Source organism: Schistocerca piceifrons, chromosome 8 (assembly GCF_021461385.2).
Source record: "Schistocerca piceifrons isolate TAMUIC-IGC-003096 chromosome 8, iqSchPice1.1, whole genome shotgun sequence".
Taxonomy (NCBI): Eukaryota; Metazoa; Arthropoda; class Insecta; order Orthoptera; family Acrididae; genus Schistocerca; species Schistocerca piceifrons.
Window position 1 is genome coordinate 205220471 of NC_060145.1, and position 72089 is coordinate 205292559.

Here is a 72089-nt window from a genome sequence, read left to right on the forward strand (position 1 = left end):
TACATCAAGCGCAGAGTCGTTTGGCATTTACCGGCGTGATGTGTGGCTTATGAGCAGCCGCTAGACCATGAAACCCCAGTTTTCTCGACTCCCGCCTAACTGTCCCAGTACTTGCAGTGGATCCTGATGCAGTTTGGAATTCCTGTGTGATGGTCTGGATAGATGTCTGCCTACTACACATTACGACCACACTCAACTGTCGGCGGTCTCTGTCAGTCAACAGATGTGGTCGACCTGTATGCTTTTATGCTGATTGTGTCCTTTCACGTTTCCACTTCACTATCACATCGGAAACAGCGGATCTAGGGAAGTTTAGGAGTGTGGAAATCTCTCGTACAGACGTACGACACAAGTGACACCCAATCACCTGACCACGTTCGAAGTCCGTGAGTTCCGCGGAGCACCCCATTCTGCTCTTTTACGATGTCTACTGAGGACGCTGATATAGAGTACCTGGCAGTAGATGGCAGCACAATGCACCTAATATGAAAAACGTATGTTTTTGTCGGTGTGTGGATACTGTAGACCACATAGTGCAGCAGCAGGAGAGGGGGAAGAATGAGGAGGGGGAAGAGGAGTTGGACAGGCATGGGAATAGGACATATTCAGGGAGTGGGAGGAAGAGGAGATGGAGAGACAGAGGGAGTGGAAAGGAGGAGATGCACAGATAGAAGTGAGAGGATATCGACAGAGAGGATGAGGAGGAGATGGACGGAGAGAGAGGAGAAAGAGGACAGAGAGTGGGTGGAGGAGGAGATTTGTTCAGTATACAGGGTGAACATTAATAAAACCGACAAACTGCGGGGACGGATTCCTGACAGGGATTAGAGGAAAACAGGTACAATGATCATATGTCCAGAAATGCGTCGCGCCCCAGTAGATGGCGCTGACTAATGAAATTCCCCTGACCACCCGCCATGTGTTCCCTGTGGGTTGCAGGCTGTATGACTGACGCAGCGCACTCTAAGCAGTAGAATGATTTGGTATTCATGTTGGGAGCAAGTCGAGATGGTATCGGTGTACAGCCAAGCAAATAGAAACGGTGGAGAGGCAGCGCGGCTATACCAGAACAAGTACCCTCACAGAAACCGGCTACGTTTCAAGTCCTTTTCGGGCGTTTGTGAGATCCTGGGTCCTTTCAGACAAACGTGCTGAGAGGCGGCTGACTGTACCTCCACCAGATTTTAGGACCAATTTCCGCCCCTCGAACGTTTCCATTTGCTTGACCGTGCACAAACACCATCTCGTCTTACCCGACGTGAATACCAGACCATCCTGCTGCTTACAGTACGTTGCGTCAATCTCACAGTCTGCAACACCCAAGGAATACACGGAATGTGGTCACCGGAACTTTCATTTGTCAACGATATCTACCGCAGCAACGATGCATTTCCGGACAGATATTCGTAAGACCTTTCTTCCTCCGTTTCCTGTCAAGAATCAATCCCTGAAGTTTGTCACTTTCATTAATGTTCACCCTATACATGCCATAGGTGTATGCAGGCGAAATCACAGCAGAAACAGAGTGACTATATAAATTCGAAACCTCTAACAGTTCTTTTTCAATGAAGTAAATTACATTCAATTTGTGGCTGGTTGCTGCAGTACACTCCGGAAATTCAGTTTTTAACACAAGAGGCTGCCTCTACGTATGTACAACAAGCCACTTTGGATTTGCTGTAACTCAAAGAATGAATTCACGTGAACACAGGTGAGGAGGACACAGTTAAGATTAAATGTGATGGAGAATGATCGATGGGTTCAGCACTACAAAGACCTATGGTGCAAGCAGGTGAAGAAGAGTATGGCGAACCCGAAAAAAAGACCTCATTATACTGCAAGAGCTTCAGAAATTCCTGAGAGAAATTAAAAACAGAAAAGCAACTGGAACAGATAAAAACAAATGTAGAGCTATTAAAATGTGGAGGCATAATGGAGAAGATAACTAAGTAATGGAAAATAGCCAAAGTAATTTGTATGTTCAAGAAATATGACTAGCAAAGTCGTAAAAATTTAGTAGGCTTCTCAACTAAATACATAATTTATATGCAACAGTGATAAATAGAAGACTTACAGCAATTCCGGATGTTCTGATTAGTTAAGAACAGATAAGATTTAGAAAAGGAAGATCAATCACAGACTGATGCTTCGTTTCGATTCTGAGGGGCGGTGTGTCTGAAGTATTTTCCTCAGCCATTCGTCAAAAAATCGTTTAATTTCAACGCTGGGTCTCTCGGTTCTTATCTCCATCGCAGAGCCGGCAAAAGTGGGTGAATTGTGGGTAAGAAGGGCTGTGACGACCTCCCTATCGTGTGACAGGTTCGCGGTGGCGTTGAGCAGAATTGTGATGAAATTTAGTGCCAATGCGACATCATTCACCCACTTTAAACGGCACATGAACTTCTGAGCTCTAACATTTATTCCGCCTTCGACGACACCTTGCTATTTGAAACGTCTTAGATCCCAAGGGTAATGTCTCAAGGCGCCATTGTTTTGAACCATTACAAAACGAAGAAGTTTTTGAGCCAAATTTCAAAATTTTCCGCTATACTTCAGTGTCGTTGCATTGGGTGATAATATCAAGCTCTTTGTTGATTTCATTCTCAGAGGCTGAAGATTATGCTCAAACTCGGGGTGTCTGGGATCTGTCTCTTGCTTTTATTTTTCAAGCTCTGCAGCTCTTCTTCTCCTTACTTCTGGCAGAACTCTGCTCAAGAGCTGATAGATCAGATTTACTGGGTTGGGATAAGATGTCCTGTAATGAGAGGACCTGTCTCTTTCGGGGCTACATTTACATCTTTCGAACGAGTAATCGCCGAACAACGGCCTCATTCTCCGCAAACGAGTAGCAGAAATACGAAGCATCCGTGCGAAGGACCGTGGATTGTGCTCCCCATCTGCTGTTAACCAGCTTTCAAATTACGTCGTTTCGAAAGCATACTTTCATTTCTGTACTCACACAGCGTTACTTATAGGTTACAGAGCAATCAAGCTTGATTCCCAGATATTTAGGGCTAGAGTTACAACAACATGAAAGACAATATACAATGAATTTTGCGTTAAGTTCTCTCTTTGCCTCTGACCTGCGTAAATGGAAATTAAAAACTTGTGTTTTTTTCACATTTGGACTTTAGATGGCTATTATTGTAATAAAACAGCTAAGTTCTGGCATTGCGTTTAGCTTCTTTAGTCTTTGACCACGCTCGGTATCTCTTGACAACATCAACTGAACCTAACACTGTCAATACGAAACGCTCCGCTCAAAAATATTACAACACTGTACAAGACCGACGAATTATAAAAATATAGGTGACCGTAGAAACGAATCGCAATGGCCTTGCCGCAGTGGATACACCGGTTCCCGTGAGATCACCGAAGTTAAGTGCTGTCGGGCGTGGTCGGCACTTGGATGGGTGTCCATCCAAGCCGCCATGCGCTGTTACCATTTTTAGGGGTGCACTCAGCCTCGTGATGCCAATTGAGGAGCTACTCGACCGAATAGTAGCGGCTTCGGTCAAGAATACCATCATAACGACCGGGAGAGAGGTGTGCTGACCCCATGCCCCTCCTATCTGCATCCCCCCCTGGTGGATGACACGGCGGTCGGATGGTCCCGATGGGCCACTTGTGGCCTATAGACGGAGTGGAGTGGTACAAACGAATCACATACGCCCTAGCTTTTCAATAACTTCATCACGTACAGTGCTCTAAGCAAACGCAGCACATAAATATCTACTCAAAAGTGCGCCCATACCCTGTCTAAGGGGGACGGCACACCGACCGCCCTCCTCCCAAGCTCTCATGGAAAGGAAAAAATATAGTGTACTCAGGTGTTTTTCTTTAATGAAAAGACTTAAAAATCGTTGTTATACAAGTTTTTACCAGGGTATCAACTGGAAATTTAGTGTGGCTGCTTACAAATCGCCATTTGTCTTCCAAAATATTAATCCCCCTCCCCCCTCCCCTACAAACTATCGTAAGGGCGCCACTATCTACTCGCTACTTGGATTTGCGATTGACAGTAATAATGAGTTCAGAAAAAACATCAGGATCCACTCAGCGGCAGTGAACAAGAGACAGAGGAACAATCCTTATATTGCAAGCACATCCCAAACTACTGTAGAAATGAAAGTGGAACGCAAATTATGAACATGTTTCTGCCAGAGATGAAAGCTGTTACGAGGACTACAAAAATTCCTGGACTTTATGAAATAGAACCCACGGATTTTTTTTTTTTCTTTTCGAGGTGTTGTGAAATAACGTAAGCCAAGTTTTAACTTTAGGTACGAATTATTTTTGTATACAGGGTGAGTCACCTAACATTACCGCTGGATATATTTCGTAAACCACATCAAATACTGACGAATCGATTCCACAGACCGAACGTGAGGAGAGGGGCTAGTGTAATTGGTTAATACAAACCATAAAAAAATGCACCTACGTTTTTTTAAATGGAACCCCGTTAGTTTTGCTAGCACATCTGAACATATAAACAAATACGTAATCAGTGCCGTTTGTTGCATTGTAAAATGTTAACTACATCCGGAGATATTGTAACCTAAAGTTGACGCTTGAGTACCATTCCTCCGCTGTTCGATCGTGTATATCGGAGAGCACCGAATTACGTAGGAATCCATAGGGAACGGTGATGGACCTTAGGTCTTTTTATTGTCTTTTTCACTGACGCACATGTACATTACCAAGAGGGGTGAGGTACACGTACACAAGTGGTTTCCGTTTTCAATTACGGAGTGGAATAGAGTGTGTGCCGACATGTCAGGCCAATAGATGTTCAATGTGGTGGCCATCATTTGCTGCACACAATTGCAATCACTGGCGTAATGAATGTCGTACACGCCACAGTACATCTGGTGTAATGTTGCCGCAGGCTGCCACAATACGTTGTTTCATATCCTCTGTAGTTGTAGGCACATCACGGTACACATTCTCCTTTAACGTACCCCACAGAAGGAAGTCCAGAGGTGTAAGATCAGGAGAACGGGCTGGCCAATTTATGCGTCCTCCACGTCCTATGAAACACCCGTCGAACATCCTGTCAAGGGGCAGCCTAGTGGTAATTGCGGAATGTGCAGGTGCACCATCATGCTGATACCACATACGTCGACGCGTTTCCAGTGGGACATTTTCGAGCAACGTTGGCAGATCATTCTGTAGAAACGCGATGTATGTTGCAGCTGTTTGGGCCCCTGCAATGAAGTGAGGACCAATGAGGTGGTCGCCAATGATTCCGCACCATACATTTACAGTCCACGGTCGCTGTCGCTCTACTTGTCTGAGCCAGCGAGGATTGTCCACGGACCAGTAATGCATGTTCCGTAGATTCACTGCCCCGTGGTTTGTGTAACCCGCTTCATCGGTAAACATGTAGAACTGCAACGCATTCTCTGTTAATGCCCATTGACAGAATTGCACTTAATGATTAAAGTCATCACCATGTAATTGCTGATGTAGCGCCACATGAAACGGGTGAAAGCGGTGACGATGCAGTATGCGCATCACACTACTTTGACTCAGTCCACCGGCTCTCGCAATGTCCCGTGTACTCATGTGTGGGTTCATGGCAACAGCAGCTAACACACCAACTGCACCCGCTTCTCCTGTGACGGGCCTGTTACGGACTCGTTTGCGTGCTACGACCATACCTGTTGCATACATTTGGCGGTAGATGTTTTGCAATGTGCGGCACGTTGGATGCTCTCTGTCCGGGTACCGTTCTGCATACACCCTGCATGCTTCAGCTGCATTTCGTCGACACTCGCCATAGATGAGTATCATCTCCGCCTTTTCAGAGTTCGAATACACCATGGTCACAGTTCCTACAACACTACACTATCACAGACGTCTGGTAACACGGTATACTACAGTATACTACGGTATACTACGGTATACTACAGTTGCGTGCGGAGACGAATGCAGAATAACAATAGCAGCAAGCGCTACATGCGGACACTGCGACAGCTAGACCAAACCACAACAGTGCACTACAGCCACACTCGTAAACACGGTCGTCATCGTAAACATGTCCCTGCAGATGCTGCTCGCCGACCGTGGCCCGTGTTTGTTACAACACGCAACTGAACGTCGGAGGTTTCAAGCGTCAACTTTAGGTTACAATATCTCCGGATGTAATTAACATTTTACAATGCAACAAACGACACTGATTACGTATTTGTTTATATGTTCAGATGTGCTAACAAAACTAACGTGGTTCCATTTAAAAAAACGTATGTACTTCCGTGCATTTTTGTATGGTTTGTATTAAACAATTACACTAGCCCCTCTCCTCACGTTCGGTCTGTGGAATCGGTTCGTCAGTATTTGATGTGATTTACGAAATATATCCACCGGTAACGTTAGGTGACTCACGCTGTATATGGCTTTCTAAAGTGTAATTGGTATGGATGTTTAATAGTAAAACCAATTCTTTTTTGTTGGCAACGAAAATTCGTCCAAAGGTGATGAAATTTTAAAATGGATCTAATCCTTCAGGTTTAATTGTTCATGGTTGTACTCCTAGATATTCCACCGCAAGGACGTCCCAAAACTGCAACTATGCATGAAAACATCAAGAAAGTACAAGCTGTGCTTCGGTGTTATGGACGAATAACGGTGTATGATATAATTGTGTGACCGTACAGGACACCCGAAGAGAAAAAACGGTACATTTACATGTAGAATTAACCATGAGAAATCTTTATGTACAACTTTTTTTTAACGCAAGCAATCCAAATGGTTCTATTCATCAGTTTGTTGTGTATGAGGTGTGGGTCCACAACGTCAAGATAGAAATAAAACAGGAACCAGAGCAGTCGGTAATAGGCGGTGACGTAGCAAGTAAGAAATGTGTAAGAAAGTGGAATTTTTTTATGATTTCCTTGCAAAGGATAAACGAACAACCGGCAGAAACTATGCTATTTATCTGGGCCAGCTTTTGAAAAAATTATATACCTGAAAGAAAAAAACAATCATCTTCCTCCAGGCTAATGCATGTGCTCACGAACGTGTACTGCCAAAGGAAAAGCTGGGATCTTGTAAGATATTAATTATTTATTTATTCCTGCATCTAAAAGTGTTGTAATTGGTATATCTTTTGAATCCAGTTGCGATTTTATGACAGCCGTAGACGACTATCTCTTAGATCTTCCTTAATAACGCACGAGATATGGAATTTGCTCGAATGAAAATCGTTGGACAAATGCTTTCACCAAGGAAGGGACCTATGTGAAAAATAATTGCTACGTCTAAATAAAATACATGTTATTTCTTTAATGAAATGTTCTCCTTGGCTTAAAACCTGTCCGCGCTGCCTCTACGGTCGCAGGTTCGAATCCTGCCTCGGGCATGGATGTCTGTGATGTCCTTAGGTTACTTAGGTTTAAGTAGTTCTAAGTTCTAGGGGACTGATGACCTCAGATGTTAAGTCCCATAGTGCTCACAGCCATTTGAACCATTTTTAAACCTGTCAGCATCTTCATTTCTCCTGAAAATTGTAGCATCGAGATGTGGAATGTGAAACTGATAAAGTAAGACTATCTCAAATCTTAGACAGAAGTCATTCATGAGCCTACCGCAAACTCTCATTAAACAGCAACGCCATTCGCACTTCATGCTGCATTTGTAAGACCTCTAAACCATGCAGTAACCAACGACATGTTAAACGACTACGCTTGCGACGATTATGATTGCGAATCACGATAATTGTAAAACCAAATTTGTCTCTGTTTTGCATTCAACTTTACGTAAATCCATTTTGTCACGAAATTTAAAGTTGTCAACACAGACGAAAGTAGTCGTGATGTGAATGGATGTTCTTCAGGTCTTCTCTTTTGAAGTAGCTGCAGATCCTTCAGATAGTAATCTCTGTTTTCTTTTGAAGAGAGTGTTTAAATATTGTATTTTATTTATGTAACTTTCGCTTTTATAAAGCGATGCATTTAATTCCTTAGGTTTCTTTCTTCTTTCTCGTGGCAAAAAAACAGACGGAGGTAAGTGTAGTTAACCGAAAGAGGAGATGAATTTTTCAAATACGTCAATTTATCGCATTATAAATGCATCAGCAGATGCTGAGAAGCTCATATTACTTATTTCCACCGTCGTACTACGTTTGTTTATATTATGTAACTAAGGATAGGGCAAAGGTCGAAGAATTTAAATAAGTCAGTAACAGAATGGTGCTGTGCTGCTGGATAATTTAGATCTCATCTGTGACTCAGTAATTTGTGTCACTCGCCCGTCATGTATATATATATACACTCACACGTACACGGGACTCTTTCAGCAAGACTGGGTTAGGAGAGAGAGAGTTCTGAAGTTTTCAGCTGCTTTCCTCACTTCTGTGTCCCCCGTCGTTAAAGGCGTGGTTCAGTCAGTGCTCATTTACTCCTAGGCTGGCACCGAACCCAAGCATGTGCAAACGGCAGAGGTCGAGTGCTGTGCAGTAGATTCGTATAATTAATTAAATGCGCAGTGGACGAACAGCGGATATGGAAACACCTTTCACCTGGTCGTCCAGCGGGCGATCGGTCCTCAAGCTCAACATACGTCACCTGTGTCTCGTAGGTGTGTGGCCTTTGGGTACTTCCCGCCTTTACCAACTGTACGTCATCTTCGTTTTTGCTATGGGTGTCTGGAACTTCGCGGAAGGTTCGTTGTGTGTCTCCTACTGCTGGCGAGATCTCGAAGCCACCACACTGGTGGTGGCCAACATGTTCACCATGGGCAGCGGCAACGTGAAGATGGCCTTCTACATGCTGAACCGACGGCGGTACAATTCGATGGTCCGGCGTGTCGACTCGTTGATGTCGCTTCAAAGCGAGAGCTGCTCCAGCAATCCTGCGCTGGAGATCATCGTCCAGAGGTCTCGCAGGAGAGCGACTCGCCTCACGCTGGGTATGCTGCTCTTCATGGCTTCGCAAGGCATCGTGTGGTTCCCTATGCCACTCATTGCCGACCCCAGCGAGCGGCGTCTGCCATTCGTACAGCATCCCTGGGACAATAACACCAGCTACTACCAACTGTCGTACGCCGTCCAGTGCGTGGTAGCCTTGTGGATGGCCCAGATAAGCATGGGCATGGACTGCCTCTTCGTGACGATCATGATACTGGTAGCGGCACAGCTGGAGGTCCTCGCACTGAGGGTCGGGAAGCTGAGGGTAGACGAGAGTGGAGCAGGTGAAAGTCGCCGAATAGCGAGCGCATCTTCTGTGACTCACGAGAAAATGTATAGCAACCTGTGCTTTTGTGTCAAAAGTCATCAGGAAATCCTCAGGTACGTTACATTTAATTGTATTCATCATACGCGTGATGTGGGAGATTTTGTAGCCTTCAGAATTGTGTTCTATGGCAGAGTGTTCTAGAAAGAAACTGAAGTGGGAAACAGCCAAACTGAAATCGACACTCTGTTTAGAATCAACACCATCGTAAACCACGCTGCAAAATAGGAGGAAAAAGTTCAGGAGGCACTCTTAAAATCTAGATAAGAATGTGAAAGCAATTTATAGCCATCCGATTACTAATTCGAAAAAGCGAACTGAGAACTATAGAACATACTACTTACCACTTTCTCTGCGCTCTGCTTATTTGAATTTAGATCAATGGGCGTGAAACAGTGCGGAAACACATGTAAAGCAAGAAACGAAAGTGGGTTCCTCATAACTCCAATAATCCACAGCAAACTCAACTGAAATAATTTAGAGATGATTAATGCAGTCGCGAGCCCAACTGGGCACTGCCTGTTCACCAGCAAAACGGTAAAGATAACAGCAGCGATCGTGTATCAGCTTAACTGCCCGTGTGGCAGAGGAAGGTTCGCACTCATGTTTCCAAGAACATAACACCGTACAATGTAACAGTGGGAAATGTTAGCAGTTACTTTGAATTGTTAATAAAACAAAAAGTAATAAGTTAGAATAGTAATAAACTCTTGTAACGGGAGAATGATGAAGGCAACTTTTGCTGTCACAGTAAGTAACCTCACAGTAACGCTTACCTACATGCACGAAGTTTCTAGAATTTCAAGCTGAAGACTTTGAAATGTGATATTTAACTTTAAAAGCACTCAACTGGATAAACGCCCACTGATCTTCAACACATTTACAATGTCGGAATGCCAACAAAGCTAACACACAGTAGCACTTCGACAATAAACGTAAACCAAAAATGTGCATTATTTGTAGCTTTAGTTATAATGTTGATATGCAAGAAAAATAGGATCTAAGTTAACTTTGCTTTTATTTCTGTTTAGTTTTCTAGAACGAACTTTGCCTCTGATTGTTACTCAGGAATCTTTAATACTTACTTTCAGTTATGCCTTCAAATCAGTGAGGAGACAAACTGAAATTATTTTTCTTTCTTCGTAATAATCTTTTAGTTTTAAGTAACGACACTCGAATATTTCATAGCAGGAAAGGATTTGGGTCCTCACACAAGGACGTAGCATAATTAATAGAATGTGAATGGAAAAGTTTACGTACAACACTTACTGCTTAAAGTTCACTTAAAGTCACTAGGTAACGCGTCACAATGTTTCATAAACTGAACGGAAATCAAACGACCTTAGAGTTCATTGTAGACAAGACGCTGTCTTCGACTATGACCCTGTCGCTCCATATATAGCGGGCATACTGTAATTAGCGATGACCAGTCACGGAGGAGTATCTTGATGTTTCTGGAGTCTTGAGCGTTGAGCGTCTGCTCCCGCTTTTCATGCCGCTCCGCCACACATTTAACAACTTCCCTTACATAGGCCTGATTTTCCAGTGGACGTGCAACTCGTTCGTCCAGTTGCTCTCGCGCTCGCCCTGACGTCAACATACTAACGTCCAGAGACGGAGCTAGCTTCCTCAATTCCCTACCAGCATCAACCCAGTACAGTTACATCACATTACAGAAATAATTAGCATATATTACGAAAATATATTCCATTTCCAATTTACAAATAATATATTAATGTATACAGAAAATGCGTAACATTTACAATCTACAAAACTGGCAAAAAATTTTAGGTGGCATGACCGCATTATATTGTAACAAGATGATCTTTAGAAAAGCGGAGAGATCGACAAATAATATTGGTTTTCTGTTTCTTTGAAATCAACGTTAATGTCGGAACGGTCACCAATAGCAAACGCAGCCTGTCGACTGTGCTAGGAAAGCGCCTGGCGGGCTCGTACCTTGTAGGGAACGCCATGAAACGGCCGCCACCGGGGAAAACAGCGGAAGCGGGCACGGACGGAAGACGAAACACCTGGCGACCAACCGACACAGTCGCAGCGGGAGCGGACGGCTTAGGGAACGCCAGACACCGTCCAGACATAAATACGGGACACAGTCAGCCTGTCGTTCAGTCACAGGAAGCACCTGATGAAGACGCCGAGGTACGACATCGAAATATTGTGTCAGATAAACGCAGACCACCGGCAGTACACCCGATTCAACGAGATGTCATTCACTACTTATTTTTATTTATGATCGATATGCTGCTTATGACGTCAAGAATTCCGTTAGGTTCCAGAGTCATCATACGAACGATTTCAAATCATTAGCACTGAAACAAATAAATATCTGCATGGGTCACAACAACGAAACTTTTGAGACTCACAGGCTGCGTGTCTGGTACAGCCGTATAGTACCTCCGTACTGTCTGTCGTACAAGAGGTAGACGGGCGTTCAGTAAGTAATACAACACTTTCTTTTCGGCCAGTTTTCGTTAAAAATGCGGAATTGGTTTTGGGACATCGTGGGACAGTCCCGATTCAGATCATATAGTTTCATTTAGCTCCGACAGGTGGTGACGTAATTCGTAGTCTTCAAAATAGCGTCTTAACGGAGGTCCGTTGCTGGCAGACAGCTCTCTTTGAGTTTCTTTTGGCGGGAAACCAGGGCATCACAGATATTCCTAGGCATTTGCAGAATGTCCATGGAGATCTGTCAATGAACAAAAGCACGGTGAGTCGTTGGCAAGGCGTCTTTCATCATTGCAACAAGGTCGCGCAAACCCGTCCGATGTCACGCGTGCCGACCGGACGCGCACAGTTGTGCTACCCTCAGGAAACTGAAGAAACGACTTCACCATGTTCGTGGCTACAAAAATGCAAAAGCACTTCTCCTTCTCCTGACAACGCTAGACCTCACGCAAGTCTGTGCACCCGAGAGGAACTCACAGGATGTCATTGGACTGTTCTTCCTCATCCACCCTACAGCCCGGATCTCGCACGTTCCATCTGCTTGGCCCAATTGAGGATGCACTCCGCGGGAAGCAGTACCTGAGTGGGGAGTTTACCATGCAGCAAGACGTAGGCTGCGGCGTCTACCAGTTGAGTGGTACCTTGGGAACATACAAGCCTTCCCAGGAAGGTGGTTCAAGGCCGTCGTGTTGAAAGGAATTATGTTTGACAATAGGGCTTTGTAGCCAAAAATGTTTACTTCGATCCCGAATAAAACCAACCTGGATTCACAAAAATGTGTTGCATTACTTGACACCCCTCGTATAGTACAGAGATACACACCTATAAACTACGCAAGTCCCATGATGATATAAAAAAATTGGACAGAAACAGTAACGTGCACCATTAATAGTCTGTGAAAATGAGGTGGAGAAATTGTGCAACAGTAGGTACCACTCACACAAAGCAGCCTCACTCACGAAATGTTCTGAGTCAATACCGTAAGTATCGTAGTGATTTACTCGTTTTTATGTATACGGAGCAGAAATGGAACGAGTCAGAAGGTTCAGAGCTTAAGATATTGAACAAGTATTTGTGTTCAGTTTGAGATAAAGGACCCAGATCCAGGAAGATATAAACCGAAAATCGTCCTGACACCTCTGACAGAGGAATACATGTACGGGCATTGTTCTTTATAGAAGCGTAAGATAAGCAACTAGACCGAAACCAGAAAAAATGCTTAGTAAACAAGGGCTCTAAAATGCATACCATTAGAGCTATGGGCAGTTGTTCAGTAGAATGAAGTGTTTTACATCAGCGAAGATATCTATGTATGAACTGTTGTGGTTGCCATTGGTTTAACTTTGTATCTCACTGAGATACAAAGTACCATACTTTTCCCATTGCACGGTAGACAACATGCACTGTTCAGTGACACATAGCACTAATAAATTCTCAGAGTAGTCGTCAATGGCTGGTCAAACAACATTAGGCAATTTTGGAGTCTAAATGTCTGTATGACGAATGCTATCTGCTGATATCTGGTGTCCAGCAATCTATTTTCGTGGAAAGACCAAATCCATCCTCATGTGTATCCACAAGACATGTGGCCCGTCACTTAAAAAGTGTCACGATGATCTCTCCATTGGCAAAAATTCGGGACTAGTCACCCGTTCGGATCTCCGGGAGGGACTGCCAAAAGGCAGGTGACCTCAAGGAAAAGATTTAATCACCAACGAAGGCATAACGTTCTACGGGTGGGGAGCGGAATGCCAGAAGTTTGAACGTGGTAAGAAAGCCAGAAGACAAATGCTAAGGCACAATAGGCTGAATAAGAAGGTAGTGCAAAGAATGAGATACTGTCAACAGTTCAGTGATATGGTTGGCCTTATCAGAATAGAAAGCAAACTAACACCGTCAACGATACTTCAGATATACATGCCGCCGTCACAAGATGAAGAAGCAGTGACAGCGAAAGTAAATGAAGACGTTGAACGTATAATTCAATATGTAAAGGCAGATGAAAAACTAATAGTCATGTAGGGGATAGGAACGCGGTACTAGGCGAAGGAGTAGAAGAACGGGTTGGGGAATAATATGAGATTGGAACTAGGAATGAGAGAGAGGAGAAAGACTGCAATGAATTCCAGCGAGTGGCAGTGCATGTTCTGCTCAAGAATCACAAGAGAAGGAGGTATGCTTGGAAAGGGACGGGAGGTACGTCAATATTTCAGTCTCATTACACCATTGTCAGTCAGAGATTCCGAAATCAGATACTGGATTCAAAGACTTAGCCAGGAGCAAATATAGACTCAAATCAAAATTTAATAGTGATGAGGAGTAGGCTGAAGTTTAAGAGACTAGTCAGAACGAATCAATACGCAACGAAGTAGGTGAAAAGAGTACGCTGAAGGTCTCTATGATTGCGAAGAATTCTCTGATCTGATAGAAGAAAAAACAGGAGACAATATAGAAGAGAAAGGGGATCCATTACTGTAATCAGAATTTACTATTAAAGCTTTGGAAGACTTAAGATCAAATAAGACAGAAGGGATACATATACTCCATGATAATTTCTAAAGTCATTAGTGGTGGTGACTACAAAACGACTATTCACGTACGTGAGTGGACTGTGTGTGACGATATACCATTGACTTTCGGAAGAATATTGTCCACACAATTCCGAAGACTGAAGGCCGTGACAGGTGCGAGAACTATTGTAGAATCAGCTTAACAACTCATGCATCTAAGCCGTTGACAAGAATAAAATACAGAAGAATGGAAATGAAAACTGAGATGTGTTAGATGACGATTACTTCGGATATAGGAAAGGTAAAGGCACCAGAGAGGCATAAGATTTGTCGACTTGGAAAAAGCATTTGACAATGTCAAAAGGTGCACTATGTTTGAAATTCTGAGGAAAATAGGGGAAAGCTATAGGGAGAGACTGGTAATACACAACATGCACAAGAGCGAAAAGGGAATACACTACTGGCCATTAAAATTCCTACAACAAGAAGAAATGCAGATGATAAACGGGTAATTCATTGGACAAATATATTATACTAGAACTGACATGTGATTACATTTTCACGCAATTTGGGTGCACAGATTTCTGAGAAATCAGTACCCAGAACAACCATATCTGGTCGTAATAACGGCCTGTGCATTGAATCAAACAGAGCTTGGATGGCGTATACCGGTACAGCTGCCCACGCAGCTTCAACACGATACCACAGTTCATCCAGAGTAGTGACTGGCGTATTGTGACGAGCCAGTTGCTCGGCCACCATTGACCAGTCGTCTTCAATTGGTGAGAGATCTGGAGAATGTGCTGGCCAGGGCAGCAGTCGAACATTTTCTGTATCCATAAAGGCCCGTACAGGACCTGCGACATGCGGTCGTGTATTATACCGCTGAAATGTAGGTTTTCGCAGGGATAGAATGAAGGGTAGAGCCACGGGTCGTAACACATCTGAAATGTAACGTCCACTGTTCAAAGTGCCGTCAATGTGAACAAGAGGTGACCGAGGCGTGTAATCAATGGCACGCCACACCATCACGTCGGGTGATACGCCAGTATGATGAAGACGAATACACGCTTCCAATGTGCGTTCACCGCAATGTCGCCAAACACGGATGCGACTATCATGATGCTGTAAACAGAACATGGATTCATCCGAAAAAATGACGTTTTGTCATTCGTGCACCCGGGATCGTGTCTGTGATGCAGCGTCAAGGGTAACCGCAGCCATGGTCTCCGAGCTGATAGTCCATGGTGCTGCAAACGTCGTCGAACTGTTCGTGCAGATGGTTGTTGTCTTGCAAACGTCCCCATCTGTTGACTCAGGGATCGAGAAGTGGCTACACGATCCGTTACACTCATGCGGATAACATGCCTGTCACCTCGACTGCTAGTGATACGAAGCCGTTGGGATCCAGCACGGCGTTCCGTATTACCCTCCTGAACCCACCGATTCCATATTCTGCTAACAGTCATTGGATCTCGACCAACGCGAGCAGCAATGTCGCGATACGATAAGCCGCAATCGCGCTAGGCTCCAATCCGACCTTTATCAAAGTCAGAAACGTGATGGTACGCATTTCTTCCCCTTACACGAGGCATCACAACGTTTCACCAGGCAACGCCGGTCAACTGCTGTCGGTGTATGAATGTCTGCAGCTTTTGGTCTTGCGGTAGCGTTCTCGCTTCCCGCGCGCGGGGTCCCGGGTTCGATTCCCGGCTGCATTAGGTATTTTCTCTGACTCTAGATGAGTGTGTGTTGTGTGTATTGCATCATCATTGACTCGCCAGTCCCCAAAGTGGCGTCAGCATGAAAAGAACTTCCAATACGGCGGCGCATAGGTTCCCCCGGACAACAATGCCATTTTATTTTTTTGTGTATGAACAATCGGTTGGAAATTTTCCTCCTGTCAGTTCGTTGTGTGAATGCTCTGAAAAGCTAATGATCTGCATATCACAGCATCTTCTTCCTGTCGATTAAATCTCGAGTCTGTACTACGTCTTTTTCGTGGTGTAGCAATTTTAGTGGCCAATAGTGTAATAAGAGTGGAAGATCAAGAAAGACGTGCTCTGATTAGTAAGGGCGTAAGAAATAAATGTAGTCTATTGTTTAATCTACACATCGATGAAGCAATAATCGGAATAACAGAAAGTTTCAAGAGTGGAATTAAAATTCAAGGTGAAATGATGTCAATGATAAGATTCCCCGATGACATAGCTTTCTTCGGTGAAAGTGAAGAATAGTTACTGGATCTGCTGAATAGGATGAACAGTCAAACTAGCTCAGAATATGGACTGAGAGAAAATCGATGAAAAGTAGCAACAATGAGAACAGAGAGAAACAACATCAGAATTGGTGATCACGAAGCAGATGGAGTTTTGGAAATCTGCTATCTTGGCAGTATAATAACTCATGACGGACGGAACAAAGAGGACATCAAAAGCAAACCAACATTGGCAAAAAGAGCATTCTTGGCTACGAGAAGTCTGCTTGTGTCATATATAGACCTCAATTTGAGAAAGAAATTTCTGAGAATGTGTGTTTGGAGCACAGTATTGTATGGTAGTGTAACATGAACTGTGGGAAAATGGGAACAGAACATACTTGAAGCATTTGAGATGAGGTGCTACAGAGGAGCTAGGTAAGGAATGAGGAGGTTCCGCACAGATTTGGAGAGGAAAAGTATATGTAGAAAACACTGAGAAGAAGAAGGGATAGGATGACAGGTCACCTGTTAGGACAGCAGGGAATAACTTCCATGGTACTAGAGGGAGTTGTGGAGCGTAAATGCTGTAGAGGAAGAGAAAGACTGGAGTATATCCAGCAAATAATTCGTGACTCAGGTTGTTAAGTGCTACTCCGAGATGAAGAGGTTGGCACAGGTGAGGAATATGTGGCGGGCTGCATCAAACCAATCACAAGTCTGATGGCACACACACACACACACACACACACACACACACACACACACACACAAGACTTTTCATTCCTCAGGAAGTGCGGGCTGTCCGACCAGTGACCAACTTAGATTCAAAAGGTTTCCAGTCAGTCACCAGGCGAGCTTCTTTCGCTTTTTCTGTTATTTTTATTTTTTACTTCTTTCGTTTCTACTCGTTGGAGTTGGACGGGCTGTAGTAAGTCTTTTCCCATTTCCAAAGGCTGGTAGTGGGGCGGAGGAGATTCCCAGATATGGTAGAGAGGGAAGGTTGGCGTTGGCCTCTATAAAAGGCACTGACGGAGTGGTAACTGCGACTGAGTGGCTACCAGTGATGCGAGTCTTCCCAGCGACTGAGCCCAGCTCATTGACTGAAGAAGTGAGTGGTGCACTATACCACTTTGTAGGTTAGAGAAACCATACATTGAGATCAGAGGCGATTTGCCTGCCAAAACCGAAGGTACGCCAGCCATATTGTTCTCAGAGAATGGTCGTCCTCGCGAGTCCGATGTAGAAGAAATTATTTTGATACTAGTAAACTGCAGAAGCATCCAAGGAAAGATCCCAGAACTAGTATCGCTTACTGAAAGTTACAATGCACAAATAGTGTTGAGAACAGAAAGTTGGTTGAAACCGGAAGTGATTAGCCACGAAATCCTAAGTTCGGAACGAAATAATTACTGAATTCGATAATATCTAGGGACATCACGAAATCCGAATGTGAATTAATCCTCGGAAGGCCCCACCGTACCGACCAGCCGTATCCTCATCCGAAAGGCGTCACTGGACGAGGATGTGGAGGGGCATGTGGTCAGCACAGGCTTTCCTAGCACTTGTCAACTTTCACGACCAGAGGCTCTACTTCTAAATCAAGTAATTCCTCAACTGGTCTCATTTGGTCGCATATGGGCTGAGTGTACCCCACTTGCCAACAGCTCTTGGCAGACTCGGTCACCCATAGAAGTGTGAGCCAAGCCCGACGCAGCTGAACTTTGGTGATCTAATGGGAACCAGTATTACCACTGCGGCAAAACCTTTGGATTAAGTCTCAGACGTCGGTCCAAAATGGTAATCTGATGCTTTTACAGAGCGATTGGATCACGAGCTATGGTGGTAGAGCGCAGCAGAGAGAACCTCAAGAATATTGTTAATAACTTTCCTGATCATGCCGTTGAAATATGTGGTGACTTCAACTTGCCAGGTATAGATTAGGGGCATCATTGTATCAAAACTGGTGACAGAGACAGTGAATCGTGTGACATTGTTCTGAATGTCTTGTCCGAAAATGACTTCGTGAAGATAATTAGAGAACCAACTGCGAAAAGAAACGTCTTAGACCTCCTAGCTATAAATAGACCTTAATTTATCCAATCATTTAATGTAAAGGAAGGTCAGTGATGATAAGGCTGTGATAGTAACTATGAGTACGGGTATTCTAAAGACATGTCCGAAAGAACAGAACAATATTATATATATATATATATATAGTTAAGGCTCAACGGCCAGTTGACCGTCTTCTTCTGTGCGGATGCACAAACAGTGCCCGAACTCTTACGGGAATCGGCAACAAGCCTCGAGTATAATGGGCAGGGGAACTATGAATACAGTGAGCGACAATAAGTTGGGAATGTGGGTCTCACGCGAGGCGTGCCAGAGATAAGTCCCTGCAATTGCACTTAGCCTCTGAGTCCTTGGTGGCTCAGGTGGAGCCGGCACGGCAGCTCGGCGTGTTCGGTCAGACAGCTGGCTGGCCTCTGTAATAAGAAACTGAGTGGAAGGATCAACAAACGAACTTGATGTCATGTGACGTCCACAACGATCAACAACGAACAAAAAATGCAAAAAAAAAAAGACAGACGGATAGCGTGTCTGCCATGGAAGCTGGAGATCCCGGGTTCGAGTCCCGGTCGGGGCACACATTTTCAACTGTCCCCGTTGACTTGTATCAACGTCTGTGTTCAGCTAGGGGTATTCATTTCATTGTAATAACACCTGCAAGATTCTCTAAAGATTATCCGAAAGAACTTGCTCCCCTTACAGCAACTTCTCTGGCGCATCGAAAGGTACCTAGCGACTGAAAAAGCGCAAGTCATTTCCGTTTTGAAGGAGGTTCGTAGGACAGTTGCACATAATTATAGGTATATATCGTTGGCGTCAATCTGTTGCAGAGTCGTGAAAGAGATTTTATGCTGAAGAATTATGACATTTTTGAGGAACGAAACTCTCCTGTACAAAATTCTACATAGATTCCGCAAACGAAGACCGCTCTGTTCCTCCATGAGATCGATAGCGCTTAGACAACGGCGCTCAGGTTTATGCCGTGTTCCTTGACCTCAGGAAGGCGTTTGACACCATCCCTCAAAGCCGTTTAGAAAGAAGAAAAGAAACATACAAGCTTACTGAGTATCATGTAAGATTTGCGACTGGATGCAGGACTTTCTTGAAGATAGAATTCAACAAGTCTTTCTTAACAAACAAAAAATCGACAGATGTAAAGGTAATTTCCGGAGAGCGCCAAGGAATTGTGATAGTATCGTTACTGTTTACAATGTGTATTAGTGATTCAGTATAAAGCCTGGGAAACGCTTTAAGATTGTTCGCAGATGATGCATTTGTCTGTAAGAAAGCAGAAACACCAGAAGACAGTATCGATTTGAAATTTTTGGAAATTTGTGGTAAGTTCCTATTGGACCAAACTGCTGAGGTCATCGGTCCCTATGCTTACAGACTACTTAATCTAACTTACACTAACTTACGCTAAGAACTTTTACTGCATTTGCAGCTTTTACAGTGTACAGATTAGTGTGCATAAGAAATAACAGCAATCTGTCGCATTGCAGAGCATTCTGAAACAAAAGGTAAGGAATCGTTAAAAATTGCTATTGTAGAATGGTTTAAACCTTTGTTCCTTCTAAAATTTGAATATTTAACAGGTACGTTTTACTTCGGGATTTCACAGCACTGACTACTGCACTGCGTACACACTGGCCTGCAGCTTCTGTGATGTCGTCTACTGAAGTCCGAATGTTTTCTCGGGCACTCTTTTACTAGAATCCTTTTTCAAGAAAGTTTTAAGATAAATAATATTTATTTTCCACAAAGGAATGGTTACACTTACTCGTATAAATACTTAGTATAGCTGCTTGGCGAATAAGTCACGTGAACCAACTGGGACGTCGACCTGCTCCCTAAGTAAAGAACTTACAAGTTTCTGACGCAAAGTTGGTTTTCTGACTGCTTTTTGTTTTTTATTCTTAAGGTTCAGATGCTGTAGTACTTGGAACCTTTTCTGTCAGGATCAATGCTTCGTTCACATCATAAAAGTATAATACTTGTCCATTCTCACTGAAATTATCGCTCCCGAATGCATGACAGTTTAACTGGTGCTTAATCAACCAAAGTATAATTCACTCCTTATTCTCGCTTTTGAATTGTGATTGAAACTGCAACTCGCCCGGGTTCCCGGGTTCGATTCCCGGCGGGGTCAGGGATTTTCTCTGCCTCGTGATGACTGGGTGTTGTGTGATGTCCTTAGGTTAGTTAGGTTTAAGTAGTTCTACGTTCTAGGGGACTGATGACCATAGATGTTAAAGTCCTATAGTGCTCAGAGCCATTTTTTGAAACTGCAACTAAGTAGGTGTAACGCAGAACACTGAGGCCTTCTGCGTTCCTACCCATATGTTTGCACTGAGTGTTCGTCCAAAAGTTAAACCATTATTTCGCGCATGAAGTTTTCTTCTGTTAGCGTCTGCTGCCTCCTATTTTATACATCCGTAGTAAACGACGGAACATACATAGCGAGACTGTCCTTACATAATATGGTTAAAACAAGAGAGTTCAAAACATTCACCAAAAATGAAAAGACCGAATGTTAGCTCCCATTTTTAACAGAGCTTTGAACCGAGATCCCCTTGCGCTGTTCAGACGATAAGATGAACTCGTTTTTCCTACCGTGCCCGGAAAATGCCCTGACAGCAGCTAGCAATAGGCGTAAGAAATATTGGTTTTCGCGATTTCTTCTTTTTTTTTTCAGGTAACTTTTCAATGTATATCGGCAGTTTAATTTTGACTTGGTTATTTCAAGTGGAAAAAACTACACCGGATTTCGACATAACAAGTCTGGCCGTTCCCGTTTTAAGAAAAAGTTGTTTGTTATGTAAAATGAGTACGAAAGTTAGTTTGAAAGTTGTATTTCCATTCTATAACACTTGACACAACTTTTCAAACTTATTAAAACTGTGCAGTTCACGATTTTGGCTAGTCTGAGAGACTATCGTGAGTTAAAAAGCTTTTCACATGAAGGGCGATGTCTGATAACGATGAAAATCTCACATTTCACTGAAATCCTTCTCGTGTTACAGGTTCGCCAGGCTGCTAAATGACACCATGAGCCCAATCGCAATGACACTGTTTGCCTTCAACGTCCTCGTCGGCTGTGTGGTGCTGTTCCAGACAACATACGTAAGGGATTTTACGATCTTCAATTAAGTCTATAGCTACGCTCCTGAGCAACGGATGTAGAGATATTTAGAAGTGAGTACCTCACCATCCACGAAAGAAGTGGGCTATAAAACATCTATTACACCGATCTTTTATCTTTTTACGAGTATCTGCTCATTGGCCTTAGACTCCCAATCAGCTTGAACAAATAAAGATGCCTTTTTTTGTCGTAGGCTTGCGGGATGGTCAACATCAACAGCAGCAATGATCCACATAACTTTACTGTCTGGACAGCCAGAAACGCGATAAATCATTTTGAGATGTAAAACCGCTTAAGCTATAATTTATTTTATTCTTTGGCACTATTATTATTGGCAATACTGTGTGCTGATATTTTCCCCAGCTGATACCTTTCCTGTATGAGACTTTTTAAAATAGCATCATCGTATGTGCTATTCATAGCTGAATCGGTTACCTGCATGTCCTCACATAATCATTATGTCAGTGATTTTCTAGTTTAATCGGCTATTGTAACTTTTAATTTTTCACTTCCAATTTTACCTATAAGCCAAAACTGTACAATTTTTCTGTTTCTTCGTTTTTTGGCGCTTTTATTTATTGACATATGTCACCCTAGTTTCATTTAAGCATATGTTAACATTTTTATCGTATATTAATTGCAAGGGATCAACCTAGCATTCTCGTCCATCCCGCGAGTGTTTGATACATACGTTCCATAATATTCCCGCTTCCGTGTCGGTACGCTCGTTCGGTCACGTATCCCCACGCTGTTTGCTGGCTGGTTACCTGTGTTTTCTGTGAAGCTTAGATATTCTGGCGTGCACTTCCTACAACGGTGCCTGCCTCTGTTTTAGGTACGATTCTTCCATTGTTATCAAGTTTAACGTCCCTCTTGTATTTGCAGCATATAATCCAGTTTTTCAGTACGATTTAGTTTACTTATTGACGATCCTGCACTACACGATAGTGTTCTCCTATTTCGTCCATCTAATTTTCATACCACGTGCAAGTTATTTGCGTTGCTAGTTAAACATTTAGGTCATGGACTACGCTGCCTGTAGTATCATGTTGTTTCCTAGGTTTTAACGGGAACCCATGCACAGCTGCCCATTTTTCTTGATGCAATGCTGTTATGGTGGTCAAAATATTTTAGCTGGTGGACCGTAACGTAGACAGCATGTGATAGGGCGTTTTCACCTCCACATGACGACGTTCGGTGTGTGCCTGTTATATCTCCTTTTTATTCACTGTGACATTATGTAAAATTCCTCTTCATTGTTTTTCGCCCTTCTTCATAGATTCTACAGGAACATTCTCCACCAGATCGTACTACGTTTAGGACATACGTATTTTTTTGTAGATTGTCTACTCCATGGGTCCTACTATGGTCGCTGGGACCTTACTAGCACTCTCGTGTCCAAAATTAAAGCAACAAACGGAAATTTTGCAAGGTTGAAGAGAATGAGTCACATTAACCCATCGAGCCACATCAGTTGGCGGCTCTTCTGCTTCCATTCTTCCTATTGCCCTCCACAGCACAGAGCCTGTAGTTGTTTTCTCTGTGCAATCCTGCACCTTCTGTCACTGTGTACACAATGATTGTGGATGTGGGACTACCCGGCAAACAATAGCCCACTTGATATGTGCTGGCTCTGACCACTATGCGACTTAACTTCTGAGATCATCAGTCGCCTAGAACTTAGAACTAATTAAACCTGACTAACCTAAGGACACCACACAAATCCATGCCCGAGGCAGGATTCGAACCTGCGACCGTAGCGGTCGCTCGGTTCCAGACTGTAGCGCCTAGAACCGCACGGCCACACCGGCCGGCTTTGATAGGTGCCCTGCCGTTATTGCTGGTGTGGTTGTCCGCTGATCGGAATGCCATCTTCCGTGCAAAACACGATCCTAACGACATCTGTTGACAGTTTTTATGATTATATTGTGAATTAGACACAGGACGGAGAAATAGCAGTTTCTTGCTTTAATTTTGATACCAGTTAATATGCTGTGTAGGACTTTGTACACAACTATAACAAGCTGCGGGCTACAGAGTGGTGTGGCAATTGTCGTTATAAGAAAATTGGACAACAGCAGAGATGATTACAAAATGGTTCAAATGGCTCTAAGCACTACGAAACTTAACATCTGAGGTCATCAGTCCCCTAGAATTATAACTAATTAAACCTAATTAACCTAAGGACATCACACACATTCAGCTTCTAGCTGATGGTAGCCACTCCTTGACTCCATCGTTGAAAAACAGTTGCACTCGCCCAAACAGTCTATAATTTCCGTAATTTCCGGCAAAGAGTAGGCATCCGCTATAGTCTTGGCATTCAGATGTCGATAATCACAACAAAACCTACACTTCTGTGATTCATCCGCTGATTTCTTACTCACGACGACAGTTCCAGCCCCCCATAGGCTATTAATCTCCTCAGTAATCCTACCCTTCAGCTGCTGATCGATAAATTCTTCCAGAATTTGCTGCATGTACCTCACAGCTCCGTATGGTTTGCGGTAAACAAGTGATTCATTTCCGTTTCGGTACTGCGTAATATGCGTTGCTGGCAATGGCATTTACGGGAGAACCAAATCTCTAATTGCAAAAGTAAGCTTTCCATCTGATCGCTATCACGTCCCTTTAGGTACTTTCCCTTCTCTCGCAATGCTCGGGCTTGACCATGACTTTCGGCACGTTTCCAAGGTTGCCGATGTTGAAAGGCTTCCACCCTCTTTCGATTAGGTGCTGCTGTGTCAGCTATTTCTACAGCTCGCCTTGCCAGCTTGCCTAGGAACATGCGGGGCTGCGTCGTGTTTTGCAAAGTATAACATTTGCCCACGCCTGCAACTAACTCTGCTGTAATCTACTTCCTACTTCGAGAGTTTCTAACCGAATATGGCCCGTACAACGATTCAGATGCCCGTAACAAGAAATCGTGGTGTCGACGCCACAAAATTTGGACTATGCAGCAATGAAAGAATGTCGTTTGGATGGATGAGCCGTTTCATGCTGTTTCCAGATTTTGGTCGAGTTTAGAGCCCAAGACATGGAGGGGGTTAGAAGATGAGTTAGGCAACCATACAGGGGTGGAAAAGGTAGACAGTTATACCTGAAGATAGTGTCCACATAATGGTTCCTGGTCGGTGTTTGAATCTAGTGACCGATTTTAAAATCACATAAAGGTATGTACACTAGAAACCACCGTAGGCAGTATCTTACATTTTCTACTGTTTTTCTTGTCGTGAGGGATGAAGTTCTGTTGAGCGCAACGTTTGTAAATATTATGAGATCTAGATACTTAATTTTTGTGTAGTATAATATAGCTATTTTGAGGACACTGTTATATGTTCTGTTACAAAGTTTTATGTTGAAAAAAATTATGTTTATTTTTAGAATTGAAGTTCTTCCATGTAACACGTGATATTCGAAAATTATCAGAGCTTCTTTAATTTTTTAACAATTTTCCCTGTCTTGAAAATGGAACTTTGTGTTGGTTACCAAGAGCTTGTATTTCAAAATGTTTTTATTTGTATTTGGTTTTTGGTAATAATTCTTCTTAATTAAATTTCACTTACTGATTATTGGTGTGTAGTTGAGTAGTAATGTAAAACGTAGACTATTAAGCACATTATTGATAAGATTTTCTCGATCGCAACAATCTCAAATCTCACTAGATTATTTCTTTCTATGAAGTTGACCATGTTGATCTTGCAACATTTTTTTCACATTTGAAGAAACCTTATTTTACCGAAATAATTACTGTAATTTCACAAAACGATTTTAGCACACATAAAGTGCATGCTACCATTTTAAAATGGTGTACGGAAATATATAAAATTCCTGTTGTAGTGCTGTCTAGAGGTGAAAGTCTAAAAAGTATTCCAACATACAACACTCACCCCTAATTTTTTGCATGTGATTCAGAAATGGAAATAATACTGAGAATAACGTGGGCAGTCTACTCTGGCAGCATCCTTTTTCATGACAATGGCTGTTCACTAACTTTGATGGTAAAGTGGGTATTTTTGGTTAACTTCTCTGGCACACAATTCAGCACATGCACTACAGTTCATATTCTTCGCTGTGTGTGACTCAGTGACTAATGTGGGCACATAAATCCTTTTAAGATTTTGAAGATGTAATGGGCCCAAAAATTGACGAGGGCGAGATGGGGACTAACTGTTGCTGCTAAGCGGGTTATCTTTATCCCAAGCATTGGTGACAGCTCCTTTTAGACTCTTATGTACGTATTAGACATTAACAGCCCTCTCGGTTCACAAACTGACGATTTCGACATAATATTTTTCACTAGTGATAGTACGGGATGTGAGTTTTGTTATGCTGATACCAAAATTATTTTTTGATGTGGCGTTAACTAGCGATAGTTTATTTTCTTCTCCTTTTCAAGAGCTGTCTAATTAAACTTGAAGAACACTTCCTTATGATTATGCGTAGAGAATAAAAGTTATGATTGTTAACTATACAGGAAATTATTGCTCCTTTGCATACTACAATGTAAGGAAAATCCCTTTCCGATATGTTTGAAGGAAATTACATTTTTAATGGCATTCACCGTAAGTGGCACATCCTGTATGACGAAGATCTCTACATCAACAGGCCAGCGCGAAACATTGGCAACTCGAGGCTGATTTTTTTTTTACGTGTGTACCCACGCTTACTACCTGCCCACGTTAGTGACGGTATACACAACTGAGTCTAGTAGATACAGTAGTTGGCAATATTATGCAACTTCATTTGATGTGCGATTCCCATGATTTCTTTTTTCACAGAGCTCTGACATCACTGCAGTAATTAAATGCCTCGTTTTTCTTCCCATTCTGGGAGGCCAGGTTTATCTTTATTGCTGGGCTGCTCACCAAGTAAAAGATCAGGTGAGAACTACGTCACATTAAACTCTATTCTATTAATTTTTACTTTCGAGCTTTTTCTTGTTTTCCTTCGCAGACTTCCCACGTATTTTGTGTATAATCGTTTCTTTACCCCGCCGTTTCTGGTACTTCAATAAAACTGTTAGTGGTTAATGCAGATATTACGTAGAACCATGTCACTTAGAAGTCTGAGTGGAATCATTTTTCTCTAAGGAAAGACTTGAACACTTTCCTTCTAGGTCTTCATATTGAACATGAATACATTACACGCATTGGATATAGCGGAAGACATGAAAATCATTGAAGATCATATATTTTCTTTTCAACGTTACTGTTAAATTCCACATATTTCAAAATGCAGAAAACTGGCTTAAGAGACATGCAGTAAAAAAAAACATAGCTTCAATGGTGTGACTAGGCTGATTCAATAAATAGTTTTGTCAACTGAAACTCTGCTCACCACCTTCTGCAACAGCTATTTAGAAAATCTTTACATTTATGAACTGTGAGACCTGAATACGTACTATCACTTCCTCTTTTAGATATACTCAGTTCAATCAAATCATATTGATAGTCTCCCCCTACAGTTTTATTAGACTGCCATTGTTTGCAGGTGGAGTTTCCCTCCACGTCAAGAAGCAAAAGAGTTGTTCCTCTTTTTCTTTCGGTAAAATTCAGTAATAGGATGAAATTCATAAATAAATAAATCAGGCTGCACACAAACGGTCATCAGCACTTACTTTCTGTTTGTCAGTAAAATAAAAGAAAACACGCTGATGATGGTGTGACATAATCAAAACATTACATGGGTGAAGAGGAGCAAAGAAGAAACCCTGTATTTCTCGAAGCAATATCTTCAAAAGAAAATTTATTGTTCAAGAAAACACAGACGTGCGTAGTAAGCTTTCCTAAACTAAACTTACATAAAGATAAAAGTATGACTATTGTGACGTATTGAAACAAAATTACTCGGCGCCGTCTGTTCTCCGATGAACGTGACTTATTAATTACTAACAATGTAACTAGCCATCAAGTACTCACAATCCCTTGTTTCTGTAATAGAAGAGTTTGCAGTTGTTGCCATATATTTTGTCAGCGAGGTGTATTGGGTTTCTTGGTAACCATCTATAAAGCGGAAAAGCAGCCCTGTAGCAGTAGAACAACCACGAGTAGAGAGGTATGTACAGGTATCAGTGCTGTGGTTCCGATGTCAACAGGCGGAGGCGGTTTCGACTGCAGCGTACAGCTGCTCGTGGGTGGATGCGGGAACGAGCTTCAAGCGCGCCCTGAGGATTCTCATCTGCCGCGCCCAGAAACCGCTCATTCTCACTGCCGGACATGTCTGCCCGATCAACAGGGAAGCCTTTCTTTCGGTCAGTACGTATACGCACTGTTGTTGCATTGCATACTTGCCTTTTCCAACAAGGCAATTTATTGGCGTCAGTTTCGCTTTATTTGGTTGTGATTATTGGCCAAATGTCTGTAAGTCTCATATAAGTAGCAGACTTCTTCCGTAATACATATTTCAAGTTATGAATAACCCTGAGAATTGCATGCAAAGTCCAAATTAAATCTGCATCTGTACACAAATGTATCAACTGCCCACACACATATTCCGAAATTCCCTTCTCAATAGTTCGTTTCGATACTCGATAACACTAGTTTCGACACCTGTATTGAGTGATTGAGTAGGGAATGCACTCTTTTAAGTTTCCCAATTCAGCTGCTACGTTTTGTGCCTATTTAGTTTGTGTGAAACACGTAGACTTTTGGCCACTAATCCAGCAAAATAAATGAAAGGCGACGTCACTTCATAACTTTGTACAGGAAGTGGATGCGCTGTTAAATTATTAGTTAAAATCTAACTTACATATTGGCAATTTTACCAGAGGCTTTAACATTGTTTTTCTCTTAGAATACCACTGTAAGTGCTCCACGTAAGAGAGCAAAGTGAAGATGTTTCGATCTTCCAGTGAATGACTGCATTTTTATTGTAGAAATACATTTGTTTTTCAACACAATCCCTTTCTACAATGAAGGATTTTGTCAATAGTTTTTCCACTATGTATGTCTCATCTTTGATGTGCTTTTTTTTTTTTTGCCAAGTTAGCCGAGAGCGCTTCCTGGACTCGGGTAGGCGCGCCGGCCCCGTATCGAATCTGCCCAGCGAATTAACGACGAGGGCCGGTGTGCTGACCAACCTGGATGTGGTTTTTAGGCGGTTTTCCACATCCCACTAGGTGAATAGTTTGCTGGTCCCACGTTCCACCTCAGTTACACGACTCGCAGACATTTGCAACACGTTCGCACTCTTTCATGACTTACGCTAGATGTAGACAGCTGGGGTACACTGATTCCATCCCAGGGCGTGCAGGGTGGCGGCAGGAGGGGCATCCAGCCACCCCTTCAAATTAACCTTGCCAAATCCGGTTGTAACCACGCCGACTCTGCGAAAACTTCAGGTCAAAGGCGTAAGCGAAAGAAGAAAAAGTATCCTTGATGTGCTTTTGTGATATATTTACAAAACACTACATGCCTCATAACATATCCAATAGACGCAAAAGTTAACCAGATACAAATTTGGCTAGATGTGGAAGTCAGTGGCCGTAAGAGGATCCCAGATCTGATAAATATGGATGATGAGTCCCTACATTGTACTTAAACTTCCTCAGTTCCCCCACTCCATTTAAAAAGGTGTCTCTTCTTGCTGAAAGATGTATTTCTCCTTTTTTTGTCAAGAGCGTTTCTCTAGCTTTTTTCATCCAGCTGGTCCAAAAAATGAATGTTTATCAATCGCAAGCAATTAAGTCTGGAAATCTCTTTTACAAAGACGTATAAAATGGTCGTTGTCACTCCCCTACAGAAGATCGACGAGACTTTTATTTGACACCGAGCTTTCTTACGTGAATTGGTGGACTAATGTCTCTTGCACAGCGTGAAATCAACAAATAAAACTAACCGAATTAATTTTACAACGATCCATACGCAATTTAACATCATTTTATAAATTTACTTCTGCATGCAGCAACGTGGCATCCATATTGCACAAAGGTAGCCATATGGTTTGTAAAACAGGTGATGGAATGAGATGTTGTGTGATGTCCTTAGGTTAGTCAGGTTTAACTAGTTCTAAGTTCTAGGGGACTGATGACCATAGATGTTAAGTCCCATAATGCTCAGAGCCATTTGATAGAATGAGAAAGTTTCATGCCGTTACGTAAAGGTCCTCACTGTATCATCTGGTTTTCAGGTGTGTGTAATGGATGAGTGATGAAATTTTACTTATAAAACTTTCCGCCTCTTTTACTCAAGTCTCGCAAGATTGTGAGCTACGAGTTGTTTCTCTCTTGATAGTGCTTTTAACATCGATATTGTCTTGGTGTGGCTATTTTTTTTTAATACGAGTGCATGCTTTTGCATGACGTTGACTGCTGATACTGTTCAATATATATTCACCTGCATTTACGTTTTGAACTATCTGAGGATGGCTGTTACACTCAACCAAAACTAGTCATCATGTTTTAACTGTCAATGTAAATTGTGGGCTAGGGCGTAAAAGTTTTTTGTACACTTTTTTAGTTTTAATAAATTACTCTAAGACAGCTGTCTCTTTTCCTGATAATGTCAGGTTTCACAAATAAAGTGTTTCTTCAGTTAATTTTGATACTGCTACGGCGTCAACTGCTTCAAATACATCTAATCGTTTAGCGTCCCATACAATGTACTGTTTTTCGATGTACAATTTCTCGATCATCTTCAAGAGGATGATCACGTGTGAATTGAAGTGTCCATTTCTTAACTGTGGACGTGAAGAGACAGACTCATTAACTTCCAGCAGCTTAGGACAAATTTCTTGCGGTGAAATTAGTCCAAGGGATAAGCCTTTAATGGCAGCATATTCTGGTTCATCCACTGCAAATAAAGACATACAATGCAATAACCTTTTAAAAAGGCACGTCAAATTCCACTACGATTTTATCATTGGGAAAAGTTTAGTAGTATAACAAGCGGTAGGTCTTTAAATTTTCATCTCGCTCTCGGAATGAGATGTGTTATAGTAGTGTGCACCTAAGAAGGTGTTTAATGGTGTGACGTGCCTGCCAATAGCGTCATCCCGCCGCGTATGACTGTGTCATGCTGTTCGGCAGAACATTTAGCGTTGATCGTCCTGCTAGTATTGGTATGGTGAAGATAATTAACTGCTGTCGTGATCATTATGGATGGCATAAAAGCACAGACAAGTACTGCGCTAAGAGCGCTAGTGTCAGTTTTCCGAGCGTAAAATTCAGTGTCAGAAACAGAAACAGTAGCATGAGGTGGCGTTCACCCTAGTGTTGGCAGTTACCATGGTAGACAATGGCTGCAGCTTTTGACGTGACCCTGGCACGGCAACGAAGTTTTTATCATCTCTCGCTGCGTAGGCCGCATCTCGCAGCCCCTTCAAATTCGCACGCCACTATAGGTTCAGTCCGACGTGAGCGTAACCCAGCAGCATCAAATATTATCTTTACTCGCAGTACGTTAAACCTATTATTCGTTTTTCAGTTCACAGTTATTACACTTATTTTCGTGAGTGTTACTTGTAAACTGGCCACGGTAATATTGAAACTACACTGCCACAAAAATATTTTGCGTCGCTCTCATAACTCATCTTCCTTTTTTCGTAATATACTTTTGAACGCAGGAAACAGTGAAGTGCCCGTCTAAAAGGAAAAAAAAAACTTGCATTCCCAGATCTGTTGAGTAGACAGGGATGTTTTCTATCCTGAACGGGACAATGCGGCTTGAGTACAGTGTTCCGTCTGCCAATATACGTAGGAATGTCATTTCATACTTAGACCGCGCGCGTTGCCACTTTGTAGTCTCCCGTTCATAATGTATGTGTCAGCTATAGAAATGTAAATAATAATAATAACAAAGTCAAACAAATAATAAGTACTGATGTGTAGAAGTTGGTATCTGTCTATAACCTAGTGTATGCCTCAAGCACATTACTTACTGCAGTGCAAATTATTCTGCAAGGATGAAATGTCTGTGTGCTATTTCTTACTCATTCCCTCATTGTTGCCGTTGTTTGCTAGGAAAGCCAGAACGAACTTTCATTGACATATCCATTATTACACCACGATTCACTTGTAAATACTCAGCAGCGGATCCCATAAACCACCGTCAGACCACCTCTCTATCGCTCTAGACTCCAACAGCTTCTGGATTAAATGAACAGTTAGGTCGTTCTGTCTGACCTCTGAGTTTTCTTGTTTTATTATGATGATTATTTCTCACTACGTAGGTACCCAACAGTAAAATATTTTTGCTTTCAAAGGTGGAAATTGATGATCGAAATTTCTTGAAAAATGCCTTTGCTTTAATGATTCCCAACCCAATTCACGCTTCGTGTCCGTGACACACTCTCCCCTAATTCGCGGTAATACAAAACGAGCTGCTCTTCTTTGGACTGTTTCGATGTCCTCCACCAATACCACCGCCTAGGGATCCCATACCGTGCAGTAAAACTCTGTCAGACGATGGACAAGTATAGCTTATGCAGTCTCTTCACTAGACGTGTTGCATCTTTTGTTCCGCCAATAACAATCAGTCTTTGGTTTGCCTTCCCCACAACATTGTCTATGTGAACTATACAGTTTAAGTTACTAGTAATTGCAATCCCTAAGTATTTAGTTGAATTCGCAGTCTTTAGATTGGAGTGATTTATCGTGTAATCGAAATTTAACGGATTTATTTTCGTGCTCTTCTGGATGACCTCACACCCTCCCTTATACAGAGACAGGTGCCAGTACTCGCACCATACAGATAAGGTGTCTGAGTCATTTTGCAAATGTTTTTCATCTTTTGATGACTTTACTGGACGGTAAATCACAGTATCAGCTGCTGCTCATATTGTCTCCTAAACCGTTTATATGAATCTGGAACAGCTGAAGGGCTCTAACGCTTCCTTGGGGATCGCCGGATATAACCCCTTTTTATTCAGTGATTTTCTATCGATTTCTAGGTACTATGACCTTTATGATAGGATATAGCGAATCCAGTCGCACAGCTGAAGCGATACTTCATAGGCACTCAATATGATTAGAAGCAGCTTGTGAGAAACGGTATCAAAAGACTTTTGGAAATCTATAAATATGGAATCAATTTGAGATACCCTGTCGATAGTACGTATTGCTTCATGTGAATAAAGAACTGGTTGTGTTTCACGAAATCGATGTTTTCTGAACCGTACTGACTGTGTATCAGTACACCATTAACTTTGAGCTAATCCATTATCTTCGAACACAAGGTACATTCCAAAATTCTACTGCAAATCAAAGTCATTAATTCAACGGATTACTCGTATTTCCTTTCGTGAGTATTCGTGTAACCTGCGCAACATTCCGGTCTTCTGGTACGGATCTTTCGCTGAGTCAGCGGTTTTATATTATTGGTGAGCATGGGGCTTTCTTTTCGGCATACCCCGAAAGAAACGTAATTTGTATCCGATATGGACCGGAAGATTTGCCCTTATTAAGTGCTTTAAGCTGCTTCGCTACGCCGACGATAACTACTAAGTTCACAAACTACACTCCTGGAAATTGAAATAAGAACACCGTGAATTCATTGTCCCAGGGAGGGGAAACTTTATTGACACATTCCTGGGGTCAGATACATCACATGATCACACTGACAGAACCACAGGCACATAGACACAGGCAACAGAGCATGCACAATGTCGGCACTAGTACAGTGTATATCCACCTTTCGCAGCAATGCAGGCTGCTATTCTCCCATGGAGATGATCGTAGAGATGCTGGATGTAGTCCTGTGGAATGGCTTGCCATGCCATTTCCACCTGGCGCCTCAGTTGGACCAGCGTTCGTGCTGGACGTGCAGACCGCGTGAGACGACGCTTTATCCAGTCCCAAACATGCTCAATGGGGGACAGATCCGGAGATCTTGCTGGCCAGGGTAGTTGACTTACACCTTCTAGAGCACGCTGGGTGGCACGGGATACATGCGGACGTGCATTGTCCTGTTGGAACAGCAAGTTCCCTTGCCGGTCTAGGAATGGTAGAACGATGGGTTCGATGACGGTTTGGATGTACCGTGCACTATTCAGTGTCCCCTCGACGATCACCAGTGGTGTACGGCCAGTGTAGGAGATCGCTCCCCACACCATGATGCCGGGTGTTGGCCCTGTGTGCCTCGGTCGTATGCAGTCCTGATTGTGGCGCTCACCTGCACGGCGCCAAACACGCATACGACCATCATTGGCACCAAGGCAGAAGCGACTCTCATCGCTGAAGACGACACGTCTCCATTCGTCCCTCCATTCACGCCTGTCGCGACACCACTGGAGGCGGGCTGCACGATGTTGGGGCGTGAGCGGAAGACGGCCTAACGGTGTGCGGGACCGTAGCCCAGCTTCATGGAGACGGCTGCGAATGGTCCTCGCCGATACCCCAGGAGCAACAGTGTCCCTAATTTGCTGGGAAGTGGCGGTGCGGTCCCCTACGGCACTGCGTAGGATCCTACGGTCTTGGCGTGCATCCGTGCGTCGCTGCGGTCCGGTCCCAGGTCGACGGGCACGTGCACCTTCCGCCGACCACTGGCGACAACATCGATGTACTGTGGAGACCTCACGCCCCACGTGTTGAGCAATTCGGCGGTACGTCCACCCGGCCTCCCGCATGCCCACTATACGCCCTCGCTCAAAGTCCGTCAACTGCACATACGGTTCACGTCCACGCTGTCGCGGCATGCTACCAGTGTTAAAGACTGCGATGGAGCTCCGTATGCCACGGCAAACTGGCTGACACTGACGGCGGCGGTGCACAAATGCTGCGCAGCTAGCGCCATTCGACGGCCAACACCGCGGTTCCTGGTGTGTCCGCTGTGCCGTGCGTGTGATCATTGCTTGTACAGCCCTCTCGCAGTGTCCGGAGCAAGTATGGTGGGTCTGACACACCGGTGTCAATGTGTTCTTTTTTCCATTTCCAGGAGTGTATTTTACAGTCCGGACAACCGCAGCTGATGAAAGTCATGATGTTAGAAAGAACTCCTCAAACAGATGGTAAAATTATTTTCTGTTAAAACATAACCGGTTTCGCGGATTAAAGCCGCAACATCAGGTGCAACCTACAGAGTAAAAATCAAATACAGTGTCACCACATTTTGTGAATGTTAAAGTTAATAAAGGAATGTCTAAAATAAAAGATAAGATATACCCACTACTCCTAGTCAAAATTTAGTATCCAGAGAATTTTGTCAATGCTATAGCAGGCGAAAGGTAAAGAAGACGTACACTATTCTTGAAAATTTGCCCGCAACTAATAAAGAAAAGAAAATATTTTATGTTGAGAGGACGCTAAAAGTTTTTAAAAAGGTGCCGGATTGGCGATAAAAAATTGTCACTGCGAACATGATCAGTCGCGGCGGTATGCGAATTACTATATGGAAATTATCAGAGGGCAGTGTCTTACCGATGTGACGCCAGGGCAGCTCGGTGCAGGGCAAAGCAAAAGCGACCCGCACGAACGACAACGACAGGCTAGCTGGCTGGTGGGACAGAAGCTATCCATGTGGAAAATGTGACTAGGACCGCTGGTTCGCTACCTTTATAAGCGAGAATAATACAGAATTTTGTTACTTACTAACACCCAATCATACAAACAATCAAAACTAGCCAGAATGCAATGGCGAAATTCCGACTGGTCATGCAGCGTGAACTGTACGTTTTCGTTTTTATGTCTAAAACTTTCTGGTTCCTCTAATATATTCAAAATACGTTTTTTTACAAAAAATTCTTAAGGGCTAGTGATGCTGTGACCCTTCTCGCGTAAGCGCAATGTTATTGCAGATCGTGGGTTATTTAAGTTAAGGTATTGCTGAAATCTGATTCGAAATGATTTACTGATTTGTCCTATGTATTTCTTAAGGAAATCATTTCCTGTAATGCGATACAAACACACTTCATTTTATGTATTTAACACAGCTTTTTCCTTGTGACTGAGTTTTTTCCTGCGTCCAAAAATGTAAAATACACTGGAATAATGTATTAGATCTCATACGTCTGCCAATTTTTTCCGATATTGCAACCAGATATGATATTCTACAAAAAAGTCGAGGGTTCCTTTGTCTGCTAGGCTGGGCTAAGCTTTATAAAATGGCTCTGAGCACTATGCGACTTAACGTCTGAGGTCATCAGTCGCCTAGAACTTAGAACTAATTAAACCTAACTAACCTAAGGACATCACACACATCCATACCCGAAGCAGGATTCGAACCTGCGACCGTAGCGGTCGCTCGGTTCCAAACTGTAGCGCCTAGAACCGCACGGTCACTCCGGTCGGCTAAGCGTTATAAAACCTGCCTCTGATCCTCTATGGGCAGGAAGGTTCTTCTTCTTCAACATACTTCTACTTAATTGCGTTATCAAATTTTGGATCGTAACCGTTTTGATACGCTGTATACTGTATTTCATATTCAGCCATTTGATCTTCGCTAGTAAGGGGTACTTCATACATAAGATTTAACATGGCTCGGAATGCTGAGGATTTAAATTTCATTGGGTGACATGACTACCTGTGTATAACAAAACATCCTTTTTCTTTTCACGCAGGTAAATTTTAAAGAATGGAAGACGTCTTCATTATATTTCACTCCCATAGTATTGTCAGCCCCCCGGTAGCTAAGTGGTCAGTGTGACAGAATGTCATTCCTAAGGGCCCGGGTTCGATTCCCGGCTGGGTCGGAGAATTTCTCCGCTCAGGGACTGGGTGTTGTGTTGTCCTAATCATCATCATTTCATGCCGATCGAAGCGCAAGTCGCCGAAGTGGCGTCAAATCGAAAGACTTGCACCAGGCGAACGGTCTACCCGACGGGAGGCCCTTGTCACACGACATTTACATTTACCATAGTATTGAAGAAATTCTCTGAATAGTAAATTCTGACTAGGAGGGATGGGAATGCCTATGATGTTTTAACGTTGTGATTATATTTTACACACTCCTTTATTACTTTTAGTATCCACAAAACGCGGTGACAATATAATTTCCTTTTAACCGTGTAGGTTGCAACTGATGATACGGCTTTAAACAATGAAACCGGTTGTGTTTTAATAAACAACCAAGTACCAGCTGTTAGTGGAGTTCTACCTAACATCATACTTCTATGTTCCTCATGTTGGCAGATGTTCTTGATTCGAATTCGAGAATATTGACTTCCTCCTCTGTGGTGGAGGACTTTCGGTAAAACCCTGTTTAATAAGTCCACTTCAGTGGCGATGTCATCACTAATATTACCATTGGCATCATGCAGTGTTGGCATTGACTGTGTCTTGCCACTGGTCTCCTTTACATACGACCAGTGGATTTTCTGGATAATTTTGAGGTAGAGTTTCATTGTGTAAGCTGTTAAAAGCATCTCACGTTGAAGTCCGTGCTTCAGTAATATCCAATCTTGGAGATTTTATATTTCTTTTAAATTTGCCATGCGTTTTTCTTTGTTTCTTCAACAGCGTTCTGTTTTGTGCAACAGGGGGTCAGTACCATATTTTATTGATTTATTCGGTATAAATCTCTCAACTGCCTTAGATACTAATCCTCCGAATGTAAGCCACCTCTTGCGCTCACTTACAAACTTAGTTAGAAAGGGCTGGACACTATCTCTTACGAAGGCACCATTCGAATTTTTATTTGTTTTTATAAATAGATATACTTTGCGCTTACTTTTGGTGGATTTGACATTGCGATAGTCGGCCTGGCTACAACCATCTTGTGGTCGCTGTTCCCTATATCCATCACGTCGCTGTCTATTTGCTCATTATTATTTGCTGCTAAGAAGTCAAGAACGTTTTCGCAACCATTTACACTTCGTGTGGGCTCCTGAACTAACTGCTCAAAATAATTTTCAGAGAAAGCATTTAGTACCATTTCTTACAATGTTTTGTACCTACCACTGGCATTGAACATGTATTTCCACTAACATACCGAGGGTAGATTGGAGTCAAATGGCTCTGAGCACTATGGGACTTAACTGCTGAGGTCATCAGTCCCCTAGAACTTAGAGCTACTTAAACATAACTAACCTAAGGACATCACACACATCCATGCCCGAGGCAGGATTCGAACCTGCGACCGTAGCGGTCGCGCGGTTCCAGACTGTAGCGCCTAGAAGCGCTCGGCCACTCTGGCCGGCAGAATGGAGTCACCACGAACTATAACTGTATGAGTGAGGTACCTATGTCAGACGACACTCAAGTTGTTTTAACCAGTTCATCAACTCAATTGTCTGAGCAGGAGATCAATAAAACGAACCAATTATAGTGTAACCCCTACCCTTACTAACTCACAAGAACTATCTACTTCTGTTTCCCTATAAGTTAAACTACTTCTGACAACAACAGACATGCAACCACCAAATGTATTTAATTTGCTCTTTCTGACCACACATAAGTCCTTTGTAAGAATTTCGGCTGAACTTACCCTCGTCTTCACTCAGCTTTCAGTACCTACAATTGAGCTTCGGTGATTTCTGTTAGCGCTTAGAACTTTGGTTCTTCCCTACACACCTATTGCAATTTACAACTAAAATACCGATTTTTGCTAACTCTACCCTCGTCCTGTGTTTGCCCTGATCAGAGTACTCTGATATGTGGTTCTGCTTAGACAAGACGGGTTGCTGACGCAAGTACTTAGATCCAAAGCTGATCCAATGATCGAAACAAGTAATCTAATTACAAATGTGCAACTAACACATAACCGTAAATGAGATTGATCTTAACCCATAGAATAGATTGGTAGTCGACTCCCAGCGCTGCAGTCAAGCTAAATATTATGTCTAGTCTGACTTGGTTTTACCAGACCATACCAAAGACTTTTGAAACTACTCTCTTTTTTTTCTTAAATTTCTACACCAACCTGCCACCGAATTGTAACTACGATACAGGCCCCATGATGGCTGTTAGCAATAGCCGGTTATATGTATATGCACACCATTTCCTTCTATCATGAGACATGCTACGGTAACGCTAGTGTCACTTCGTCCATCCCCCCCCCCCCCCCCCCGAGTCACTTAGCTAGTAGCAGTATATTATTCAGTTGTTCCCACTGTTATATCATTGTTGCTCCAACGAGTGAACTTCCATGTATCCACTTAGAATACATTTTTTAACACGAACCTGAATCAGTTCCTTTTCTATCTCCCAGAGTTACCGCTTGAGATGCATCACAGTAATAACTGGCTGGCGCCATCTGATATCACTGATAAGCCATCTGCTACGATCAGTCAAGCGCCTCATGGCCCATGAGAAGAGGCCAATTAGTTTTGATCATGCAGTTACGTACGTCACAACTGGCGTCGCCAGGTCTACACCACGACACAGCGCTACATATCTCAGTCTCCCCTTCGCTTGCTCCATTTTTAATTGGACTGGCTGTAGGGCTCTTGCATAAAAAAGGATATTGTAGCCGATTCTGTAACCCGCCCAAAGAAGTCGTTCCTCAGCCACAACCGACAAGTCATTGTCATAAATAATAGCTCCACGGAAGCGGGATATGCACTTCACAAACATTATATCTGGATGTAAGGTGCAATTGCCATTTGTTTTATTATTGAGTAGTTTACTGAAAAACATTTAGATTCATGGTCCAGCCCCTAAGGCAGTCAATGGTACCAGATTTGTGTAAATTACGGAGTCGTCCCTTACTGTACATCGATAATACTTTCCTAAGAGGTTGTTGGACATATTTGTAAAAGCACATCAATGTACAAATACTGAGACACTAGAATCTCGTAAGTGAAGTGCTGTGAGAGTAAAGTAGGATAGGTTTTTTTGTGCTTTCCTGCCAACGTTCGTGTGCTTCGTGAGAAAGCTATAGATACTGTTAACTGCGCTATCCATATGTTTGCTGCTATGACAATTCACCGTGTTTCATAAACTAGCAGTCATTCTTGATGTAGTATTTAAGAGGCAAGAAACTGGTTCCTAAGGCACTTTGGACAGCCTGTCACCCTATTACATTCTATAAAACAGGAATTTTCCGCGATGGTCTTCAACTTAGAGCTAATCCAATAAAAGTTCTTTTTAAGTTATGTGACTGATACAGCATTGTTTAGGAGTTCCTCTATTTTGTGTGCTTGTATCGGAAATAGTTAAAGACAAAGCTATGATTACTGACGGTAGAAAAAGTGAGTGTTTACATTCATGATTACAGTAGGCGAGAACCAGAGGTTTCAGCAATAGATAAAAGACGTACTTCACATATATTTATTTAGGATTTAGGAACTAAGGGATAACCGGAACGTCTTAATATTCGTACTCCTATCTGCATTTGTTTCAACAAAAGTTTGATGTTAAAGACACTTAAGTGTATAAAATAGAAATAGTGTGAAAAAAGTAATCTCTCTGCATTGTGAAAAACCATGCATTACAGCCAAAGACTGCCACAGAGGGGAAATAAAGACAATGTGAATCTGTAATATGACGCATCGTACCAGTTCTGTTTAAATGAGATCATATAATTTGTAGGCCTTATTAGTAAATGCGATGAGTACTCTTACCAAATAATTGGGTGGACTGTGAAGTATTTTTTTGAAATTATTGCATAAATTTACCTATATCATGCAACCCAATTAAGTTGTCGCACACTTTTCTCATTGACTGTGGACAGCACATTGTTCCGATGTAGGTTGCCGTGGGCGGGATTATACCGGTTCCTGTACTATACCGTTTCTTCGCTTAGCATTGCTTACCTACCGTTTCCTTTGCGTCTCGAGCGATGGCGGTTTGGCAAGGGATTTATGTGCGCACGCAGGTGACAAGTGATCAGGGTTTTGGTTGTTTTCATGGAGCCTTGTGTAGAGTTGCTGCTTGTGCCAGAGAACCGTTGCGGTTGCTCATTGTGTCTTTATGACTGATGTTCGCTCCGCGGGCCGAACCATCGCGTACTTGGGGCTACAGCTTTGCCCGGCCTGTGCAATGACAGGCCATACAATAGAGTTGGACAGTTTCCCTCAAAAATCTCTTTGCTGTCAACCTCAGGTTTTAATCAACTTTCTTTACCTACTATTATTTGAGCTTCACTGGTTTTTAGTACTGCTGCAAACTCTGGCACTTTCTTGCGGAGGATTCTGCAGTTAACCACTAGGATTTTAATACTATCGCCTTTAGTGGAAACTTCTTTGGCTCTTGCACTGATACGTCTGGGTCTCCTACAGCTCTGGCTATCTGGGCTGGATGGAGAGTCACCTAATCTAATAATTAAAAAAATGAAAAACTTTGCGTACACCTCACAGACAGCCGGTCATCTGTGCAGCAGCCTCTGATGCACAGTTAAAAACTGGCCCATTTAGGGTACACTACAATTCTCAGCCATACAGCGGAAGTGTGGAGGTCAAGCCTACTTTGTCACAGATACTTTGCAGCTTGTGGTTCAAGTCTTCCACTCACCTCAGAACGAGGGGGCGACGATCTTTTATGTGCACAATGCTGCAGATTGTGAGTTTATTTCAAACTTCATAGTTAGTTTGGTATTCTCGACCTTCTCTGCCAGTCGCTGGAATGATCGATGTAAGACCACGTAGCCCAGACGACAGGCATCGTTTGTGTCAAATATGCAGTGCCATGATATGCAATTTATTATGACCTTAGCCTCAATGGGTGCGATAACAGCTAATTGAACATGCTGAATGAGGCCCCAAGGTATACACCATGAGTGCGCATGGCGTTCCTCTGTACCCCTTGTTGTGATTTCCATAAGGGACATCATTATTCGCCATACGTTTGAACTACCGATGATTAGTAGACTCCGACATATTGTGTGTGACTCGTACTGAGACGGGACACAGCATATTTCCCAAAAGGTGAAGTCTGTCTCATCGGCTCAGTTTTGGTTTCAGTGGGAGACGCTAAGTAGGTTCATTTTACTTTTGAAAAGAGCGAAATATACAGTGAGATTACAGTTACTGGACTTGCGGTGTTCATCAGACCCATTAGTTCGCAATGTATCTTGCTAGTTCCACTACTTGATGCAAGGTGTTTGAGAGTACATAATACTGCTTATTATCTAGCAGTCTCAGAAAGTGAAAGCTGCAGTTCTGTAACGTATCTCAAAACTTGCTTCTGACCTGATAATCATGATGAATAGTATATCATCCAAACATTGCAAGCTCTAATGAACGTCCTTTTTAATATTTTGTAAACTTTTCTTGATACTTATTTGGGTTCTTTTGCTGATTTCCGTGATCATATTACTGCGTATGGGCCAAAACAAGAAGAAATGGAATAGAAAGTGCATACCTTAATATATATTAGTACTTTTTCATATTTGCTACTGTGAAACATACCTCTACTGAACAAATGCTCATTGCTCTTAAGGTAAGCGTTGTAGAACCCATGATCACTAGACTCTTTTCTTGTTTCGGTATAAAGAACCTGCCTCCTAAGTTGTCTATTTAGTAGTGTACTACTAGTAATTTTTTTTAAGTTCTCTAACTTCGAGAAGTCACTGGTTTGTCTATCTGTCATTTGAATTATAAAAAATGCGGTTTATCATTGGTACTGATTTCCTGTGTTAATTCTCTCATTTTTTGCCTCCATTCTTTGCAGATGGTGAATGCCTCATACTCATACTACGCACTACTGGGTCAAATGAACAAGCGCTCTGTGGACTGAAGAGCAATGGGTGTTGATGTCCATAGTTTGCTACTTGTAGTATTGTTTTCTGAGCCCACCTTTCAGATATAGATTGTTTAGAAGAAAGTACATTAGTAAAACAGTTTTCCGATTTTACTCCAATTACCAAAAGATCTCAAATATCAAAACTGCTGTAGCACTGCAGATGTACACATATAGCCTTAGATCAATGATAAACGTCAACGATGATTCATTGACTGTTGTTTATTCCTTTTATTTCCAAATAATTCAGTACTTACCAGCCACATTTCCTTAAGGTTAAGCTGGAGAAACAAATATGTTTAGAAAAATACACAAAAATTTTATGAGAATCATGAACATCTGAATTGAGTAACATATTTTGCAGGGGGGAAGATAAAGTGAAAGTTCTTTCTTCTGAACTATCTTTCGTATATGTTGCTTTATTTAGCACCGGCTAAATTTTCTTTAACTTACATCAAGTTCAGATTTTGTCCTATGAAGTCACATATTTCAAACTGAGTAGATTATTAATCACTCCATTAGCTTTATTTTATTTGTGTAATAGATATAACTTTCCCAATGTTACAGTTATATTATTATTGAAAACTATGTAAAGAGTTGAAAATCTGAGACATTTATTTTGTGAACTGTAACAGAATATTTTGCAATAAGACATTAATTTAATGTTTACAATTTGCCATTGTCTTGTTACATCACAAGTTACTTGAATTCTAAATTAACTAGGGTGCTGATTGAAGACTTTTGTAGACTCTCAAATTGTAAAATGCTGTCTCTCTGTAGTAGATACAGAATTTTTTCGGAAGAAGTAGTTCCACATTTACATTTTATATTTTTATCTATGTTTTGTTTAAGTTGATAGTGCTTGAATCTTATTATATAAAATAAACTGTTATCTCGAGCTTATCGTATCTTTTTAGACAGTGCTAAACCATTTTTGTTACCGACCACCACCGTCAATCTTCCTTAACAGCTGACAGTCAAGAAGTTTAAAAATTGCTATAAATCTACCAGTCTTTGATCGCAAGAAGTATTCAGATATCATTTTATAACCACGTTTGATCACTAAGTTTATGTTTTGAAGAAATTAAAATATATTATAGTACTGATGGGAAAACATTACACAAGACAAATTTGGAGAGGACAGATTTCTCATTCTTTACTTTCTAACATGTCATGTCTTATCATTAATTTTGATAAGGCTTTATACAATTTTGCTAATGCAGACTGATCTGAAATGTCCATTCAGTCCCAACTAGATGTCAAATAAAATATAAAAGATCAGAATGAAGGTAATAGAAATCACATTGATGGTCTTGATAAGAATGAGTTTTTCTCATAGGCATATTATTTAGATGTTTCAAAAGCTTTTGATAATATTGGGTGTAAGATACTACTAAATAAGTTAGAAGCATTTGGAATGGAAGGTGTAACTAATGACTAGTTTCACTCACATTTTGCAGATAGGATCCAAAGGGCAGAGATAACCCAAATCTCAGATAAGGGTAAACATTAAGCTAAACACTTACCAGAAGCAAAATACATTACTATAGCAGTTCCTCAACGTAGTATATTTGTTGTTGTTGTTGTTGTTGTGGTCTTCAGTCCTGAGACTGGTTTGATGCTGCTCTCCATGCTACCCTATCCTGTGCAAGCTGCTTCATCTCCCAGTACTTACTGCAACCTACATCCTTCTGAATCTGCTTAGTGTATTCATCTCTTGGTCTCCCTCCACGATTTTTACCCTCCACGCCGCCCTCCAATGCTAAATTTGTGATCCCTTGATGCCCTTCTTTTTGTCAAGTTGTGCCACGAACTCCTCTTCTCCCCAATTCTATTCAATACTTCATCATTAGTTATGTGATCTACCCATCTAATCTTCAGCATTCTTCTGTAGCTTCTACTCTCTTCTTGTCCAAACTATTTATCATCTATGTTTCACTTCCATTCATGACTACACTCCATACAAATACTTTCAGAAACGACTTTCCGACACTTAAATCTATACTCGATGTTAACAAATTCCTCCTCTTCAGAAACTATTTCCTTGCCATTGCCAGTCTACATTTTATATCTTCTCTACTTCGACCATCATCAGTTATTTTGCTCCCCAAATAGCGAAACTGCTTTACTACTTTAAGTGTCTCGTTTCCTAATGTAATTCCCTCAGCATCACCCGACTTAATTCGACTACATTCCATTATCCCCGTTTTGCTTTTGTTGATGTACATCTTATATCCTCCTTTCAAGACACTGTCCATTCCGTTCAACTGCTCTCGACTCTTATAACTGCCATCTGGTTTCTGTACAAATTGTAAATAGCCTTTCGCTCCCTATATTTTACCCCTGCCATCTTTAGAATTTGAAAGAGAGTATTCCAGTCAACATTGTCAAAAGCTTTCTCTAAGTCTACAAATGCTAGAAACGTAGGTTTGCCTTTCCTTAATCTTTCTTCTAAGATAAGTCATAAGGTCAGTATTGCCTCACGTGTTCTAATATTTCTACTGAATCCAAACTGATCTTCCCCGAGGTCGGCTTCTACCAGTTTTTCCATTCGTATATTAGGAACAGTTCTACTCCTAACAGTAATCATTGACTTTTGCAACAGTGTAAGTCATATGAAAGGATATTGTCTCTGCTGATGACAGCATTACTATAGTTCCTGAGGAAACATGATATCTTCTTGAATAGAAAGCAAATGAAGCCCTCAATAAAGTTTGAAGTTGGTCATTAAGCAATAAAGTGGCACTGAACAAAAAGAAAGAAATGACATGAATTTCAATTAGAAAAGAGAAGATGATCATATAAAATCAATTGTATCTAGGAACCTCTTTAGTCTGTATAACAAACACAATATTTCTAGGAATTAATATTGATTCTCAGATGAAGTGGTATGAACAGAATGTCATCAGTATGCTATCCTCTTAGAGTTCTATCGTCAGTGTATCTTTTACTAACATGCTGGTAGTATACACACTCAGTTCTCAGCTAGGGAATTCTTTTCTGGGGAACAAATGCATAAAATAGGAACATATTTTTCAAACTACAAATAAGCGTGATAGGAATAATAACCAAAAATAGTAGCTGAGCTCATTGTAAAAATCTTTTCAAAACACTGAGTATTTTAACTATACCATGTGTCTACATTTATCAGTCAGCTGTGCACACCAAAAACAACGTTGATTGTTACTGTTCACGAGCATGTAACAAAATTTCGACTGAACTTACATCTACCAAGAAAGAATCAACATAAAACTCAAGACGCCATATTCTACAAAGGAATGAAACTCCGCAACAAATTTCCCAATGAGATTAAGGAGATCACGAAAAAATATTTGTTATAAAAGAATGTTAAGCAATACACTTCATACTGTGAAGGATGATATAGATAATACAGTGAAGGGTTTGGTAAAAAAACGTAACATAAGCAAGCAGTGGACAAATGCTTCTGTCAGAGCACAAAAAATGCCATTATATTGCTCTTCAAAAGACTTTAACAGGAATATGGGGAACCAACTGCATCCATCCTCATGCCACCTCCCTCACCATAAAATTTAGGCATGTGAACATATTCGAGCTCTTTTAACACAGAACATTCTAAACCCTTTTATCTCAGTCCCTGTAGTTAAGCCTTCGTTCCCAACGTCTCCTTCTAAGAGTCACAGTCCATGTTTGCCTCTCTCCCACTATCTCCGTTTTCTCCCACTGACGTACAATATATCTCATTGCTATTGTCTCCTCTCTCACTCTGCCTCCTTCTGCCCTTCTTTACCACTGCCACTGCCTCCATCATACCTCAGTAGCTCAAAAATTCTGGGAATTCCAACATATTTTTTTCCACCTGTATTCTCGTGTTTAAAACTTCAGTCCAAAATGAGTCCTCTCTTATACCTACTTGTTAAAGTCCACACACCCCAAGCCTATGTATCGCCTCCACTCACCTATAATGTTCATTTCTGCTGTCTCCTTTCTCTTAGGCTCCCACTAGTTCTGTCTCCAGCCATCTCTCTTTCTCTTTCACTACCACTTTCTCTTTCCCACCCTCATTGTCTGCTCCCTCGTTTCTCCCACTCACACTGTCTCCTCATCCTTCCATCGTCGCTGCCTCTGCCACTCTCTTTCAGCACAAACGGCCAAAAAATGTTCGCATGGCAAAATTTTTAGTGAGAAAGGAGGTATGAGGATTGACGCAGCTGGTTTCCCATTTTTCTGTAAGTCTTTGAAAGAGGAATTATTCGCCTTTTTTATGCTCCGACAGTAACGTTCTTTCGCTGGTTCCATTCTTCTTCCTGTTACAGCAGGGTGTGCTGTTTATATAGAACGAATTCTGTAAGTAAATAAAGTTTTTACAGTTTCCTTATGTACTTCAACACATTTATATGCTATGGCACATACAAACAACTAATAAGTACGCCTAATGTAAGAATAACAGTAAATCATTTGCTTAACATTTTTTCTGGATTCCGTGCTCATCGCTAGCAGGTCACCCAAAATGTCCGTCTTATGATTGGCACCTTGAAACAGTACATTAGCATTACTTTACTGAATTCGTAATCTTTCAGTTTTACGTGAGTTTTGGCAGTCATTTTAAGTTCTTTTCGGGCAGCCTAACACCGTTTTTAGACCCTTTTTTGCCACTGCAGTACCACTTTGGGCATAATTGTATAGGCGTTAAGTGACCATTCTACGGAGACAGAGCTTCATAAAGTTTTATTGGTGAAAAAGTGTTGGTGGCCTCAGAACGCTTTCGATGAGTGCAGAACCTTTTCCATGTATTCACTAAGTCTATTTAAACAACATTTATGTCTCCGGGAGGATATTACGTGCGTATTTTACGCGCACAAGTACGGTAATTCTCGACCTTTGTATATCGGTAACGGATAATTATATCAAATAAAGGTTCTTGGTTCCCTTCATAACATGTGATAAAAATATCGATGATTTGCCATGAACAGAAATTATAGATGTGGGCATCCGCACAACTGGTAATTTTGGTACGTAAAGATAATGGTTTTTTCCGGAGTATATTGGTAAAAGATTAAGACTTAGAGCTACATAAACCTAACTAACCTAAGAACATCACACACATCCATGCCCGAGGCAGGATTCGAACCTACGACCGTAGCAGGCGCATGGTTCCGGACTAAAGCGGCTAGAACCGCTGGGCCACAGCGGCCTACGGTGAAAATCAAACCTGTTTTATTTGCAACAGTTAGTTACAACTTCCAGCTACTTATCTCCGTAGTCGCCGATCCGACTTAGACGTTTGTTGCAGCGTTGTACCAACTTTCCAATACCCTCATCATAGAAGGCAGCCCCATTGTTTTCCAACAATTCTCTATGCAGGCCTACAGCTTGTTGTCTGTGCCAAAATGTTGTCTTCGTTGCCAGTGGTTCATGAGACGGAGACAATTACGGGCTGTATTGTGGGTAATCAAACATTTCCAATTGAAAACGATGCAGGAGCATCTTCATTGTCCTTTCAGAATGCGGCTGAGAATTGTCTTGAAGAAGAAACCGCACGACAGTTATATAATGTTGGCTGCATAGCTTCAGGCGAAATTTCTCACCAGGCCCTCGTACTTGGCGGGAGACACTAATGTTCTACTCGAAGGTATCTTTATGGGCTCCCTGTGTATTCAGAACCAAAAAGAATTACGTAATGCGATCGAAGGGCATACTAGAGACACTGCCCAGCACACATGTGCAAAACTTCATCGAATTTTCACTGACGTTTCCATTTCGCGACCGATCATTCCTTACTTACCGAATAACCATCGTATTATTAGATCATGTATATAGTATGTGTAGGATGTGCAGTAGGTGGTAGTGAGAAATGAATTAACAGTTTAGGACTACCCTTTTGCATTACTGAATAATTTCCCTACAAAACAGTTTCGCACAGGAAGATGGTACCATAGTTTCTCCTTTAAATCATTTCAGGAACGACAAAATGGCAGATATCGAAAATAACTGAGTAAGAGACAGTAAATCAACTGAAATCGCTTAACAGAGGAGGAACCACTGGACCTGACAGGATAAAAATTCGATTCTATATGGAAATGAAGTCCCATGCTTCTTGACAGAACATAGGGGAACGATGCGGGAGACCTTCACCGCCTTACTGGGCAAGATCCTAATAGCTGGTTATTCATATACATACTGAACAGTGTAGCAAAACAATGACAGCTCTGCGATTTCTCTATTTCTCCAGCGTTTGTATTACACTGGCGCAGATACAGCTAACAATTCAGAGGAGCAGATAGTGTCTTCTTCTCTCTATTGACTCCAGTCTACCAATCTAACGTAAACGACAACTGTCTGTGAACCATGTTATTCTATAATAATTCATCGAAGTGTGTAATCCTGGATGCAAGTTCGACTTAGCAATTGCTTATGTATTGTCCATAAATTGCCTGAGGGTGTTTAGGAGAAATGTGAACTATTTATACTTCGGCAATAGCCGACGGCTATAATCTCCCTCCTGTGAAACAGTCCAGTCTTTTCACCCTGTACCGTTTTCATATCATAAGATAATACGGAAATTGTAACTGAAAGCTGCACTTCACTTAGGAACCTAAATGAGAAGTAAACTGTTCTAATAATATTAAGTCATATCGGCAGTTTTCAAGTGTAAGAGAATCATATCTCTAAGTATGCTACTCTTTCTCTCAAGACATTTTCTTCTTTAAAGGAAGTCATTTTCCTAAGTACATTTTTCAGCAACACAGCTTCATAACCAGGACATCGTGCTACACAGGAAATTCAGTTGCTTCAAGAAATTTGCAGCGGCTGTTGAGTCATCAATCTTCTGACTGGTTTGATGCGACCCGCCACGAAGTTCTCTCCTGCGCCCACCTTTTCATTTCAGTGTAGCAATTGCACCCTACGACCTGACTTATTTGCTGGATGTATTCCACTCTCTGTCTTCCTCTACGGTTTATACCCGCTACCGTCCCTCTAGTACCATGGAAGTTATTCCCTGACGTCTTAACAGATGTCGTATTATGCTGTCCCTTCTTCTCATACATAAAATAGAGTATGTGAGTTTCTTACTGTTATTTCTTTCGTTTCTGTTCGTCTTTCGTATAGCACATATTGTCGAAACTTCCTGGCGATTAAAACTGTGTGTTGGAGTGGAAACTGGAACATCGCCAATGGTAACACCTTCGGCTGCAGATATAGTGCACAGTTTATATCTGCCAGTAAAATTTCAACTCAGCAGACACTCCAATGCAGAGTGAAGATTTATTGTAGCATCTATTGCTGTTTAGTGGCCGACTATGTCACAGGCGTGTTGGGAAACGAGTCTGATGTGAGCCAGTGAGCTTTGTGTATAATCAGCAGAAAAGTCATAGGATATATCAGAAGTGAAAAGTGCTGTGATTATTCTATCAGTTATGTAACAAACGAAAAAGCACAACATGTGGGTGCTGACAGTGATTGCGAGATAATATTGGAGACGTGTCGACAGAAAATTTATTGTACTCCCTGTCCTTTAGTTCCAAGCGAATTTGTTTTTCTGCTTGTGAGAATGCCCAAGGAAGATTTTATCTCTCATATTAATGTAATTCAGATTCTGTTTGTTTGGAAGTCGTAATATAATTTCCATTTGAAAAAAAAACTTTTCATTTATTTGACATCAGTTAATTAAGCTTCCCTCCAAATGTCTGAACGTAAAACTTAACACCACTTACGTGACGCACCTTGTACTAATGCGGATTACCTATCTGCATTCTTGGAAACACATCGATCTTCACTGGCAAGCAGCAAACGTAAATTTTAATGCTATCTGCCGGGCAGTGACTTCTTAGAGGGACATACAGATCAGCGATATAGTTCTGTCATTAAAGATGAGGCAGAGCAAGACGAAACTTCTAAGGAAGAATTAGTGAACAGTGATCATTTGTGTATTTTTCATATAACCTAGAAGTGCATTTTCTAACACATGCATATTTAATATACGACAGTTGACCATTGTAGTATTAGATTGTCCAGAGGAAGTTATTCAGCATATCGTAGAAAGTTATTCTTTACATTCAACTATGAATAATTTAAACATTGTCGGCGTGAAGTTACAGAAATTAAATATCACATATTTGATGAAATTTACATAGTTAATGTTTATGTTCAAAACTGGAAAAGGGTTTGGCACTTCTAGGTCACGGCATACTAGCGATCTTGTAATCAGGGTTCAGAACACTTCCATCTGTATTCCAAATAGTACATAAAGGTCTTGCACAAATATGAAAATTTACACTACAGAACTGTGATGAGATGTTGCCCTCGTTGAGCTTATATGGTATGTACTGTGATGAAGCAAAGGAAGAAAAGAAGGAAAAGCATCTCCTAAACTTTCCACTTCTTTGGGTTCGGACTGCTCAATACAGTTCCATTAAGATGTCCTAATATGTCTCAGAATTGAATTTGTTAGTCGCAGGCAAAAACTTCACAAATCTATCCAAGATTTTTTGGGCATAAATTGTTTGCTTGAACTTCATTTACTTTGGTGATATGGAATACCTCCACCCCACGGATTATTGTTTCTATTCTGGTGCAACATGTGTCACCCACATTTCGTCCCTCCGACATCTCAGCATAAAAATTCATCATTTTCGTTGTTGTACCAATCAAGTAAATTCGAAGCACTAGCTATTCGTTTTCTGCGCCTCAATCAATGTTTTAGGTTTTCAGCATAAGCAAGACTTAACGATAGGTTAAGCATTCTGTACCACATGGGTAAAGAACACTTACTGAAACTTGACCAAACCATAATTTACTACCTTTCTTGTTGATGCCTCTTTAATCGACTTTACGACATTAGCTGTGCCCTTTGTTAAAATTTGCTAATTTCTTAATTCTTCAGTAGTTAATTTTCTTTTAATTCCCTTAATTTTATCCCCATAAAATTTGACTAGTAACAATTTTAACGTATCAAAAAATGGCAATTTACTTTAAACTTCGAGTATTTTGAAGGTCCCACTCACGGATGAGCTAGCATCGTCACTCACAGACAACATTAAATGTCCGTTAGTTGTCGCCTGAGGTGGACTGAATTCGAATCAACATATTGTCCCATCTGTGTCTTTACTGCAGTACTGTTCACATTGTATGATAGTTTCTGGAGCTGCAAATCTTACACAGTAGTTCGTTTCCTAACACAGGTGTTTCCGAAGGCCACATACGCTCCACATATTGTAACCAGAAATTGCATTAGGCCAGTAGATCGGTTAGCGCAAGTGTAGTGCCATGCGTTAACAGAAGCCTGGCCGGAAGTAGGTCGAAACGAAGAAAAGCGTATTCTCTTACCTAGAGTTGCGCTCTGCCAGAACTGTGGAACTAAACAAAGTACCTCTTCAAGAATACGCGAATACTTGCCTGATCGTGGGGCAGAGTTCACATACGTTAAAAGAATTTATGTTGAGAAAAGTGTGGTATCCAAAGTACTAATTGATGTTTTTTCTGTATTTTTTGTTTTTGTTTTTTTTTAAGTCGCTCAAGTTGAAAATCTAATTTAAAAAAAAACTTTATTGAACATATAACAGATAAATGAGAAGTTGCGAGTAGGTTATTTGGAAACACACATTTCGTACATCGATAAACAACAATCTTCGATAGAATTTTTAGACGAAAGTTGAATGAAATAATTTCTGACTGGGGCTTTTCAAGCCGTATCATAGAATTTATAAAGGTAAATCCAAACACTTTTCTCTATTAATAGACAAGATCATTGACAGGGACAGTGAACTCATAACATATACCAAGGGGCTAGATAAGACGCACTCTGTCACGAGGACTTAACCCACTATAAACTGTTAGTATACTTCAAGCATGAAAAGTAGGTGTAGAAAACTCACAGGAGCACCCACAGAAATTCGTTTATTTGCTAAACAAAGCCACCAAAACATGTAATTGATCTCAATTTGTAAGTGGGCTGCTTTTGTGTTGGCAGCGCTGTGTAGCGCTTTGCATTGGATCTCTGACTGTGCTTTCTGTATAAGAGATTCTGTGGTTGGTCAAACTCGTTGTTGGAAGTTAATCGCCAGTAGTGTTGCGCGGTTCGAAGTTAGTCGGCAACAGTGAGGGAAGTACTGTTGGGCAGTTGGAGGTGAACAGCCAGCAGTGATGGATGTTAAATGTGAGAAGCTAGCATTGATGAAGGGTAGAGGTCTGAAGTGTTAGCGAAGGCTAACGATCTGAAAGTATCCGACTTGGAATTGGAAATTATTCATGATTATATATCTTTATACTGGATGTGAATGTCGGTTTATATTCGTGTTTGAACTGGATGTCACATTATTAAGGTAAAAAATACATTATTTGGTTTGCAACAAAATCTTTCCTTTGCTAACCACATGCCTATCGTTAGTTAGTGGCTTTAGTAGTTAAAATCTTTTAGTTAGCTGGCAACACTGACGCTCGCTGTATTGCAGTAGTTCGCGTAATAAATGTTTTTGTTAGATAAGTGCTTCATGAAATGTATAGGCTATTGTTAAGATTTCTTTTTAGTCAGGGCCGTTCTTTTGAATTAATTATTTGAAGTCAGGTTGAAATTTTTTTGAGCAGTCAGATTGGGTTGCGCTAGAATATTGTGGGTCAGTGTTGAGATGATAAGAAAAAGTAAAGAGAAATTAGGTTCAGTATGTTCAGATTTACTCAGTTGTTTCAGAGTCAAATAACGCAGAAGTTTCATCTTCTATGTCAGTCTGCAATTTAAGTACTGACGCACTCATTTAAATAAAGAAGTTTCAAATTGCTAAAATGAAGAACATTACACTTCGAGGGAAACGATTGATTAAAAACAGTGTCAATAACGAGATATTAGATCAGCTTACACATTTCAGAACTCTAGCGTGTAACGCCATTTACAACCTCGAACTACGCTTGAAGGCAAGTTCTTCAAATTGTATGACATAAAACGCAGGTCGCTAGAAGCGATATTCTGTGAAACAATTGCTGCTCCATCTCCATTCCACGGGAAAGAGATACCAGGTGGTTATACTTCAACTGACGGAGTTCCGAGTGCTGCAGCTTTGGCTGTATACATCGCAGGACGCTGCAACTTCGTAGGTAGTATGTTCATTAATCGGTGTGGTCGCGCAGTATGCTGAAAAAAAAAATTGCACTTTCTGCCCCCAAGGTGAAAATGTGGTGATGTTAGAAGTGGGAATGTGGTGTGGGTGCAGGAAAAGGGAGGAACTCTGCTTCTGGCACGACTGTAAGGATATGGTCAAGTCACAACATATGTTTAACTCAATCTGCCAACCCAGCAACATGCTGCATCCACAGCATGGCGCGGTCAACAGTTACTCGCACCACATCCGATGTAATCACAGCGATATGTCGTCGTATGCTATCCTTCAGATCAGGAAGAGCCCGGATACATCGCTGATACACACCGTCCTTCAGACACCAGAAGTCATACAGATTTAGGCTGGGGGATCTGGAAGGCCACACGTCTTGAAATTGTTTAGAGATGATGCATTCGTTACCAAAGGTTTCTCGAAGCAGATCTTTCACCTGGCAGGCGACATGCGGTGTCGCCCCATCTTGCATGAAAACAGTGGTGTGGACACAGCTGCGTTCTTGCAAAGCTGGAACCACGTGTTGCACGAGAAGGTCCTTATAACGTGCAGATGTCACTGCACAACTGACAAACCCCTGAGGTGTCATCTCGAAGAAAAACGGATGGAGAGTGAAGGAGCCCGTGAAACCAGATCACTGAGTCACGTAAACTGAGTGCAATGAATGTTCTTGCACAACATGTGGCGGAGTAGAGCCCCACATATGCGATAGTTCTGTGAAGTCAAAGCACCGCGCAGTGCAAAACGTGCTTCGTCCATCCAAAAACTATTGCCCGGACACATGTCATCCATTTCCATGTGTGCCAAAAACTAAGTACGAAGCAATACGTCGTACTCTATCTTGAGGCTTCATTTAGTGCACATTCTGGGTATTGTAGGGATGTTGTTGTTGTAGTCTTCAGTCCTGAGACTGGTTGGATGCAGCTCTCCAGGCTGCTCTATCCTGTGCAAGCTGCTTCATCTCCCAGTACCTACTGCAGTCTACATCCTTCTGAATCTGCTTAGTGTATTCATCTCTTGGTCTCCCTCTACGACTTTTACCCTCCACGCTGCCCTCCAGTACTAAATTGGTGATCCCTTGATGCCTCAGAACATGTCCTACCAACCGATCCCTTCTTCTAGTCAAGTTGTGCCACAAACTTCTCCCCAATTCTGTTCAGTGCCTCCTCATTAATTATGTGATCTACCCATCTAATCTTCAGCATTCTTCTGTAGCACCACATTTCTAAAGCTTCTATTCTCTTCTTGTCCAAACTATTTATTGTCCATGTTTCACTTCCATTCATGGCTACACTCCATACAAATACTTTCCGAAACGACTTCCTGACACTTAAATCTATACTCGATGTTAACAAATTTCTCTTCTTCAGAAACGCTTTCCTTGCCATTGCCAGTCTACACTTTATATCCTCTCTACTTCGACCATCATCAGGTATTTTGCACCCCCAATAGCAAAACTCCTTTACTACTTTAAGTGTCTCATTTCCTAATCTAATTGCCTCAGCATCACCCCACTTAATTCGACTACATTCCATTATCCTTGTTTTGCTTTTTTTGATGTTCATCTTATCTTTTCCTTTCAAGACACTGTCCATTCCGTTCAACTGCTCATCCAAGTCCTTTGCTGTCTCTGACAGAATTACAATGTCACTGGCGAGCCTCGAAGTTTTTATTTCTTCTCCATGGATTTTAATACCTACTCCGAAATTTTATTTTGTTTCCTTCATTGCTTCCTCAATATACAGATTGAATAACAATGGGGAAAGGCTACAACCCTGACTCACTCCCTTCCCAACCACTGCTTCCCTTTCATGTCCCTCGACTCTTATAACTGCCATCTGGTTTCTGTACAAATTGTAAATAGCCTTTTGCTCCCTGTATTTTACCCTTGCCACCTTCAGATAGGGATACCACAGCAAAATACGACGCGAAATTTCTTGAACTGATGATCAGGAGAGAGACAATTCCCCGTGAAACAGTTCGAGTACTGACTGCAGAATATGACGCATGTGCTGCACCGTCGGCTACAGCTACAGCCACTGGATCAACAACTGCCATTTGAACGGGCCGCTTCCCTCTCCCTGTTTCTCCCTCTTTCTTCCAGTTTCTTGATCATATTCTTGGGCCCATTTATTGACCCGGGGCCTCTTTCAAGCTGTTTCTGTCGGCTATATCACCGACCAGCAGCGCTTCTATTGTTCTCGTGCTGATAAAACAACTTTACCAACGGTGCACGATCTTTCTTCACAATAGCCATTGTACTTTGTACTTGATCTTCTTAAAGCTTTACACCAACAGTCACTTCACAAAAGAAATCAATATGAATTGTCAGGTGACAGACATGATACTGATACCGAAACAGGAAACATTTCACATTCTCATTGCTTACAGCGTCATTTTTCGACTTGTTGGTAGAACGTGGAACTATTGTTTTTTTCCAGCACACTCTCCTAACACACAGGTTAAAGAGTATACCTGCTATGTTTCAGCGTACTGCGATGTACACAGCCCTTATTGCAGCACTCAGGACACCGTCAGTGAAGTTGTAACCATCCGGTATGTGTAGTAAACTGCTAGAATGCATTCCAGATACAAGCGGCAAAAATGAGTCTCTTATGTGTAGTATGGGGCTGCTCCAAGAGAGACTACATGACTACATGATGGGAAGGGTCATTCCAAAACTAGGACCTCTTATTTTTCTTTTAATGGCTTTGAATTCAGAGCCTGATAATGTTGGCTTAGTACAAATTAATTCACTTTCCCACTCACGTCGCCGGCCGTGTGGCCGAGCGGTTCTAGGCCTTTCAATCTGGAACCACGCGACCACTACGGTCGCAGGTTCGAATCCCGCCTCGGGCATGGATGTGTGTGATGTTCTTAGGTTAGTTAGCTTTAAGTAGTTCTAAGTTCTAGGGGACTGATGACCTCAGATGTTATGTCCCGTAGTGCTCAGAGCCATTTGAACCACTCACGCCTATTGACAGATAGCAGTATTAGGTTAGCATTCCGAAATGGCATTTGAAATCGAGGCTCTCGAAAAACAGATGTGTCATTGAAGTCCTCATGCCGAACAAATTTCACCGTTTTAAATCCATTGACGATTGCTGTATGTGTACGAAAGCGACACAGCTGACGTGGGTAATGAGGGGTGGTGGGTACTGAACTTCGTTGGTGGTGAAGACGATGTTCACAGTCCATGCCCAATCAGCCCTGTTCAGCTACCAGTGCTCACAATGAACAGCGTAATGTCAGATCGCCCATGATGCTTGGTGGATTACAACCAAAGAAATGTGTACACAGCTAAATATCGGCACAAATGCAAAGTGTGAAAGTTAGGACCCACAGATACTAAAAAATTTTCTTTTTAATTTAACCGACGTTTTAGGCAGTTGAAAGGCCAGTACGAGGGTTAAGGTAGCAGTTTCCTGAACACCATCAACATCAGAGGTGAAAAGTAGTGTCCCTGCTGCGGGCTGGAATCCAAAATATATTCCATGGGGCCTTGACAAGCGAATCTGCCAACAACAGGCCTCACAACAGTTTTGCGGCCGTAGAACGCATTTCCCTATTTGGCTGGTCTGTCCCACCAGAAGCAGTATACAGTCATGATTAAGCATCCTCAGACTCCCATCTGTTTAGTAGTCTATGAAATTTGGACTACATGTCATATCAGGTGCTGTCGGCAAAGCAACAAGACAGTGGCAAACCAAAGCTTGTTCAGGTTTTTGAGAGTGCTCTATGCAAGCTCTTGTCCGACGTTGGAACAAGTCCACAACGAACAGTTGTGACTTATCAGAAAAATGAGAGTATGTGTGTGAAAACTTTTCCATGTAATTGTGTTATTGCGATTCTGTGTCTATTATAGTTTTTACGGAAATAAATGTGGAGAATGTGTTTCGGAATGACACTAGCAAATAAGGATTTTTAAAAAAAGGTAGACATCTATGACGGGAAGTCTAATAAAGTCGAGGCAGATGAAAAAAAGTAAGTAAACTGCTTATTGTTTCGAAAGTAATCGCTATAACTGTTCATACATTTGTCCAACTGCGAGACGAAACGGTGAATGCCTTCATGTAAATGTGCTTGCGGTTACCTACGAAACCAAGTTTATACACAGGCGTGCAACTTCTTTCCTAAAGCAATTCGACGGCCAAAATTGTCTCTCCTCTTGGCTCAAAAAATACGACAATCCCATGGAGAGAGACCGGGACTGAATGGACGATGTGGAAGGACATCTCAGCGAAACTTCTTAGGCCTGATCGAAACAACTTTGAGAACATGCGGGTGGGCATTATCCTGCAACAGAATGGTGACGTCTGTCAATGTTCCCGTGCGTTTGGACTTGTTGGCGCGCTACAGTCTATGCAAAATGCCCACGTACCACTCACTGTTGACTGTGGCGCCGTGTTCAATTAGCAGTGGGCTCTTGCAGTCAAAGCAAAAGATCATCATGACTTTCCCAAAGCTGGCGTGCCTGTTATTTCGTCTATGCTGCAGAAGTGCAGAAGTTTCGCTAGGAGGCACATCCTCCATACAATCTGGACCTCCCTTCCCCCCCCCCCCCCCCCCCCATGCGGTTTCCAAATTCTTGGAGCCAAGAAGGAAAGTCATGGCCCTCGATATGTTTCGGACGCAAAGGTGAACACATGGGTACAATCTAGTTTCCGTAGGCGACAGTAAACCTTTCTTCCATGAGACTATTGACCGTCTTGTCTCACAGTGGAATAAAAGTATTAACAGTTACGCTGATTATTTTTGAAATAACGAAAAGTCCTGTTACTTTATTTTCACCTGTCTCATTTTCATTTGATTGTCCGTTATACTAGCCACTAAACAAAATGAATAGATAAAGAAATAAATTGCTCAACTTAAAATACACTGCGATCTTTGAATGTTATGAATGGATCAAAATCAAGCATCAAAATTAAGTTACAGTTTCTTTTCATAACACAATGTGGGAAGTCCCAGAAGAAGGTAGGCTGTTAAACTGAGCAGATAGCCTAGACTATGACGTAAATGATGCTGTAATTTTGAGTATTCTCTCCCTGCAAATGCTGAAATTCCGCGTTAAAGTTGTGTGCTACAAGCTGATCAATTTGGAGAACGTACATAAAAATCAAGGCTTGAGGTCCCTGTATGAGTACTTTGGTTCTTTTATTTACATTATGAATCAACTGTAGTTCTTCTTCTTTGAAAGTCATCAATGCTGATAAATCAAATAAACCATTTTTTTTTAAATTATGGCTCAGCGAAACCTTCAGAAGCTCTGGAGAGCTTCGGTAAAGCACGTGATCTGACTATTCGGTGAGTGCTGCCTGTGTATTAGACTCAAGGACAGAGCCTCTGTGGTTGCCCAAGAATGTACTTGCACAGGTGTAGGAAATTACGCGCCTGTACTAACAGAGATTGTGACATGTTTTTCCCTCTTTCACTTCCTTGTGTGGCGCCCAATCACAGATGACAACAGAACAAACATTGCCTCGTCACACAAATCCATTTTACTTGCAGTCCTACAATTCAAAGGGAATTGTCTTCCTCTTAGAGACTGTAGCTTTCCCGAAAATAAATTTACCGTTCCCTTTGTACCATATTACGAACAGTCGACTGTCATCTTTACAGAACTCCTTTTGAGCTTTAACCAGCCATTAAAAACAGCAGCGAAAGATAAACGGATATGCAACGGAAAAATAGTGGCCTGATTCTCTTGTCAAACAGTATCACTAGCAGCACATAAAACTCGCCCTTCTCTGAGACTGAAGCTAGACACAAAATAGTTGACACCAGGAAAAGGTTTCCAAAAGACCGCTTTTGTCTCAATGAAAATGATAGAAAAAACTGATTGTACCTCTCTGAAAAAATAATCATACAACAACAAAATAATGACCAAACGCGATGTGTTTGGGATAAATGAACGATTAAAGGGTCAGATCAGAGACATTATTGACTATAAATCGATATTTGGATTCACGTTCATCTGCTTCCCAGACGTCACAACTACTATTGACAACAATCTCAGTATATAATGTTCGAACCCTTTTACTATAACAAATCATACAAATAGTGTTTGATACAGTGAATTTTTTGTTGCATATGTATCAGGAGCTTGTAAGAAATTATTAACATAGCGTTATTGGCTATCACTGTTGTTACATCAGTCTATCAGGACAGCCCAGAGCCCATACAACTCATTGTATTTCTGTGCATAGATGTTTAGGGTTAACTATTTTAATCGATTCTGTCAGTTTATCTACTTAGACAAAGTGTTTATCTTTGTTATCTAAAACGTTTGTGACTAAACTTCATTACAGTTTCAGAAATGGTAATGTAAACATGACAGTTAAATAATACGTATAAACTGTTAAATGTTATATTGTGAATAATAACGTTTAGACATTGATGTGTAAGGGAATTTTTTCAGATAAAAAAGGAGTAAATAGCACTTGACTTCGGCCACTAATCCTTTACTGATACATTCAGTCTGAGCACTTCCATATGTCTTCCGTGTTGAGGTCTGAAACCTACGTAGCGAGTGGAAACAAATTATGTCTGCCATTATACACTTATTGATGTAGAGTTACCAGTTACAGATTTCTATTTCACAGCTGAAATCTTGTATTGATTTTACCAGCTGATCGTTTTGTTCAATTTGTGTTACGTATATAGCACTACAATTAATGAAATACCTGAGAAGTTCCAAAGATTGAACAATCGCACGCGTGAAAGCGAGACAAACAAAGTTTAAAACATCTTTTTGAGTAAACTGTTAACATTTTCTTCAGTGAATACACCCTTTTTACATCACTATGTATTATATAGTTTACCACTTCAACAGCAATGGAAAGAAAAGCATGTAGTTTTCAGACGATTTCTAAAAAATACATGTGAATTTTTTATTATGGCATCGTAAGAAATGACATCCAACTTTATCAGTCATGTTCAGAGATTACTAAGTTTGGTTAATCTGTAGGAACATTACTGTTAATGACGTAAAAGATCCACGTAGTGCACACCAAATGAAAAAGTTACTCCTTATGTCTCTGATCTGTGTTGTTGTTGTTGTGGCCTTCAGTCCTGAGACTGGTTTGATGGAGCTCTCCGTGCTACTATATCCTGTGCAAGCTTCTTCATCTCCCAGTACCTACTGCAGCCCACATCCTTCTGAATCTGTTTAGTATATTCATCTCTTGGTCTCCCTCTACGATTTTTACACTTCACGCTGCCCTCCAATACTAAATTGGTGATCCCTTGATGCCTCAGAACATGTCCTACCAACCGATCCCTTCTTCTTGTCAAGTTGAGCCACAAACTCCTCTTCTCCCCAATCCTATTTAATACTTCTTCATTAGTTACGTGATCTACCCATCTAATCTTCAGCATTCTTATGTAGCACCACATTTCAAAGGCTTCTAGTCTCTTCTTGTACAAACTATTTATTGTCCATGTTTCACTTCCATACATGGCTACACTCCATACAAATACTTTCAGAAACGACTTCCTGACACTTAAATCTATACTCGATGTTAACAAATTTCTCTTCTTCAGAAACGCTTTCCTTGCTATCGCCAGTCTACATTTTATATCCTCTCTACTTCGACCATCATCAGTTAGTTTGCTCCTCAAATATCAAAACTCCTTTACTACTTTAAGTGTCCCATTTCCTAATCTAATTCCCTCAGCATCGCCTGACTTAATTCGACTACATTCCATTATCCTCGTTTTGCTTCTGTTGATGTTCATCTTATATCCTCCCTTCAAGACACTGTCCATTCCGTTCAACTGCTCTTCCAAGTCCTTTGCTGTCTCTGACAGAACTACAACGTCATCGGTGAACCTCAAAGTTGTTATTTCTTCTCCATGTATTTTAATACCTACTCCGAATTTTTCTTTTGTTTCCTTTCCTGCTTGCTCAATATACAGATTGAATAACATCGGGGAGAGGCTACAACCCTGTCTTACTCCCTTCCCAACCACTGCTTCCCTTTCATGTCCCTCGACTCTTATAACTGCCATCTGGTTTCTGTACAAATTGTAAACAGCCTGTCGCTCCCTGTATTTTACCCCTGCCACATTCAGAATTTGAAAAAGATTATTCCAGTCAACATTGTCAAAAGCTTTCTCCAAGTCTACAAATGTTAGAACTGTAGGTTTGCCTTTTCTTAATCTAGCTTCTAAGATAAGTCGTAGTGTCAGTATTGCCTCACATGTTCCCATATTTCTACGGAATCCGAACTGATCTTCCTCGAGGTCGGCTTCTACCAGTTTTTCCATTCGTCTGTACAGAATTCGCGTTAGTATTTTGCAGCCGTGACTTATTAAACTGACAGTTCGGTAATTTTCACATCTGTCAAAGCCTGCTTTCTTTGGGATTGGAATTATTATGTTCTTCTTGAAGTCTGAGGGTATTTCGCCTGTCTCATACATTTTGCTCACCAGATGGTAGAGTTTTGTCAGGACTGACTCTCCCAAGGCCTTCAGTAGTTCTAATGGAATGTTGTCTACTCCCGGGGCCTTGTTTCGACTTAGGTCTTTCAGTGCTCTATCAAATTCTTCACGCAGTATCTTATCTCCCATTTCATCTTCATCTACATCCTCTTCCATTTCCATAATATTGTCCTCAAGAACATCGCCCTTGTATAGTCCCCCTATATACTCCTTCCACCTTTCTGCTTTCCCTTCTTTGCTTATAACTGGGTTTCCATCTGAACTCTTGATATTCATAGAAGTGTCCTCTTTTCTCCAAAGGTCTCTTTAATTTTCCTGTAGGCAGTATCTATCTTACCCCTAGTGAGGTAAGCCTCTACATCCTTACATTTGTCCTCTAGCCATGCCTGCTTAGCCATTTTACACTTCCTGTCGATCTCATTTTTGAGGCGTTTGTATTCCTTTTTGCCTGCTTCATTTACTGCATTTTTATATTTTCTCCTTTCATCAATTAAATTCAGAATTTCTCCTGTCACCCAAGGATTTCTACTAGCCCTCGTCTTTTTACCTACTTGATCCTCTGCTGCCTTCACCACTTCATCCCACAAAGCTATCCATTCTTCTTCTACTGTATTTCTTTCCCCCATTCTAGTCAACTGTTCCTTTATGCTCTTCCTGAAACTCTCTACAACCTCTGGTTCTTTCGGTTTATCCAGGTCCCATATCCTCAAATTCCCACCTTTTTGCAGTTTCTTCAGTTTTAATCTACAGTTCATAACCAATAGATTGTGTCAGAGTCCACATCTGCCCCTGGAAATGTCTTGCAATTTAAAACCTGGTTCCTAAATCTCTGTCTTACCATTATATAATCTATCTGATATCTTCTAGTATCTCCAGGGTTCTTCCATGTATACAACCTTCTTTCATGATTCTTGAACCAAGTGTTAACTATGATTAAGTTATGCTCTTCGCAAAATTCTACCAGGCGACTTCCTCTTTCATTTCTTAGCCCCAATCCATATTCACCTACTATGTTTCCTACTCTCGAATTCCAATCACCCATGACTATTAAATTTTCGTCTCCCTTCACTACCTGAATAATTTCTTTTATCTCATCATACATTTCATCAATTCTTCGTCATCTGCAGAGCTAGTTGGCACATAGACTTGTACTACTCTTGTAGGTGTGGGCTTCGTGCCAATTTGGCCACAATAATGCGTTCACTATGTTGTTTGTAGTAGCTTGCCCGAACTCCTATTTTTTTTATTCATTATTAAACCTACTCCTGCATTACCCCTATTTGATTTTGTATTTATAACCCTGTATTCACCTGACCAAAAATCTTGTTCCTCCTGCCACCTAACTTCGCTAATTCCCATTATATCTAACTTTAACCTATCCATTTCCCTTTTTAAATTTTCTAATCTACCTGCCCGATTGAGGGATCTGACATTCCACTCTCCGATCCGTAGAACGCCAGTTTTCTTTTTCCTGTTAACGACGTCCTCCTGAGTAGTCCCCGCCCAGAGATCCGAATGGGGGACTATTTTACCTCCGGAATATTTTACCCAAGAGGACGCCATCATCATTTATCCATACAGTAGAGCTACATGCCCTCTGGAAAAATTACGGGCGTAGTTTCCCCTTGCTTTCAGTCGTTCGCAGTACCAGCACAGCAAGGCCGTTTTGGTTAATGTTACAAGGCCAGATCAATCAATCATCCAGACTGTTGCCCCTGCAACTACTGAAAAGGCTGCTGCCCCTATTCAGGAACCATACGTTTGTCTGGCCTCTCAACAGATACCCCTCCATTGTGGTTGCACCTACAGTATGGCTATCTGTGTCGCTGAGGCAAGCAAGCTTCCCCACCAACGGCAAGGTCTTTGGTTCATGGGGGGATCTCTGATCTAGACTGCCATAAAAATGCAAAGGAACTGTTAATCAGAACTCAGGCAGAAGTTGTAGTCTAATTCACAATTGATTTATTGATCTTAAACAAGACAAGACAACAAAGTTATTAAGGAAACATCATACAAAAAATATTTATGTAACAAAAGCCTTACTAAAATGGGATCTATGGTGGACAATGTGATCTTCTGGGGATCGACACATGACACTTCTTACACGTGAATCCAGGTTATGGCATCAAACTACGCCACCACCAAGCTTCTATATTCTACCATATGAAAAAAGGAGAAATATAGTTCTAAAGAACAGGGTGCTGAGAAATAGATATTATAGCCCTACGTCGCATCAGCGAATAATTTACCATCCTACTGGTCAAGGGGGCACACAACGATGCGCTCGGCTACTGAAGTCATGGGTGGCGGCAATCTGTTATTAAATGCGCGTTTCCGAAAAATGCAAGTACGCGGTACTTCCCTAAGAGCCTCTGAAACCCCGATGGATTCCAGTGTGCAGGTGGACACGTTTGATGGTCTGCCAAACCAATTTGACTCCGTGCCACGAATATGCATGACGAATATGTCAGATGTTTAGACACCCGACTTAAGATAAATAAGTACCCCCACGCGTCACTCGTTGTGACTATGATGATATAAGCAGCACCTCTGATGGTTCAGAAGGTGACTGGCACAGGCTCTAAGTCGCGCCCTAGCAAAGAACACAAGTCTCACCATTTAGGTAGAGACCTGCAGTTCTTTACTAGCGAAGCGCCAGTACAAGCGACTTGTACAAGAGTGCCGATATCCCTTTCTCCTCATTTCCTCGTCAACTCGGTTCCAAAAGTACATTTCTCTTTTTTGATTTCCCCCATTTGCACACAAGCCAATCACAAGCTGGAGCCCGGCATTCTAAGCTTAGTGAATGGTCTTTGAACTGCAAACCGATTTGATGAATCAGAGACTTAAAGTTAATTGGCAGATAACGGAAAAAATTCAGCTTTGGGGCCTCTTTCTAACACGTTTGCCGTGTCTTTTGCTAACACGATACAGGATGGAAGCACAGCTCTCCATAAACAGCTTGTTATCTCCCCTGTTGCGTCCATTTCAAAGTTTGTAAAGGGCGGCCATAAACTCGCATTGCGAAAACATGTTTTGTAACAGAGTCTGGCCGTTTGAGCCCTAGTTTCCATGTCCCACGGACATTTTAAGAACGTTTACATTTCTTTTGGTGGCTTGCTCGCTAACAAGGCCTAAAATGTGCTGTCGGCGACTTTTCGGCCCTAGGCCGTATACCTGGACGTCTGGCACCAAAGCTAATGTGTTTTGCACAATGCGACCACTTCACGTGGCCGTCTGGAAGTGTCTCCTGATCGTTCCCCAGAAAAAATGCACTTTATCACCCCACCAACGCCGTGCTTTTACTGCAGTCATTAAAGTCCGCACCCTGATCCTTTGAACATAGGTAAAGCTTACCATATTTCTTTCCCTAGAGCACGCAAACAAGACCATAACCTGCTGCCCACCATTTCATCACAATGTATGATGTCAAATCGTCATAGATCGTATTCCCTACACCGAATCAGAAGTGAGAGTGCCCTACAATCTCTCAAATCTACTACATATACCGATATCATATACAGATATTTGATTTTATCAGTAATGGATAGGAGGCCGTGGTTGTTACAGTCAATATTAGAACGTCAGTGCAACTACCTATTTACAATGTGAAAAACACTAACATTCACTCATGTCAAAGGTCAAGTCTTTATTGTCAAAACTGTTATACAGAATCTCTAAAAGTGGGGAAGATGGAATATAAATAACAACAGTAAACTTACGTGATTACTTCCTATGAAACTGTGTCTTCTTAAGATGTACATCCACATCACCATCAGCTGATGAAATAGACTAAAATGAAATGTCATATGACGTCCTGAGTATTGGAAGCACCACAGTAACAGCTATTCACATGCACACCCAAAAGAGAAAAGCAGAAGTAATGTGATTGAGGGTTTAAGGATTGTAAACATGAAATTAAGGCCAATGCTCTTGCAGCAGTGGTATCACCGGTTCCTGTCAGATCACCAAAGTTAAGCACTGTTGGGCTGGGTTGGCATTTGGATGGGTGATCATCCGGTCTGCTGCTGTTTGCACGCAGGGTGCACTCAGCCATTGTGAGGCAAAAAGAGGAGTTACTAGATTGAGAAGTAGTGGCTGCGATCTTGGAAACTGACCTACGGCCGGGAGAGCGGTGTGCTGACCGCATGCCCCTCCATATCCGCATCCGGTGATGCCTGTGGGCTGAAGATGACATAGCGATCGGTCGGTTGCGCTGGGTCCACCAGGGCCTGTGGACAGAGTTTACGTTTTAAACATGAAATTAAAGACGCGTCACAGAACAAAGAGGACACATAAGCCGCATTTACAACCAACAACATCCTACAATTTAAATTAAGAAGTAAATTAAAACATGATATAAACAAATACGGTAAACCTCGTATCTACATAATTCAACGAAACACTTGTACTATGAACTACATCAGCCAGAAAGGCAGCTCTTTAAAGTTGAAGTAAAAGCACTCACAGGGATGCGTTTTGGATTGATAATTTTGAAAAGTAATAATTCATATTCATGAAAATGGTAGCCCTAATTTGCGTACTGATGAGGATCTCACAATTTTACATATACAAGTTAAGAGTAGGAAACTGAATCTACTACAATAATTTTAGACTACAATACATAGAGCGAAAAATCGAAATACTTTAAATCAAAAGCTTATAGGTACCAGATTGTGAAGGGAGACGAAAATTTAATAGTCATGGGTGACTGGAATTCGAGTGTAGGAAAAGGGAGAGAAGGAAACATAGTAGGTGAATATGGATTGGGGGACAGAAATGAAAGAGGAAGCCGCCTGGTCGAATTTTGCACAGAGCACAACATAATCATAACTAACACTTGGTTTAAGAATCATGAAAGAAGGTTGTATACATGGAAGAACCCGGGAGATACTAAAAGGTATCAGATAGATTATATAATGGTAAGACAGAGATTTAGGAACCAGGTTTTAAATTGTAAGACATTTCCAGGGGCACATGTGGACTGTGACCACAATCTATTGGTTATGACCTGTAGATTAAAACTGAAGAAACTGCAAAAAGGTGGGAATTTAAGGAGATGGGACCTGGATAAACTAAAAGAACCAGAGGTTGTACAGAGATTCAGGGAGAGCATAAGGGAGCAATTGACAGGAATGGGGGAAATAAATACAGTAGAAGAAGAATGGGTAGCTTTGAGGGATGAAGTAGTGAAGGCAGCAGAGGATCAAGTAGGTAAAAAGACGAGGGCTAGTAGAAATCCTTGGGTAACAGAAGAAATATTGAATTTAATTGATGAAAGGAGAAAATATAAAAATGCAGTAAGTGATACAGGCAAAAAGGAATACAAACGTCTCAAAAATGAGATCGACAGGAAGTGCAAAATGGCTAAGCAGGGATGGCTAGAGGACAAATGTAAGGATGTAGAGGCCTATCTCACTAGGGGTAAGATAGATACCGCCTACAGGAAAATTAAAGAGACCTTTGGAGATAAGAGAACGACATGTATGAATATCAAGAGCTCAGATGGAAACCCAGTTCTAACCAAAGAAGGGAAAGCAGAAAGGTGGAAGGAGTATATAGAGGGTCTATACAAGGGCGATGTACTTGAGGACAATATTATGGAAATGGAAGAGGATGTAGATGAAGATGAAATGGGAGATATGATACTGCGTGAAGAGTTTGACAGAGCACTGAAAGACCTGAGTCGAAACAAGGCCCCCGGAGTAGACAATATTCCATTGGAACTACTGACAGCCGTGGGAGACAAAACTCTACCATCTGGTGAGTAAGATGTATGAAACAGGCGAAATACCCTCAGACTTCAAGAAGAATATAATAATTCCAATCCCAAAGAAAGCAGGCTTTGACAGATGTGAAAATTGCCGAACTATCAGCTTAATAAGTCACAGCTGCAAAATACTAACACGAATTCTTTACAGACGAATGGAAAAACTAGTAGAAGCCAACCTCGGGGAAGATCAGTTTGGATTCCATAGAAACACTGGAACACGTGAGGCAATACTGACCTTACGACTTATCTTAGAAGAAAGATTAAGGAAAGGCAAACCTACGTTTCTAGCATTTGTAGACTTAGAGAAAGCTTTTGACAATGTTGACTGGAATACTCTCTTTCAAATTCTAAAGGTGGCAAGGGTAAAATACAGGGAGCGAAAGGCTATTTACAATTTGTACAGAAACCAGATGGCAGTTATAAGAGTCGAGGGACATGAAAGGGAAGCAGTGGTTGGGAAGGGAGTAAGACAGGGTTGTAGCCTCTCCCCGATGTTGTTCAATCTGTATATTGAGCAAGCAGTAAAGGAAACAAAAGAAAAATTCGGAGTAGGTATTAAAATTCATGGAGAAGAAATAAAAACTTTGAGGTTCGCCGATGACATTGTAATTCTGTCAGAGACAGCAAAGGACTTGGAAGAGCAGTTGAATGGAATGGACAGTGTCTTGAAAGGAGGATATAAGATGAACATCAACAAAAGCAAAACAAGGATAATGGAATGTAGTCTAATTAAGTCGGGTGATGCTGACGGAATTAGATTAGGAAATGAGGCACTTAAAGTAGTAAAGGAGTTTTGCTATTTGGGGAGCAAAATAACTGATGATGGTCGAAGTAGAGAGGATATAAAATGTAGGCTGGCAATGGCAAGGAAAGCGTTTCTGAAGAAGAGAAATTTGTTAACATCGAGTATAGATTTAAGTGTCAGGAAGTCATTTCTGAAAGTATTTGTATGGAGTGTAGCCATGTATGGAAGTGAAACATGGACGATAAATAGTTTGAACAGGAAGAGAATAGAAGCTTTCGAAATGTGGTGCTACAGAAGAATGCTGAAGATCAGATGGGTAGATCACATAACTAATGAGGAAGTATTGAATAGGATTGGGGAGAAGAGAAGTTTGTGGCACAACTTGACTAGAAGAAGGGATCGGTTGGTAGGACATGTTCTGAGGCATCAAGGGATCACCAATTTAGTATTGGAGGGCAGCGTGGAGGGTAAAAATCGTAGAGGGAGACCAAGAGATGAATACACTAAGCAGATTCAGAAGGATGTAGGTTGCAGTAGGTACTGGGAGATGAAAAAGCTTGCATAGGATAGAGTAGCATGGAGAGCTGCATCAAACCAGTCTCAGGACTGAAGACCACAACAACAACAACATAGGTACCACAAATATTTTCTTCAAAAACTTTGTACAACTTTTTTAATATGCTCTTGATAATGAGGGCCTGAAGATTATGAGATTATCACTAATAAAATAACATGTAAAATGACTCACGTCACTGAAACAGGCAAGAATTATTGAGACTTTAAGTTCATGAGAGGTCTCTGTATACCCCATGCTACCAACACCCTCCAAGCAAACCTGAGCTCTTCATTCCATTTCATTGAAATATAAATACCCTGTGTCATTACACTAGGATTCCAAAGTGAGAGGGAGGAAAATGTAGGAGAGGATTTTACCATATTCAACAACAATACTGCCGTATAATAGGTTGTACCAGGTTTCACCATTCACCCCATGGAAACATCCTGATAGATTGCTCAAAACAAAAGGAAATAATTGAAGCAAGACAGATAAACGTCCAAACAAAGCTTGAATCTTGAACAAATTTCATATCTGGTACCGTAGCTTATTCTTTATCGCTACACGGCCATGTAATTAACTATTCACCACTCAGAGAAACTATATAACAAACTATATAAATGAACAGGTGTTGTGTACACCTAAAGCATTTAATAATGAAATCTCAACATGCAAACATCGTTATACATGCTCAAGACTTCTACAGTCAATGTGAGAAGATTGTATTCAAAGACACTGCGTTTACCACGTTCACAGACAGTTGACATGCAATAACAACATTCTTCACAAATATCGCTTTACCAAAGGCCTTCAGGAATGTGAATTGCGCCAAAACATAAGGAACTGCAATATGATTAACACATGGTCCCCATTCAATACGATGGAACAATCCTGGCACACCTTATAAAGATATGGCGACAATGCTTCGAATATTTGATCAGATAAGCTTGATTGCCTACCTCAAATGTGGCAAGAAGACCGCATGGATTCACAGTATCTACACAGATCATATGGATGTAATACCCTCCAGCAGCTGTAGAAGAACTGTGGAGAAGAAGAAAATCGTTTTGAGTGTGCTTCAGAAAATGTAAAATTACTTTCAAGCTGGATGGAAAAGAAATTATTTTCTCATAAAAATATGATGTATCGTTTTTATTCAGTTCATCCTCCCCCTCTTCCTCTTCCTCCTCCACCTCCACATGGCTGAACAAGCTGCTCTACATGTGCAGGTAAGGTTTTATGGTGAGAATTTTTTTTACTCTTGGTATGTGTACTAATTCGACCACATATGCTGCCTTTGAGATTCGTGAAGTATAGGTTACAGAATTTAACTCACTTCTCTGAGCGTCTTTGGAATCGGCAGGAGTCAGGTGTTACCTCCTCCCCGCGGACAGAACGTGCAGTGGGATACGCAAAACCCCATGGAATCATGGTGCGAATCAAATTACATTCCGTCTTAAACCGTAGATCTTTCTGCTTCTTCTCTGCACTCATGTTCATGACAGCTGGAAAAGCAGAATAATTGTTTCAAAACAAGCGTATGATTACCTGTAATTAAGCAAATGAGACAAATACATGTGAACATAACCTGGAGACTCACGCAGGGTGTCAGGTAGAGAGAGAGAGAGATGATGCCGACTGTTTCCAGCATATTATATACAACAACACAACCTGTCTATGTTGGTATGTATACAGGGTGTTACAAAAAGGTACGGCCAAACTTTCAGGAAACATTCCTCACACACAAAGAAAGAAAATATGTTATGTGGACATGTGTCTGGAAACGCTTACTTTCCATGTTAGAGCTCATTTTATTAATTCTCTTCAAATCACATTAATCATGGAATGGAAACACACAGCAACAGTACGTACCAGCGTGACTACAAACACTTTGTTACAGGAAATGTTCAAAATGTCCTCCGTTAGCGAGGATACATGCATCCACCCTCCGTCGCATGGAATCCCTGATGCGCTGTTGCAGCCCTGGAGAATGGCGTATTGTATCACAGCCGTCCACAATACGAAAACGAAGAGTCTCTACATTTGGTACCGGGGTTGCGTATACAAGAGCTTTCAAATGCCCCCGTAAATGAAAGTCAAGAGGGTTGAGGTCAGGAGAACGAGGAGGCCATGGAATTGGTCCGCCTCTACCAATCCATCGGTCACCGAATCTGTTGTTGAGAAGCATACGAACACTTCGACTGAAATGTGCAGGAGCTCCATCGTGCATGAACCACATGTTGTGCCGTACTTGTAAAGGCACTTGTTCTAGCAGCACAGGTAGAGTATCCCGTATGAAATCATGATAACGTGCTCCATTGAGCGTAGGTGGAAGAACATGGGGCCCAAACGTTCACAGAAAATCTGTGTTGATGACGTGATTGCACAATTCCGTGCGGATTCTCGTCAGCCCACACATGTTTATTGCGAAAATTTACAATTTCATCACGTTGGAATGAAGCCTCATCCGTAAAGAGAACATTTGCACTGAAATGAGGATTGACACATTGTTGGATGAACCATTCGCAGAAGTGTACCCGTGGAGGCCAATCAGCTGCTGATAGTGCCTGCACACGCTGTACATGGTACGGAAACAATTGGTTCTCCCGTAGCACTCTCCATACAGTGAAGTGGTCAACGTTACCTTGTACGGCAGCAACTTCTCTGACGCTGACATTAGGGTTATCGTCAACTGCACGAAGAATTGCTTCGTCCATTGCAGGTGTCCTCGTCATTCTAGGTCTTCCCCAGTCGCGAGTCATAGGCTGGAATGTTCCGTGCTCCCTAAGACGCCGATCAATTGCTTCGAACGTCTTCTTGTAGGGACACGTCCGTTCTGGAAATTTGTCTCGATACAAACGTACCGCGCCACGGATATTGTCCAGTGCTAATCCATACATCAAATGGGCATCTGCCATCTCCGCATTTGTAAACATTGCACTGACTGCAAAACCACGTTCTTGATGAACACTAACCTGTTGATGCTACGTACTTATGTGCTTGTTGCTAGTACTGCAGAGCAATGAGTCGCATTTCAGCACAAGCACCGAAGTCAACATTACCTTCCTTCAATTGGGCCAACTGGCGGTGAATCGAGGAAGTACAGTACATACTGACGAAACTAAAATGAGCTCTAACATGGAAATTAAGCGTTTCCGGACACATGTCCACATAACATTTTTTCTTTATTTGTGTGTGAGGAATGTTTCCTCAAAGTTTGGCCGTACCTTTTTCTAACACCCTGTATATTGAGTGTATCCAAACTCCACTAGTACTAGCTGATGAAAGCTCTTTCCGTAGATAACAGTACGGAGAGC

At 41.6% G+C, this 72089-nt stretch overlaps 1 protein-coding gene across 1 annotated transcript; it reads left to right on the forward strand.

Annotated features, from left to right (window-relative positions):
- Positions 1-8504: 8504 nt before the first annotated feature.
- Positions 8505-42226, forward strand: LOC124712207 (odorant receptor Or2-like). Its single transcript, XM_047242504.1, has 5 exons — positions 8505-9289; positions 21506-21605; positions 26406-26507; positions 27722-27877; positions 42107-42226. Exons 1-5 carry the CDS (start codon positions 8505-8507, stop codon positions 42170-42172), a joined length of 1209 nt encoding a protein of 402 aa, XP_047098460.1. The 3' UTR covers positions 42173-42226.
- Positions 42227-72089: the final 29863 nt, after the last annotated feature.

Excerpts from the sequence above, each read along its gene's own strand:
- LOC124712207 (XM_047242504.1), top strand. The coding sequence starts at position 8,505 with ATGGAAACACCTTTCACCTGGTCGTCCAGCGGGCGATCGGTCCTCAAG. Across the intron at positions 9,290-21,505 it reads AGTCATCAGGAAATCCTCAG|GTTCGCCAGGCTGCTAAATG; the intron begins GTACGTTACATT and ends CTCGTGTTACAG. Across the intron at positions 26,508-27,721 it reads CTCACCAAGTAAAAGATCAG|GCGGAGGCGGTTTCGACTGC; the intron begins GTGAGAACTACG and ends CGATGTCAACAG.